Source organism: Choloepus didactylus, chromosome 3 (assembly GCF_015220235.1).
Source record: "Choloepus didactylus isolate mChoDid1 chromosome 3, mChoDid1.pri, whole genome shotgun sequence".
Taxonomy (NCBI): domain Eukaryota; kingdom Metazoa; phylum Chordata; class Mammalia; order Pilosa; family Megalonychidae; genus Choloepus; species Choloepus didactylus.
The window spans coordinates 17,689,561-17,761,480 of NC_051309.1; the positions used below are offsets into that span (position 1 = coordinate 17,689,561).

General features: G+C 42.4%; 2 protein-coding genes and 1 long non-coding RNA gene across 6 annotated transcripts in view; 1 reads left to right on the forward strand and 2 right to left on the reverse strand.

Moving 5' to 3' along the window:
* Positions 1-6,692: 6,692 nt before the first annotated feature.
* Positions 6,693-43,821, reverse strand: QDPR (quinoid dihydropteridine reductase). 3 transcript variants are annotated; one of them, XM_037829455.1, is made up of 8 exons: positions 43,678-43,821; positions 41,221-41,313; positions 37,642-37,738; positions 35,415-35,555; positions 27,177-27,285; positions 25,956-26,039; positions 9,573-9,674; positions 6,693-6,850 (listed from the first exon to the last, which is right to left on the reverse strand). In XM_037829455.1, exons 1-7 carry the CDS (start codon positions 43,777-43,779, stop codon positions 9,608-9,610), a joined length of 693 nt encoding a protein of 230 aa, XP_037685383.1. In that variant the 5' UTR covers positions 43,780-43,821; the 3' UTR covers positions 6,693-6,850; positions 9,573-9,607. The 3 variants fall into 3 exon arrangements, with proteins under 3 accessions (XP_037685383.1, XP_037685382.1, XP_037685384.1); XM_037829454.1 differs by lacking the exons at positions 6,693-6,850; positions 9,573-9,674 and adding an exon at positions 22,837-23,553; XM_037829456.1 differs by lacking the exons at positions 6,693-6,850; positions 9,573-9,674; positions 43,678-43,821 and adding exons at positions 22,837-23,553; positions 42,301-42,335.
* Positions 43,822-47,229: 3,408 nt separating this feature from the next.
* CLRN2 (clarin 2) lies at positions 47,230-58,639 on the forward strand. Its single transcript, XM_037828905.1, has 3 exons — positions 47,230-47,499; positions 54,718-54,897; positions 57,806-58,639. The coding sequence occupies exons 1-3, from the start codon at positions 47,247-47,249 to the stop codon at positions 58,066-58,068; spliced, it is 696 nt and encodes a 231-aa protein (XP_037684833.1). The 5' UTR covers positions 47,230-47,246; the 3' UTR covers positions 58,069-58,639.
* A 9,202-nt stretch (positions 58,640-67,841) lies between these two features.
* Positions 67,842-71,920, reverse strand: part of LOC119528553 — a 5,427-nt gene continuing 1,348 nt past the window's right edge. For both annotated transcript variants that reach the window (XR_005215745.1, XR_005215746.1), the window contains exons 3-4: positions 68,948-69,285; positions 67,842-68,762 (exon numbers count right to left, since the gene is read on the reverse strand). This is a non-coding gene — a long non-coding RNA (uncharacterized LOC119528553). The remainder of the gene's footprint in view (positions 68,763-68,947; positions 69,286-71,920) is intronic.

Below are 71,920 nucleotides of genomic sequence, written 5' to 3' on the forward strand. Positions count from 1 at the left end.
ATAGATTCGCAGAATGGATCAAAAAAAATGAACCATCAATATGTTGCATACAAGAGACTCATCTTAGACACAGGGACACAAAGAAACTGAAAGTGAAAGGATGGAAAAAAATATTTCATGCAAGCTACAGCCAAAAGAAAGCAGGTGTAGCAATATTAATCTCAGATAAAATAGACTTCAAATGCAGGGATGTTTTGAGAGACAAAGAAGGCCACTACATACTAATAAAAGGGGCAATTCAGCAAGAAGAAATAACAATCGTAAATGTCTATGCACCCAATCAAGGTGCCACAAAATACATGAGAGAAACATTGGCAAAACTAAAGGAAGCAATTGATGTTTCCACAATAATTGTGGGAGACTTCAACACATCACTCTCTCCTATAGATAGATCAACCAGACAGAAGACCAATAAGGAAATTGAAAACCTAAACAATCTGATAAATGAATTAGATTTAACAGACATCTACAGGACATTACATCCCAAATCAACAGGATACACATACTTTTCTAGTGCTCACGGAACTTTCTCCAGAATAGATCATATGCTGGGACATAAAACAAGCCTCAATAAATTTAAAAAGATTGAAATTATTCAAAGCACATTCTCTGACCACAATGGAATACAATTAGAAGTCAATAACCATCAGAGACTTAGAAAATTCACAAATACCTGGAGGTTAAACAACACACTCCTAAACAATCAGTGGGTTAAAGAAGAAATAGCAAGAGAAATTGCTAAATATATAGAGACGAATGAAAATGAGAACACAACATACCAAAACCTATGGGATGCAGCAAAAGCAGTGCTAAGGGGGAAATTTATAGCACTAAACGCATATATTAAAAAGGAAGAAAGAGCCAAAATCAAAGAACTAATGGATCAACTGAAGAAGCTAGAAAATGAACAGCAAACCAATCCTAAACCAAGTACAAGAAAAGAAATAACAAGGATTAAAGCAGAAATAAATGACATAGAGAACAAAAAAACAATAGAAAGGATAAATATCACCAAAAGTTGGTTCTTTGAGAAGATCAACAAGATTGACAAGCCCCTAGCTAGACTGACAAAATCAAAAAGAGAGAAGACCCATATAAACAAAATAATGAATGAAAAAGGTGACATAACTGCAGATCCTGAAGAAATTAAAAAAATTATAAGAGGATATTATGAACAACTGTATGGCAACAAACTGGATAATGTAGAAGAAATGGACAATTTCCTGGAAACATATGAACAACCTAGACTGACCAGAGAAGAAATAGAAGACCTCAACCAACCCATCACAAGCAAAGAGATCCAATCAGTCATCAAAAATCTTCCCACAAATAAATGCCCAGGGCCAGATGGCTTCACAGGGGAATTCTACCAAACTTTCCAGAAAGAACTGACACCAATCTTACTCAAACTCTTTCAAAACATTGAAAAAAATGGAACACTACCTAACTCATTTTATGAAGCTAACATCAATCTAATACCAAAACCAGGCAAAGATGCTACAAAAAAGGAAAACTACCGGCCAATCTCCCTAATGAATATAGATGCAAAAATCCTCAACAAAATACTTGCAAATCGAATCCAAAGACACATCAAAAAAATCATACACCATGACCAAGTGGGGTTCATTCCAGGCATGCAAGGATGGTTCAACATAAGAAAAACAATCAATGTATTACAACACATTAAAAACTCGAAAGGGAAAAATCAATTGATCATCTCAATAGATGCTGAAAAAGCATTTGACAAAATCCAACATCCGTTTTTGATAAAAACACTTCAAAAGGTAGGAATTGAAGGAAACTTCCTCAACATGATAAAGAGCATATATGAAAAACCCACAGCCAGCATAGTACTCAATGGTGAGAGACTGAAAGCCTTCCCTCTAAGATCAGGAACAAGACAAGGATGCCCGCTGTCACCACTGTTATTCAACATTGTGCTGGAAGTGCTAGCCAGGGCAATCCGGCAAGACAAAGAAATAAAAGGCATCCAAATTGGAAAAGAAGAAGTAAAACTGTCATTGTTTGCAGATGATATGATCTTATATCTAGAAAACCCTGAGAAATCAACGATACACCTACTAGAGCTAATAAACAAATTTAGCAAAGTAGCGGGATACAAGATTAATGCACATAAGTCAGTAATGTTTCTATATGCTAGAAATGAACAAACTGAAGAGACACTCAAGAAAAAGATACCATTTTCAATAGCAACTAAAAAAATCAAGTACCTAGGAATAAACTTAACCAAAGATGTAAAAGACCTATACAAAGAAAACTACATAACTCTACTAAAAGAAATAGAAGGGGACCTTAAAAGATGGAAAAATATTCCATGTTCATGGATAGGAAGGCTAAATGTCATTAAGATGTCAATTCTACCCAAACTCATCTACAGATTCAATGCAATCCCAATCAAAATTCCAACAACCTACTTTGCAGACTTGGAAAAGCTAGTTATCAAATTTATTTGGAAAGGGAAGGTGCCTCGAATTGCTAAAGACACTTTAAAAAAGAAAAACGAAGTGGGAGGACTTACACTCCCTGACTTTGAAGCTTATTATAAAGCCACAGTTGCCAAAACAGCATGGTACTGGCACAAAGATAGACATATAGATCAATGGAATCGAATTGAGAATTCAGAGATAGACCCTCAGATCTATGGCCGACTGATCTTTGATAAGGCCCCCAAAGTCACCGAACTGAGCCATAATGGTCTTTTCAACAAATGGGGCTGGGAGAGTTGGATATCCATATCCAAAAGAATGAAAGAGGACCCCTACCTCACCCCCTACACAAAAATTAACTCAAAATGGACCAAAGATCTCAATATAAAAGAAAGTACCATTAAACTCCTAGAAGATAATGTAGGAAAACATCTTCAAGACCTTGTATTAGGAGGCCACTTCCTAGACTTTACACCCAAAGCACAAGCAACAAAAGAGAAAATAGATAAATGGGAACTCCTCAAGCTTAGAAGTTTCTGCACCTCAAAGGAATTTCTCAAAAAGGTAAAGAGGCAGCCAACTCAATGGGAAAAAATTTTTGGAAACCATGTATCTGACAAAAGACTGATATCTTGCATATACAAGGAAATCCTACAACTCAATGACAATAGTACAGACAGCCCAATTATAAAATGGGCAAAAGATATGAAAAGACAGTTCTCTGAAGAGGAAATACAAATGGCCAAGAAACACATGAAAAAATGTTCAGCTTCACTAGCTATTAGAGAGATGCAAATTAAGACCACAATGAGATACCATCTAACACCGGTTAGAATGGCTGCCATTAAACAAACAGGAAACTACAAATGCTGGAGGGGATGTGGAGAAATTGGAACTCTTATTCATTGTTGGTGGGACTGTATAATGGTTCAGCCACTCTGGAAGTCAGTCTGGCAGTTCCTTAGAAAACTAGAGATAGAGCTACCATTCGATCCAGCGATTGCACTTCTCGGGATATACCCGGAAGATCGGAAAGCAGTGACACGAACAGATATCTGCACGCCAATGTTCATAGCAGCATTATTCACAATTGCCAAGAGATGGAAACAACCCAAATGTCCATCAACAGATGAGTGGATAAATAAAATGTGGTATATACACACGATGGAATACTACGCGGCAGTAAGAAGGAACGATCTGGTGAAACATATGACAACATGGATGAACCTTGAAGACATAATGCTGAGCGAAATAAGCCAGGCACAAAAAGAGAAATATTATATGCTACCACTAATGTGAACTTTGAAAAATGTAAAACAAATGGTTTATAATGTAGAATGTAGGGGAACTAGCAGTAGAGAGCAATTAAGGAAGGGGGAACAATAATCCAAGAAGAACAGATAAGCTATTTAACGTTCTGGGGATGCCCAGAAATGACTATGGTCTGTTAATTTCTGATGGATGTAGTAGGAACAAGTTCACTGAAATGTTGCTATAGTATGTAACTTTCTTGGGGTAAAGTAGGAACATGTTGGAAGTTAAGCAGTTATCTTAGGTTAGTTGTCTTTTTCTTACTCCCTTGCTATGGTCTCTTTGAAATGTTCTTTTATTGTATGTTTGTTTCTTTTTAACTTTTTTTTTCATACAGTTGATTTCAAAAAAGAAGGGAAAGTTAAAAAAAAAAAAAAAAAAAGAAAAAAGACAAACAAGGAAAAAAAAAAAAAAAAAAAGATGTAGTGCCCCCTTGAGGAGCCTGTGGAGAATGCAGGGGTATTCGCCTACCCCACCTCCATGGTTGCTAACATGACCACAGACATAGGGGACTGGTGGTTTGATGGGTTGAGCCCTCTACCATAAGTTTTACCCTTGGGAAGACGGTTGCTGCAAAGGAGAGGCTAGGCCTCCCTGTATTTGTGCCTAAGAGTCTCCTCCTGAATGCCTCTTTGTTGCTCAGATGTGGCCCTCTCTCTCTGGCTAAGCCAACTTGAAAGGTGAAATCACTGCCCTCCCCCCTACGTGGGATCAGACACCCAGGGAAGTGAATCTCCCTGGCAACGTGGAATATGACTCCCAGGGAGGAATGTAGACCCGGCATCGTGGGATGGAGAACATCTTCTTGACCAAAAGGGGGATGTGAAAGGAAATGAAATAAGCTTCAGTGGCACAGAGATTCCAAAACGAGCCGAGAGATCACTCTGGTGGGCACTCTTACGCACACTTTAGACAACCTTTTTTAGGTTCTGAAGAATTGGGGTAGCTGGTGGTGGATACCTGAAACTATTAAACTACAACCCAGAACCCATGAATCTCGAAGACAGTTGTATAAAAATGTAGCTTATGAGGGGTGACAGTGGGATTGGGAATGCCATAAGGACCAAACTCCACTTTGTCTAGTTTATGGATCGATGTGTAGAAAAGTAGGGGAAGCAAACAAACAGACAAAGGTACCTAGTGTTCTTTTTTACTTCAATTGCTCTTTTTCACTCTAATTATTATTCTTGTTATTTTTGTGTGTGTGCTAATGAAGGTGTCAGGGATTGATTTAGGTGATGAATGTACAACTATGTAATGGTACTGTAAACAATCGAAAGTACAATTTGTTTTGTATGACTGCGTGGTATGTGAATATATCTCAATAAAATGATGATTAAAAAAAAAAATAAATAAAGAGGAGCAACAGTAAAAAAAAAAAAAAAAAAAGGAGATTGCCCTCAGCAATTTGGGGAATCTCTTCATCCAATCAATTGGTGGTCTTAAAAGCCGGAACTGAGGATTTCAGAAGTCAAAAAGAATTTCTGCCTCTACTTCAGCTAGACAGCTTTTCCTGAAAAATTCAACTTCAACTTTATCAGAACTTCCAGCTTGCAGCCTGCCCTATAGATTGCAGACTTGCCAATCCCCACCATCATCCTTGCTTGGCCCAAAGTGCCTGCCTCCCTGCATCACACCTGGTCCAGTCCATTCCCTTGAGTCCCTCTGGCACAATACCAGGGGAGAGAGATGGCAAGAGGGGCTTGGCTGGGCACTAAAGCCTCCAGGCCAGGACAGAGGATGAGTTCAAGGTTAAGCAGAACCCCCACATGGGTTCACAACACATGGGTTCCTAGACAGCATGTGATCTGCTCCCCTCTCAGGGGCACTCTTCCCATTCGGCAAAAATTAAACAGCCCTTACTATGTGCTAGGCACTGTGCTGCATGCTGGAAGTCAAGGTTGAGTTTAAGCAAACAGGCAAACAACACTGTTCTTGTCTCGTGGATCTCACAGACTGTTGGGGGAGACAGACTAATCACAACCTCAAAAACCAAAGCAAAATTCTGGAAAGCACTATGAGAACTTGTGATAGGAGCTCTGACCTAGTCAGGGGCCAGGAGAGACTTCCTGGAGGAGGTGGTGCTTGAGCCATGGGGGGAGCAGTAGGCATCAGGGCAATGGGGCCAGAGGAAGAGGCCATGCAAAGCCCCCCTGGGTCAGGGTCAGAGCAGGCACTTCCCCCAAAGCACATTTCCTCTTTAGCTAAGAGCAACTGGAATTTGGCAAAGAGCTTAAGAAGAGATTTACCTTTTAAATCTCTTTTCATAGGGCAAATAATGCCACATAAAATTTTAAGTTTTACAGGAAGTGAAAACTTCAAAGACAAGGAAAATGGTAGAAAAAGTTTCAGGAGAGCTAAAAGACCAAGAAAGCCCAAGCACACGGAGGGAAGGAGAGGGAGCTGTCACGCCGGATCCACTGCTGGCCCTTTCCCATCACCCACGCTTTTGATGAGCTTTCTCGTGTGGTCTTAGGATGGTTTTTGTCCTCCCGGGTCTCATACAGCCCAGCCGGCCAGCTCTAGTTGATCTGTGTACCCCAGCCCAAATGACAGCTCTAAGGGCAAACTCTCGGAAAGCTGTTGGGAAGCAGAGTGTGGAGCTGCACTGCCCACGGGGGACTCCTGGCTCTGCCACTTGTCTCTGTGGGCCAGGCAAGCAGCTGCCCCACTCTGTGCCTCAGTTTTCTCATCTGTAGGATGGGGACATAATAGTGCCTTTCTCATAAGGCTGCTGTGAAGGTTTAATAATGTGAGGCATCAGAATGGAACCTGGCACATAACAGGCAGCAGATATTATCATCATCCCACAAATCCAGGGTGAAGGAGAGAAAAGGGTTGGTGGATCAATGGATCAGCATTGATGGTCAACACTGCGTGTCAGGCACTAAGCAAACAGCAGGGTGTGGTGTTTTACCAAATAAACGGGGTCTCTGACTTTCGGCAGTTATATTCCAACAGGGAAGGTAGACAACAAATGAATTAGTACAAATAATTAGCTAAATGATGGCAAAGGAAATGAACCAAACAAACTCCTGTGGCTGAAGGCAGGGTCTTGCGTGATGCTTCACCTCACTGCATAACAAATTGATCTTTGAGGAAAAAAGAAAATAAAGAAAAATAAATCACCCACAGCCCAGAGACACCTCCCAGACACGCACATACACACTGTTGATATTTTGATGTATTTCTTCCAGTTTTTCCCATTTATGCATATAAGGTATTTCACTGAATCTAAGACACAGTTGATTGTAAGATACACCATTACTTTATGTTCTACTGATAGCAGTCAGTTAAACTATGATACACTGTCCACTGCAGACACAGTTTGGTTTCTGTGGTGGTGAAATATACAAAGGTGTGTCTTTGCATTGATGAAATATATGGTATAATGTATTCTAAAGCAACTGGGTAAAGTAATATAACATATCATACATCCTGCCTTTCACGCGACATTATACCCTGAGGATTTTCTCATTCACTAAGAATTACCTGAAAGTGTGATTTTTAATAATGGCATTAAAGTTATTATTAGCACAATTAATGCTTTGTCCTCATTTCTGATTATTTCACAGTATAAGACACATAATTACTATGTCAAATTGTTTTAAGAATATTGTTAGAGTATTTAATACTCTTAATATATAAGAATATTGATAGAGACCATCAAATTGCTTTCCAAAAAAGTTGTGCTACTGACTCTCCCAACAGGAGGGCACAAAAAAACACGTATCATCATATGCATTAAAAATTGGTGCTGATTTGGTAACTATTATGATTGCTATCTCATTGCTTCAGTTTGCCATTCTTAGATAATCAGTGAGGTGGCACAATTTTTCTCCCATTCATATCTTCAGTCCAAATTTTAGTAGGGCATTCTCCCTAAAGATGGAGGACTACAACCAGAGAATTGGGGAAACTGAGACAAAGGTCAGAAAGGGATTTGCTTAGCCCAGCCTACATAGCAGTTCTCTGGATGGTGAGAACATTCTAGAAAAATCTCAGGTTTCTACCCCTCATCCTCTGAGCAAAGGCTGCCCCACAGTCGCAAGACAGCAGAAGCCTCTGGCTGAGTAGGATCACCTGATTACCTAACGTTGTTTTCTTTAGCCTCCATAGCTTTATAATCTCTCTCTCTCTCTCTCTCTGTCCCACCCCCTTCTCTCTCTCTCTCCTGTCCCAAGTGGTATTTATTTTAAATCTAAGAAATAAGAGTGTTAAAATGAGAAGTGAACTATGAAAAAAAGATTGGACTTAGCACGATTTTTTACCCCCAACAGAAACCCAGAACCTGAACCTTCCCAATCCTCTTTCCAGACCCCAAAGATGCTGAAAGCTGCCTCTTGAGTGGCAGCGTGCAGCTTCGTAGTTTCCCTATTCGCATTACATAAACCCTTTACACTTCCTGGAATTTTAATCAGCGTTGACTCTATAATGCTCCCAGGCAGCAGCCCCCTGTGCCCCGGTTCTGAGCCAGCAGTGAGGGGCGCAGAACGGGGACACCCCTGGAAGGACCTCTTCCAGGCCCCAGTTATGGGACCCATCACGTTGATCCAGCCCCACACGTGCGCTCAGAGGGCTGAACAGTGAGAGGTGGAAATTGTGAAACCAAATCAGTGGCTTTGGGGGCAAACTTAAAAGGCGGAATTCAGAATGTACTGTTTCCAAGTAGGCCTGCAACTTCCCCCTGAAGTCCAATAACAATAATAAATAATAAGAATGCCTCCTCTCATCAAATATTCACAGCCACTCCATTAAGTAGATACTAACATTCCCATTTTACAGATGAAGAGAAACTGTCAGTCAGAACCCAGCCAGAAAACAAAACTACTCAGAGGGAATTTAATAAATGAACTGTGTCTGAATAAAGCTGTAAATAAATAAAAATAGATAGAAGATAATAGATAAATAAAGTCCCATGATAATGGGAGCTTCCTAAAGCAAAAAAAAAAAAATGCTCATATACTAACACTTTTGGGGAAATGCAATCTCATGAGGGGTGGCAGGAACGAGGGAAAAAAAGGAGGACAGGAGAGGAAGGAGAGGGAATTCTAGGCTGTGCGTTACTGGGCAGGTCACAGCTTGGTAGCAAGCATGGCTCCCTGCTTGGTCTCACCAACTATCTTCCAAGGGGCTTGACGAATTGGAGCCCCTCAGAAGAGCCCTTCAAGGGAAGGAGGAAATTTATCCACAGCTCTCTCCGGGTTCTTCCCTCCTCCGACAAGGTGAAAACTCCCCCATTTTTCCAAGGTGAAAGGAAGCCCTGGGGAAGCCCGGCCCCTGAGGTTTCCACCAAGAGCTCTGCCTGGGGGCGGGGCCCGCGGGGATGGGGCTGGCTGGGGGCGGGGCTTGAGGGGCGGGGCTTGCCGGGGGCGGGGCAGCGGGCACGGCAGCCACTGGCTCTAAGACCACGGAATCATAAGCTGTAGCTGTGGCTGGGCAGAAAAACACCAAAACCGAGGGTTACTGTGACACCTAAATGAAAATGTATTTAAAATTCTGGCACCTGTAGATGATAGATAGTTCTTTATCTTCCTGTCTTTCTCCACAAGAAAACTGAAAGTGCCTCATGATGCAGATCTGTCTTAATCACTTTTGTTACAAGCACAGGGTTTTGCAAATAGTAGGTCACTGTAAATATTATCAAATAAGTGAATATTCTTAACTTGCCTTGTTCCACCACAGTAACTGACCCTGAGAAGGCTCTCAACAAATAGCTGATTGTGCTACTGAAGTGATGTGTTCTTAAAAAGTGAAAGTATTTTTCCATTGTATTTCGACATAAAATAAAGATGAGTAATAACTAATACTTACTTGGTACTCAAATGTGCCAGTCCCTTTCTGTGAATTCACTTGTTCAATCCTTGGAACAACCTCTGGGGATCACTGCCATCATTATTCCCACTTCTCCTATGACTGAGATACAGAGAGATTAAGATATATGCTCAAGGTTCTACAGTAAGTGGGAGGATCTGGTTTGAATCCAGCAGGCTGACTCCAGAGTCCCTCTATTTACCCATAACTTTATACTGATCCTGGGTGTATGCATCTCTACTTTAAAGTCCCAAAGTAAAAGCTGCAATTGTTTAATGGCACAGACCATAAAGGGCTCCTTTCCCAGTAGGCTGCAGCCCCGGGACATGCAGCTCTGAGAATTCCCAGAAATCTGGGGACACTGTGGACTTCTAAGAACGCCTGCGTTGGCCTCTGACTTGGAGAGGCCATTTGGAGAGAGAACAGAGGCCACAACCAGGAAAGTGGCAGGAAAATGAGCATGTGGGGGCAAGCACTCTTGGGCAAGCTCAGATGGAGGGAGCCTGAAAATTCAATAAGCCAGGCTTCAGATAATACATTAGATCAGCAACCTGAGAAATGATTTCAGCAATAAAGCATCTGTGAAAACAAGCCAGACCCAAAAGCCCAGTGTTGTTTTTTTTTTTAACTAGACTCTGTTTAACAAAAAGTTTAGAAGATCCATGTAGCTAAGTTAAATTTGTCTGTATGCCAGTCTCTCTCCTCCCATTCTCTTAAACACACTCCAGTCCTCTTATACACCCATCACTTCACTAAGACTGCTGTCAAGGTATGTCCTCCAAAAAGCCATATTCTTTAATGCAATTTTGTGGGGGCAGATTTATTAATCTTTCTGAATAGAATGTGATCTCTTGATTGAATGTTTCCATGGAGATTTGACCCCAACCCATTCAGGGTAGGTCTTGCTTAGTTTACTGGAGTCCTTTAAAGGGAGCTCATACACAGAGCAGCTGAGACCTTTGAAGAGACATTTGCTGATGCTTTGAGATGCTTGGAACATTTGGCCCAGAGTTTGCTCCAGAGAAGCTAAGAGAGGACCCCAACGCTTAGATGCACAGGAGCTAAGAAGCTAAGAGAGACAAGCCCAGAGACATTTTGGAGAAAGCCATTTTGAAACGCAACCCAGGAGCAAAGACCTGCAGACACCAGCCACGTGCCTTCCCAGCTGACAGAGGTGTTCCGGACACCATTGACCTTTCTTCAGGGAAGGTGTCCTCTTGTTGATGCCTTAATGTGGACACTTTTATGGCCTCAGAAGTGTAAATTTGTGACCTAATAAATCCCCCTTGTAAAAGCCAATCCATTTCTGGTATTTTGCATAATAGCAGCATTAGCAAACCAGAACACAAGGTCACCAGTGACCTTCCATGGCTAAATCCAAAGGTCAGTTCCCAACCTTCATCTTCCCTGACCTCTCAGCAATACTTGCCTTCTTGTCCACTTTCTTCACATTCTTGGTTTCCTCATACCATGTGGGTTGCTCCTTCTCGGTGTCCTTTGTTGATTTTTCCTCTTTTTTCCCATCTCTTGACTTTAGAGAACCCTGGGGCTGTCCTTGGTCATCTTCTCTTCTCTACATACACTTAATGTAGCTGACCTCAGACCACCCTTCATTGCTTGTTCTGTGATACCAGACACGGATGCTTTAGACATTTCTCCCACAGAGCTGCATGATCTGCAAGTTTGCCAACAGAGGACTCTGGAGGGACACTGCAGGAGGAAGGGGCTTCTCTTGCTGGTTCCAGTGGGCTCCCATAGTTTTCGTCTTCCTCCTGCCATGTGGCGGCCAGCACTATACGACAAGGACATCAGCAGCATCTCCGTGGTCAGTGTTGAATCAAGTTTCAGCAGCATCCTCATGGACAGATGGATTCAAAGTGAGTCTCCCAGGTGCCCAGCAGAGAGCTTCCCACCGCAGCCACCTGCACCCTAGCAGGGTGTTTCCTATTTGCCTGGAGAACACAGACCAGCTCTGACCCAGGCAACCAGCAAACCCCATGCTCTCCAGTGGCTAAAACCACCTTCTCCTACAAGGTCCAGACATCAGCCCTGGGAAGAGGGCCTCCTGTCCCACTTTGTCCTTCCTTGGGTCTCTCCCTCAGCCCTAGGCTATTCTTCAGAGTTCTCTTAGACCTTTATAGTTGATCCCTTGTGAGTCAACAATTCTATATATTAAACTTTCCCTTTTCACATTCCTGGGTGGTTTCTATCTCCTGACTAAACCCTGTCTGATACACTCATTTAGTCATTTCATCTAGCCCCATTGCTTTCAATACCAACTATATGCACATAAACCTCAAGTTATCATCTCCACTCCAGACCATTCTGTCTCTCAAATTCCAGACTCAAAATCCAACTGCCAACTTGATTATCGCCACTGGGATAATTAATAGAGCAAAGTTATATGTCCAAAACTAAACTGTACTCCCTCAGAATCTTGCTCCGCACACAGCTCCCCATCACATTTGTTAAAAACTCAGTCCATCCTTTTGATCATGTCAAAAACTGTGGAGTCACCACTGGCTCTTCTCTCTCTCCCCCTCACATTAAATCCACCTGGAAATCCTGTTGGCTCTGCCTTCAAAATTCATGCCATTATTTAACTTTCCTTTCACCACCTCTACTACTACCACCCTAGTCAAAGCTACCATCTGTTCTCACCTGGATTATTCCAAGAGCCGCTTAACAGTCTCCTTTCTTTTACACTTGAACCCCCTGCTACTATTTTCAACACAAAAGCCAGAGCGACTTAGCTCAAAATCCTCATGATGACTGCCAATTTTTCTCAGAATATTGAGGCCAAAGTCCTACAATGGCCAACATCACCCTATGTTTGCCATTCCTAAACTGGACACCAAGGTCCCATGGCCTTGCTGTGAACTCACAGGGGCCCTGCAGGAGTTTAGATTTTCTAGGTTAACACAGTAACATCTGTCAGACTACTAGAAAATTGTTAGGGCCTAACTACTTATAAAATCAAACTGTTAGGCATTTCCTTTGGCATGAGGCATCATGAAGATATTACCAAAACACTAAAAGTACAACGAACCTAGAAAGTTTGGAAACCACTCTCCTACCCGATTGTCAATCTGATCTCATCTCCTCCAAGTTCACCCTTTTTCCCCTCACTCCACTCTAGCCACAATGGCTTCCTCATGCTCCTCAAACATACCAGACACACTCCAGCCTCAGGGCCTGTGCCCTGCCTGGCTCCTTGGGCTAGAATGCTCTTACTTGGGACATCCAAGGGGCTAACTTCTGTACCTCCTTTAAGTTTTGTTTCCATGTCACCTCCTCATATGGTCTTCCCTCACCACCCCTCCCCCAAAATTCCCTATCCCTCTTACTCTTTTTTTCCCCAATAGTTCTTCTCACCTTTTTACCTACTCGCAAAGGTATTCATTTATATATAAGCTAGTTGTCCATCTCCCCTACTCCCACTGCAATGTAATCTCAACCAAAGGCAGGGATCTTTGTCCACTTAGTTCAACTACCTGTCTCGAGCACCTGGATTAGTGCCTGGTACATAGTTGGCACTCCAAAAGGACTTGTTGAATGATCTGCATAAGACATAAGCATCCCTCTCCATAGCCCCCTTCCTCCTTAAACTCGCTTTACATATCATCAGGTTGTGCAGGCCAAAGGAAAGGAAAAGGAATGCACCTAAATTATCGATTCTGTGTCTGATTTCTAGAATGAAGTAAAAACTACCAGGTCTGGTGAAACTAACTGTATGACCCCCAGTGAGTCACCTAACTTCTGGGACTGTTTCTTCAGCTGAAAAATGGCAACGCTCAATCTTAGCTATTACTGGGTGGACGCGATGGATGAAAGGATAGCCAAGGTGCTCTGTAACTTGAATGGAGTCCTATAAACAGCAGAACTGCGTTCTCATCCAGCTGTGTGGCTCTGTGGCTAGGTAAGCTTGAGCAAACCAGTCTACCTTTCTGAGCCTCCATCTTCTTTCCTATGAAACTTTGATAATATCTACCTTGAAGTCAGTGTTGGTAATCAAAAAAGACCACACACAATAAAGGCCTTTATAAATGGCAGCCATCTGGTGACCAGCGTCTGAGTTTAGTTCTGCCACTGACTGGAAACAATGATGGTAAGTCATCTCTCTGGGCCTCGGTTTCCTCATTTAAAAATGAGTGGGTTGGAAGATGACGGAGTGATGAAGTGTAGGTTTTAGTTACTCCTCCAGGGCAGTAGGTAGAAAGCCAGGAACTGCGTGGACCAGACACCAGAGAGCAATTTTACTTTGGGCATACTTCATACAACACTCATGAACTCGTGGAACAGCTGAGATCAGCGAAATCTGTAAGTTCTCACAGCTGGGGACCCCCACCTCTCCCTGCCAGGCTCAGTCTTGTGGGAGGAGGGGCCATTGGTGCTGGGAACGAGAAGAGAAAACTGCACTTGCAGCTCTTATTGAAACCTCAGACGGCTGATCCAAACTCCAATCATAGATAGACAGACCAGACACCGGAGAATCCGGGTGTTCTAGTTTGCTAATGCTGCTAGAATGCAAAACACCAGAAATGGATTGGCTTTTATAAAAGGGGGTTTATTTGGTTACACAGTTACAGTCTTAAGGCCATAAAGTGTCCAAGGTAACACATCAGCAATTGGGTACCTTCACTGGAGGATGGCCAATGGTGTCCGGAAAACCCGTTAGCTGGGAAGGCACATGGCTGGCATCTGCTCCAAAGTTCTGGGTTCAAAATGGCTTTCTCCCAGGACGTTCCTCTCTAGGCTTCAGTTCCTCATAAATGTTACTCTTAGTTGCACTTGGAGTATTTGTCCTCTCTTAGCTTCTCTGGAGCAAGAGTCTGCTTTCAACAGCTGTCTTCAAAATATCTCTCATCTGAAGCTCCTGTGCTTTCTTCAAAGTGTCCCTCTTGGCTGTAGCTCCTCTTCAAAACATCACTCACAGCTGCACTGAGTTCCCTCTGTTATATCAGCTCATTTATATGGCTCCACTGATCAACTTACACCCATCCCAAATGGGCGGAGCAACACCTCCATGGAGATTATCCAGTCAGAGTCATCACCCACAGCTGGGTGGGGCACATTCCAAAGAAACATTCAAAGAATTACAATCTAATCAACATTGATAACGTCTGCCCACACAAGATTACATCCAAGATAATGGCGTTTGGGGGACACAATACATTCAAACTGGCACACCGGGAGCAGTCAGCCCAGTGGAGAGGAGATAGGGCTAGCAAAAACAGCAAGAAAAACCCAAAAATAAAAGTGGAGACTTTTTGGAGTTCTGGTGAACATAGAACAGGGAAGGGCAGGGCTCAGGCAGAGTCAGGCTCATATGCAAATCCAGAAGTCGAGTTTCCTTGTCTGAAGAGCCAGTTTCTCTGCTTTCCTGATTGTTCCTTAATGCCCCTAATCTCTTTGTCTCTTAGCATTCCAATAGCCCATTAGATCTGCAAGGAGAGCCCTTTTTTTTTTAATCTTTTTCTCTTTTTCTAAAGCAATTACTCTAAGAAGCCCATTACAGAAAGCCTCAAAGACTTTCAATTTGGGCCCAGATAAGAGTAGAGCTAAGAGAGCTCTGAAACACAAGGCAATAAGTCCAGTGGCTGAGAAAATTCACTAAACACCACAACTTCCTAAGAAAAGGGGGGCGTCCCTTTACAGCTACCTTCCCAGAGGGCTGGGAATGCTCCTGCCCGGCCCCAGCGCCACAGCCCAGAGCTGCCCCAAACAACCTAGTGTGACAGGAAGTGTTTCCAACAACACACACACACCACAATACTGGGCATGGACAATAGCCTTTCCCACACCCTCAGCTAATTGTCCCAGAGCTGGAAAGGCAGAGCTGAGTGAAAAGGGGGAAATTAACACACCCCATTCAGCCATCCTTTCTGCAGACTGGGAATGCCCCTACACAGCCCTGCAGCCCAGAACTTCCCTTGGGGGACAGCGCTCACATGTGACATAGCACAGTCATCCCTAGAAGACCTAGGAGGGCATGGCTTGGAAGAAGGACCCACTAGCAAGTCCCAGGAACCATACACCAATACCAAGGACTTGTGGGTCAGCGGCAGAGACAACTGTGGCAAGAATGAACTAAAGGATTAGACTATTGCAACAGCTTTAAATCTCCAGGAACACCTGGGAGATTTGATTATTAAAGTTGCCCCCCCCCCCCCCACTGCTCAGATACATGTCCCATATGCAGGGCAGGCAACACCAACTATACATGCAAGCTTGGTTCACCAATTGGACCCCACAAGACTCACACCCCCACTCACCACAAAGACAAAGTGGGGGAGAACTGGCTTGGGGGAATAGGTGGCTCACGGATGCCACCAGTTGGTTAGTTAAAGTGTACTCCACAAAGTCGTAGAACTGACAAATTAGAGATAAGGGTTTGAATTGGTCTACATATCCTAAAAGAATCCTATCAAGTTAAGCAAATGCCAAGAGGCAAAAAACAACAGAAAATTTTAAAACATATGAAAAAAACAGACGATATGGATAACCCAAGCCCAAACACCCAAATTAAAAGCTCAGAGGAGACACAGTACTTGGAGCAATTACTCAAAGAACTAAAGATGAACAATGAGAGCATGGCACAGGATATAAAGGACATGAAGAAGACCCTAGAAGTGCATAAAGAAGAAATTGCAAGAGTAAATAAAAAAAAATAGACAATCTTATGGAAATAAAAGAAACTGTTGCCAAATTAAAAAGATTGTGGATACTCATAGTACAAGACTAGAGGAAGCTGAACAGGGAATCAGTGACCTGGAGGATGACAGAATGGAAAATGAAAGAACAAAAGAAAGAATGGGGAAAAAAATTGAAAAAATCAAAATGGATCTCAGGGATATGATAGATTATATAAAACATCTAAATATAAGAATCATGATGTTCCAGAAGGGGAAGAAAAGGTTAAAGTCTAGAAAGAACATCCAAAGAAATTGTTGGGGAAAACTTCCCAAATCTTCTAAACACCATAAATACACAAATCATAAATGCCCAGCAAACTCGAAATAGAATAAATCCAAATAAACCCACTCTGAGACATATTCTGATCACACTGTCAAATATGGAAGAGAAGGAGCAAGTTTTGAAAGCAGCAAGAGAAAAGCAATTCACCACATACAAAGGAAACAGCATAAGACTAAGTAGTGACTATTCAACAGCCACCATGGAGGTGAGAACGCAGTGGCATGACATATTTAAAATTCTGAGGGAGAAAAATTGCCAACCAAGAATTCTTTATCCAGCAAAGCTCTCCCTCAATTTTAAGGGAGAGCTTAAATTTTTCACAAACAAATGCTGAGAGAATTTGCTAACAAGAAACCTGCCCTACTTGAGATACTAAAGGGAGCTGTAACGACAGAAAAACAAAGAAAGGAGAGAGAGATATGGAGAAAGGTTCACTACTAAAGAGATTCACTATGGGTACATTAAAGGACATTAAGAGAGAGAGGGAAAAATATATCTGACAAACATAAACCAAAGGATAGGTGGCTGATTCAAGAAATGCCTTCACAGTAGTAATATTGAATGTAAATGGATTAAACTCCCCAATCAAAAGATATAGATTGGCAGAATGGATTAAAAAAAAAAAATGAACCATCAGTATGTTGCATACAAGAGACTCATCTTAGACACAGGGACACAAAGAAATTGAAAGTGAAAGGATGGAAAAAAATATTTCATGCAAGCTATAGCCAAAAGAAAGCAGGAGTAGCAATATTAATCTCAGATAAAATAGACTTTAAATGCAAGGATGTTATGAGAGACAAAGAGGGCCACTACATACTAATAAAAGGGACAATTCAACAAGAAGAAATAACAATCATAAATGTTTATGCACCCAATCAAGGTGCCACAAAATACATGAGACAAACACTGGCAAAACTAAAGGAAGCAATCGATGTTTATATAATAATTGTGGGAGACTTCAACACATCACTCTCTCCTATAGATAGATCAACCAGACAGAAGACCAGTAAAGAAACTGCAAACCTAAACAACCTGATAAATGAATTACATTTAACAGACATATATAGAACATTACATCCCAAATCACCAGGATACACATTCTTCTCTAGTGCTCATGGAACTTTCTCCAGAACAGATCATATGTTGGGACATAAAACAAGCCTCAATAAATTTTAAAAAAATTGAAATTATTCAAAGCACATTCTCTGACCACAACAGAATACAGTTAGAAGCCAATAACCCTAAGAGACTTAGAAAATTCACAAATACCTGGAGGTTAAACAACATGCTCCTAAACAATCAGTGGTTTAAAGAAGAAATAGTAAGAGAAATTGCTAAATATATAGAGACGAATGAAAATGAGAACACAACATACCAAAACCTATGGGATGCAGCAAAAGCAGTACTGAGGGGGAAATTTATAGCACTAAATGCATACATTAAAAAGGAAGAAAGAGCCAAAATTGAAGAACTAATGGGTCAACTGAAGAAGCTAGAAAATGAACAGGAAACCAATCCTAAACCAAGTAGAAAAAAAGAAATAACAAGGATTAAAGCAGAAATAAATGACATAGAGAACAAAAAAACAATAGAGAGGATAAATAACACCAAAAGTTGGTTCTTCAAGAAGATCAACAAGATTGACAAGCCCCTAGCTAGACTCACAAAATCAAAAAGAGAGAAGACCCATATAAACAAAATAATGAATGAGAAAGGTGACATTACTGTGGATCCCGAAGAAATTTAAAAAAAATTATAAGAAGATATTATGAACAACTGTATGGCAACAAACTGGATAATGCACAATTTCCTGGAAACATATGAACAACCTAGACTGACCAAGGAGAACTAGAAGACCTCAACCAACCAATCACAAGCAAAGAGATCCAATCAGTCATCAAAAAGCTTCCCACAAATAAATGCCCAGGGCCAGATGGCTTCACAGGGGAATTCTACCAAACTTTCCAGAAAGAACTGAAACCAATCTTACTTAAACTCTTTCAAAACATCAAAGAAAATGGAACACTACCTAACGCATTTTATGAAGCTAACATCAATGTAATACCAAAACCAGGAAAAGATGCTACAAAAAAGGAAAACTACAGGCCTATCTCCCTAATGAATATAGATGCAAAAATTCTCAACAAAATACTTGCAAATCAAATCCAAAGATACATTATAAGAATCATACACCATGACCAAGTGGGGTTCATTCCAGGCATGCAAGGATGGTTCAACATAAGAAAATCAATGTATTACAACACATTAACAAATCAAAAGAGAAAAATCAAATGATCATCTCAATAGATGCTGAAAAAGCATTTGACAAAATCCAACATCCCTTTTTGATAAAATCACTTCAAAAGGTAGGAACTGAAGGAAACTTCCTCAATATGATAAAGAGCATATATGAAAACTCCACAGCCAGCATAGTACTCAATGGAGAGAGACTGAAAGCCTTCCCTGTAAGATCAGGAACAAAACAAGGATGCCCATTGTCACCACTGTTATTCAACATTGTGCTACAAGTGCTAGCCAGGGCAGTCTGGCAAGACAAAGAAATAAAAGGCGTCCAAATTGGAAAGGAAGAAGTAAAATTGTCATTGTTTGTAGATGATATGATCTTATATCTGGAAAACCCCGAGAAATCGACAATACAGCTACTTGAGCTAATAAACAAATTTAGCAAAGTAGCAGGATACAAGATTAATGCACATAAGTCAGTAATGTTTCTATATGCTAGAAATGAACAAACTGAAGAGACACTCAAGAAAAAGATACCATTCTCAATAGCAACTAAAAAAATCAAGTACCTAGGAATAAACTTAACCAAAGATGTAAAAGACCTACACAAAGAAAACTACATAACTCTACTAAAAGAAATAGCAGGGGACATTAAAAGATGAAAAAATATTCCGTGTTCATGGATAGGAAGGCTAAATGTCATTAAGATGTCAATTCTACCCAAACTCATCTACAGATTCAACGCAATCCCAATCAAAATTCCAACAACCTACGTTGCAGACTTAGAAAAGCTAGTAATCAAATTTATTTGGAAAGGGAAGATGCTTCAAATTGCTAAAGACACTCTAAAAAAGAAAAACGAAGTGAGAGAACTTACACTCCCTGACTTTGAAGCTTATAATAAAGCCACAGTTGTCAAAACAGCATAGTACTGGCACAACTATATACATATTAATCAATGGAATCGAATTGGTAATTTGGACATAGACCCCCAAATCTACAGCCGACTGATCTTTGATAAGGCCCCCAAAGCCACTGAACTGGGACATAACAGTCTTTTCAACAAATGGGCTGGGAAAGTTGGATGTCCATATCCAAAAGAATGAAAGAGGACCCCTACCTCACACCTTACACAAAAATTAATTCAAAGTGGATCAAAGACCTCAATATAAAAGACAGTACCATAAAACTCCTAGAAGATAATTTTAGGGAAACATCTTCAAGACCTTGTATTAGGCGGCCACTTCCTAGACTTTACACCCAAAGCACAAGCAACAAAAGAAAAAAATAGATAAATGGGAACTCCTCAAGCTTAGAAGTTTCTGCACCTCAAAGGAATTTCTCAAAAAGGTAAAGAGGCAGCCAACTCAATGGGAAAAAATTTTTGGAACCCATGTATCTGACAAAAGACTGATAGCTTGCATATATAAAGAAATCCTACAACTCAATGACAATAGTACAGTCGGCCCAATTATAAAATGGGCAAAAGATATGAAAAGACAGTTCTCTGAAGAGGAAATACAAATGGCCAAGAAACACATGAAAAAATGTTCAGCTTCACTAGCTATTAGAGAGATGCAAATTAAGACCACAATGAGATACCATCTAACACCGGTTAGAATGGCTGCCATTAAACAAACAGGAAACTACAAATGCTGGAGGGGATGTGGAGAAATTGGAACTCTTATGCATTGTTGGTGGGACTGTATAATGGTTCAGCCACTCCGGAAGTCAGTCTGGCAGTTCCTTAGAAAACTAGATATAGAGTTACCCTTCGAACCAGCAATTGCACTTCTCGGTATATACCCAGAAGATCTGAAAGCAATGACACAAACAGATATCTGAATGCCAATGTTCATAGCAGCATTATTCACAATTGCCAAGAGATGAAACAACTCAAATGTCCTTCAACAGATGAATGGATAAATAAAATGTGGTATATACACACGATGGAATACTATGTGGCTTTAAGAAGGAACGATGTCGTGAAACATGACAACATGGATGAACCTTGAAGACATAATGCTGAGCGAAATAAGCCAGGCACAAAAAGAGAAATATTATATGCTACCATGAATGTGAACATTGAAAAATGTATAACAAATGGTTTATAATGTAGAATGTAGGGGAACTAGCAATAGAGAGCAATTAAGGAAGGGGAAATGATAACCCAATAAGAACAGATAAGCTATCATGGGTAAATTTAATGTTCTGGGAATGCCCAGGAATGACTATGGTCTGTTAATTTCTGATGGGTATGGTAGCAACAAGCTCACAGAAATATTGCTATATTAGGTTATTTTCTTGGGGTAGAGTAGGAACATGTTGGAAGTAAAGTAGTTATCTTAGGTTAGTTGTCTTTTTCTTACTACTTTGTTATGGTTTGTTTGAAATGTTTTTTTTAATTGTATTTTTTTTTAATTTTTTTTATATAGTTGGTTTAAAAAAATTAAAAAAAATTTAAAAACCAGTGAAAAAAAATATGCAGAGTCCCCTTGAGGAGCTGGTGGAGAATGCAGGGGTATTGGGCTTCCCCACTTCGATGGTTGCTGCTGCTCACAGACATAGGGGACTGGTGGTTTGAAGGGCTGAGCCTTCTACCATGGGACTTGCCCTTGGGAAGACTGTTGCTGCAAAGGAGAGGCTAGGCCTCCCTATAACTGTGCCTAAGAGCCTCCTCCCAAATGCCTCTTTGTTGCTCAGATGTGGCCCTCTCTCTCTAGCTAAGCCAACTTGGCAGGTGAAATCACTGTCCTCCCCCCTACATGGGATCTGACACCCAGGGAGTAAATCTCCCTGGCAACATGAAATATGACTCCTGGGGAGGAATCTAGACCCAGCATCATGGGATGGAGAACATCTTCTTGACCAAAAGGGGGATGTGAAAGGAAATGAAATAAGCTTCAGCGGCAGAGAGATTTCAAAAGGAGCCAAGAGGTCATCTGGGGGGCACTCTTATGCACAATATAGGCAACCCTTTTTAGGTTCTAAAGAATTGGAATAGGTAGCAGCAAATACGTGAAACTACCAAACTTCAACCCAGAACCCATGAATCTTGAAGATGATTGTATAAAAATGTATGGGGGGATGACAATGTGATTGGGAGAGCCATATGGACCACACTCCCCTTTGTCTAGTTTATGGATGGATGAGTAGAAAAATGGGGGAAGGAAAAAAGAGAAACAAAACAAAACAAAAAGGCACCCAGTGTTTTTACTTTAATTGCTCTTTTTCACTTTAATTTTTATTCTTATTTTTGTGTGTATAATGAAAATGTCAAAAACTAATTTTGGTGATGAATGCACAACTATATAATGGTACTATAAACAACTGAATGTACGCTTTGTTTTGTATGACTGCATGGTATGTGAATTTCTCAATAAAATGAATAAAAAAAAAAATGAGTGGGTTGGCAGTAGCCTTGAATCTTGAAGACAATTGTGTAACAATGTAGCTTACAAGGGGTGACCGATTGTGAAAACCTTGTGGATCACACTCCCTTTACCCAGTGTATGGATGGATGAGTAGAAAAATGGGGACAAAAACTACATGAAAAATAGGGTGGGATGGGAGGGGGGATGATTTGGGTGTTCTTTTTTATTTTTATTTTTTATTCTTATTTTGATTCTTTCTGGTATAAGGAAAATGTTCAAAAATAGATTGGGGTGATGAATACACAACTATATGATGGTACTATGAACAGCTGATTGTATACCATGGATGATTGTATGGTATGTGAATGTATCTCAGTAAAGCTGAATTTAAAAAAAAAATGAGTGGGTTGGATTAGATCCCCAGTTCTCAACCAGATCAGCCTGTATCAGTTATGTGGAGAGCTGCTTCTCAATTCACACCCTGAGATTCTGATATGCCCAAGGGAACATCATGCATGTGTTAGTGTTTTGAAAAAGCTTATTTCAGGAGTCCCACCCCTTTTTGAGAACACCAGACGAAAAGACCTGTAGCAGTCCATGATTCTACTATATTCATCTATGGCCACTACATGTAAGATGTAGTTTGATGAAAGAAGACAACACAATAAACGAAGTACATTTATTAGGCAGGAAAACTCCAAATAATCACAAGTGCTTCTCTTGCACATTTATGGCCTTAGCACTTAACCAGGAGACACTTGGCAACTGCACAGAAAAGAGAACACCAAGACAGAGTCCACTGGATTTTGCTTACAGCACAAAAGGAGTTTTAAGGCAGTTTAATGCAAGGCTGCGAAAACTACATCTGTGACATAAACACAACATTCAAAAATAGCTCAGCCCATAATATGCTCCTCTTATCAACAAATCATCAAACGCATCAGGACAACAATTACTATAAGGGACAGAAAAACAGGGTCTCAAAAACAATTCAACCTGACATGCTTACAGAGGGGGCCACTCAGAGACCTCCAGTACTTAAAGAGTTAACACAGATTGCCAGGTGCTATTTGTAGGCCTCTACCCTTATTCCTTTTTATTTCCCATAAACATTTTATACTTTCCTAGGAAACCAAATGCACATTTGGTGAGAGAAAAATAGGACTCACTATCTCACACCACAAACAGGATTACAGAAAACACAGTGCCGGTTGCGGCCAGGCTGAAACAGTCAACAGGTTTTTGGGCAGGCCCCTCCCAGACACTGAGATGAAGCTTAAAAATACGCCGGGGTGAGCTCCGTCTTCCCTCCCGTGGTCACCACCTGGATGAGGCTTCCTGAGCTCGGTCGGTTTTTCCCTGAAATCCAGTCATGGAAGGTTCTAGCACAAAGAAGAGAAGTTTCACATGTTAAAAGCAAAGAATCTGGGCACAGGCCTGGGGGAATGGGAAGGAGCAGCCCAGCTGTGAAAAATCTCCGAGGTCCCATGGACAGGTGCCCGAGTTCCCAAGGATTTCAGACTCAGCCTGTTCTAATTTCTGAGTGGCAGGATTTGGAGGGATGTTAACTCTCATTTTTGCATTTTTATGCATTGTTTTATGCATTGTTGGAATTCTTTTTAACATGGTGGTATAATTTTAATTGATTAAAAAAGTTTTAACCAGTTAATTCTGAGAGAAACATATGCACAATGCTTCATACTTTGCTATGTTAGCTTCCCAGAAATTTAAGAGAGATGGAGGAGTGATGAAAGAGATACAATAAACAGACCATTACAGAAGTGTATGTGAACTGCAGTGATGGGGAATCTAACAACTAACCCTGCTTCGGGGCAACAGGGAAGACTCCCTGTGAGAAGATGGGAATGAAAAACAGCACCATGAATTTGCAAGGTATAACAGCAAGTAACTGACAGCTGTTTTTTTTTTAATCAAAATATTGATATTTGCGAACATCATCCTTTGATGCTCCTCCAGTTGGAACTGTGGACCTTCTTTAATTGGAAAGCACTCAGGGCTGATGGGGATATTACAGGCCAATCTGTAACCTTCTAGATCAGAGTGGATTTTTATCCATCAAGTCATCATGGGCCCCTCTCTGGTGGTTGAACAAGCCGAGGGAAGATTCAAGGGCTCAAAAAACCAAGATGTTGCTAAAAATCCCTACAGTATGACACTATGTCATGGCACCATCTCTGGGGACAGGGGCAGAGCTTAGCAAGGGGGTGACTCTGCAGGGAACAGGCCACATTGGCATGTAGGGTGTGTGTGAGAGTTCTGCACGTTTTAAACGGCCTTACTTCACCCTCACCCTCCTCAGCAGTTGGGACTGGGTGAGAAGGATCGCCATTCGGACCATGGATGGTAACAAGGTAAGGAACTCATAGCTGTTTCGTACTAATCTAAACGTCAGTTTTGCAGGTGAGTTTTCAAATACTGCATATGGGTGAATATGATTTCTGGATCAAAGAATGCTGTCACATCCGTGCTCTGGGGGTCTTGTGGCTCAGCCCCAATTCAGATATGTGACCCCAGATGTCCCACCTAAAGTCTAGGTCCCAGATCACTGTCCTTCCTGAGTGTGGTCGGGAGCATTGGCCTATAAAAAGAAATTCAAATCCAAACACAATTCCAAGCTTGGTTTTTCCCACACCTTGAAATATTTCTGCAAATCAAGGTGTTCTTCCAGCATTAAGCAGGATGCCCGGCACAGAACAAAGAAATGAAATGTCAGCGAGTCGGGGAGACTGCAGCTTCTGCAGCCCCAGGCAGGTTATCTAACCTCCCACGAGCCTGGGTCCCTAAGCCTTAAATGAGGACGATGGCAGCACCTGCCTCGCAGAGCTGCTCGGAGAATTAAACACAAAGTATAACTGAAGGGCCAGGTAAGTGCTTGTTTCCAACATAAAATAAAAATCCCAAATTTTCTCCCAACTTCATTTAAACGAGATGTAAAATCGGACCAGAAGTACGTCCCAAGGTGCTTTACCAACGTCACCTACAAACAGCCGCAGAAGCAGCAGGTAGAGGCTCCCTGAGGGCAGGGAGGGACTGCATCAGACTCATCACCCCATCCCAGGGTTGAGCACAGCCCCTGCAAGCTCCATGAATGCATTTTCACTTAATAAAGGATTGGGGGAGTCTGGATCCAGGCAAACATAAAAAAGTAAACTGATTCTTTTGCAGGTGAGCTTGCCAATGCCACAAACAGGTGAACAGGATTTGGGAAACAAAGAATGCTTGTCACAGGCCACTCCTGTGGGTCTGGGCTCAGCACTAATTCAGACATGTGACCCTGGATTCTGCACGTCAATTGCCATCTTCTGTCCCAGGCAGTGGCTCTGCGCCAACAGCGATAGTGCCATTCGTAGGAGCTGATGTTGCCTGGGCACTGGCGTGGGTCGGATCTTGTGCCAAGTGCTTTGCAAGCAGGACCGCGTTCAACCCTCCTAACAATTATCATGGGCCTCAGTACACAACGAGGACACTGGGACCAGGACAGTTAAACATCACGCTCGAGTTGGCCGGCTGGTGCGTGGGCAGCCTGCCTTCGAGTCAGCACTCTGCACCCCTCCACTCCACTGCCCAGCCCCAAATCCAGCTGCCATGACGCCCAGACTGATGTCCATACACCCTTGGAGGCCCTAAAAGATGAGAACCTCACAAAGACACCCCGTGTCGATAACCTAAGAGAACACAGGCTTGTCTTCAAGCCCATAAAAGGCAGAGACTGGAGGCTGGAAGGCGCTCGCCCCTGTGGTCACCGTATCACTGTAATACTCACTCCACTAGGAACTCCAGGGGCGTCCAGGAGCTGAAGTCGGCCTCTGGCATCGACTTCCTGTTCAGCGGGGTATCCAGGGTAACCCTGCCAGCACAGAGAGAAGCTTGTCATTTGTGCCTTGCCTTTCTAACAGCAGCCTGCTGGTTCCTGCTCTGGCCGAGGAAATGCTCTGAAGGCCGGGGAAATGCAAGCATACAGCACAGCTCCGGGAGCCTCTGGCATCAGGACAGTGACACTCACAAGGAGGCATCGGACACACAGGGACAGGCCAAGAAGCCGTCCACATCGACAGAGATCACATCCCAGCACAGACTCTCCATTTAGGCAGAGGAGGACAAACAAATGTGCCACATTTTATTCTTAAGTTCTTAAGTACAGATTTTATCGAAGTAAAATTGCTTGGTTCTTGAAGTCTTTATTCACTTCCTAAAATACAGCAGGCTTATTTCTAAGAATTTTTCTAAGTGTAATAGTATCCCTTTAAATATGGGAAAAGCCAATCTCATCCTTCATTTTGTGGCTGTTTTCCATAAAACCTTATGATTTTCTGCAAGAGAGTAGAGAATTCAAATACATACAAGTCTCCCGAGAACATTCAGTCCTCAAGAATCACTCAAAATAGCTTGGGGCTGGGTCACAAATCACACAACCTCACAAATGAAAGGGAACCAGAAAATCAGGGTCCCCAGGATACCCAACACCCCCTTTATGACACAGCAGGTAAGAGACAAGCTGGTTGGTGCTGGAATTCTTCCAGCGAGAAGGAACGCTCCACCTCCAGAGCAGCTGTCTCTGCCTGGGACAGCTGACTGGCGACTCTCCTCCTAATCAACCGAAAGGTCTCCCAGTTTCCCACATTCTCCCACAGACCCTCCCCACACACACAGATTAAATAATGCCTCTCCCATGCTGACCTTACAATGACATGGAAAACAGAAGGTCATCTATTACAATAAGATGAGTGGCGTGCTTTTAAAGGAAGCAAAGAAGGGAGGGAAGGAAGGATGGAAGAGGAAAGAAAACAAAAAAGAAAGAGGCAAGACAGACAGACCCACCAGCCAGCCAAGCCACCATTCTAGACAGCCCAGGACAGGTCAAAATTTGGTAAATTTTAGAACCCAAGATGACACCCATGCTCCACGGTGGAGAGTGGCTCTCAGACAATGCTAGCTGTCAGCAGGAGGCAGAGGCGGGGGGCCACCTGAACCCCCAAACACTCACGGGAGCACGGCGATGGCGGCAGACCCAGCCGGCATGCCACTGTTCTTCCCAGCCAGGCTCTGGCAGAGCTGGTGAACGGCAGCCTTCGCCATGCCGTAGCCAATCATCCCTGTGAAAGGAAATGGGGAGAAAACTGCTCAGCCCCCACGGCTGCCACTGACCCCTGACCACTGACCACCAGGATGTGGCATCTGCTGTCGAGCATCTTTCTGTTCCCTGTAAACTTTATCAGCGGCTCAGCCTGGCTGTCTCTTTCTCGTAAGATACCCTCACCACTTCCTCCCACTCCGCCCACCGCCACCTCAGCAAAAAGGAAAGAGAGGCAAGGAGAAAGAGGGACTGGGGACAGGCTGGCTGGGGCCAGTGGCCTTCGTGGCCACAAGTTTCTAAGGACACAGTCCCCAGTGAGCACCATGCAGGATGCAGAGAAGAACTGGGGGTAAGAGCCGGGTGGCATTTATGGGGAGAAAAGTCGAAAAGATGTAGCATTTCAAGTGTATCTACTATGCACCTGGCACTTAACCTTTGCCAAAAAGCCATGAGGTTGATCTTATTTTTATTGCTGACGAAACCAGGGCTTGGGCAGGTTGAGTCATGTGCCCAGTGTGATGGGACAGCAAAATCAAGCAGCCTTTTGTAGTGCAGACTTCAGAGCCAGGCTGCACAGGTTCAAATCCCAGCTCTTCCACTTACCACTTCCTAACACACCTGTAGGCTGACTACCTGGTTCCCATCCAGGCTCTGCTGCTAACCAACTGATGCCAGGCAAGGTTAGCCAACCTTGGAATCTTTAGTTTGCTACTCCATAAAATGGAAATGACAGTCCCAAATGCTACAGGTAATTTAGGGATCAAAGAAGATACGATGTACCCTGCTGAGAACATAGAAACACCCAATTAACGTTAGCCATCATTGTTTTTCATGACTTTGGGCAAGTCACTAACAATTTTCCTTCCGCAGAGAGCAACAAGGAATAGTGGGAAAGGTCCTAGGCTTGGAATTTTCTCTGGGCTTGTTTTCCATCCATACATGGAGATGGTAACTCAGATCCCGCTTAATTTATTCACAAGGCTATACTGAAGCATGAAGACGGTATCCAGGAAAGCGTCTTGGAAACCAGGGAAAGTGTACGCTGGGTATGAGGGACGGCTGTTACAAATGAGGGAGCAAGCTCCACATGTCAGGGGCTTCGCTAAGCCCCTGGCCTGGGATGGAATCTCACAGTGCCTGGGGCATTCTTCCCACACTCTCCCACCCAGCTGGGCATCAGTCACCCCTCTCAATCAAGGAGGGATCTGCAGCCCGTTACCCATTCCTTTTCAGAGATGGGGAACCACAGCCTGTGCTTACGTTGAGTGACTGGCCTCACGGTCCTGGCCCTGACGTTATTTCCTTAACACGTTACATCCTGCCCACCTGCCATCACTTCACCGCCTACAAAGTCCAGAGCCTGGAAAGGGGCAGCCAGGGGCAGCTTGCCCCCACAAATCGAGACCTCACTCCACATGTTATTGAGCCTCTTCTGTTTGTGAAGCCCTAGACTCAGTGCTAGAAATACAAAGAAATGCCAGGCAGCAACCTGGCGCCCAAGGAGGCGCCCATGGCAAGCCGGAAAGAACCGGCCTCAACCCCTCAGGGATGGGATGTGGGTGAGTTTCAGCAGCAAGTTCAGCCTCTGGTTAAATGGGTTTCATGAAGACGACTCGTTACCTTATACAAAAGTATCCTATAAACTCTACAGGGCTCCTTCATGCCTCAAAAAACATAAGCTTCACAAAGGCAGGGATTTGGAATTGTTTTGTTTACCAACATATCCCCAACCCAAAAAGGAGCACTCATTGCTACTAAAACACAGCAACAGGCAAGTCTGCTGACAGGCCTTAATCAATGCCTGGACTCCCCAAAACTGTTTGTTAAATTAAAGAGCAAACCAGCAGTTCTGCTTCACTGGAAGTATGTAGGTGCTTCACAGTAACTCATTTGTTTCTGAATATTCCAGACAAACTAGTTTTTAAATGATAATCTATGATTAAGTTAAAAAAAAAAAAAAGTGAAGAGAAGCCTACTAGATCCACAAAATTATGTTAAAAGAATAAACCAACAATGAATGAACATGTGAGTGTGGGTGTGAGCACACACTAAAAATTGCACAAGAAACTTCCGGAAGGACACACAAGAAGCCATAACTGTGGTTGGAGTGGGGAGGGGGTACCAAGAGACCAGGGGTTGAAGCAAGGAGGAGTCTTCCTTAAATATGTGCTTTGGTTAGTCTTTCAATCTAAGTACTTGATTAATAAAATCATTTAAATAGAAAATAATGCATTGCCATCTCCCCTTTTCCTCCATCTTCGTAAATTCCTGCCTCTCCTTTTCCAAGACATTTGAGTCCTACCCTCCACAAAACCTCTCCAGCGGTGGAGTCACCTCTTCCTTCTGCTTCCCCAGAAAACTGGGTTTAGACCTCGATCTACCACCGTCTCCCACACTCAAACCATCCCCCTCCCACCCAGGCACTCAGTACAACTACTGAGTCAACCAATCAATATATCTTTCAAATCAACCCGCACACCACTTACAGCCAGGGGCTTGGAAAAGTGGCCTAATCTCACTAAATCTTGGTTTTCTCATCTGTAAATGAGGGGACAATAATAGCCCCTGCTTTACAGGTACCTCTGGTGATGAAACGTGATCAAGAATATAGAGGGCTTGGCCCAAAAAGCCTGGCACCTAGGAAGTAGAATTTTGACATATGTATATGTGCTAGTTTGGATGTATTATGTCCCCCAAAACGCCATTATCTTTGATGCAGTCTTGTGTGAGCAGGAAATGCATTGGTGTTGATTGGGTTGGAGACTTTTGATTGGATGTTTCCGTGGAGATGTGATCACTCAACTGAGGGTGAGATCTTTCATGGGATAATTCCTATGGAGGTGTGGCCCCACCCATTCAGCATGGGCCTTGATTAGTTTACTAGAGCACTATATAAACTCAGACAGAAGAAGAGAGCTTGCTACAGCCAAGAGGGACACTTTGAAGAATGCACAGGAGCCAAGAGAGGAGCTGCAGATGAGAGACAGTTTGAAGACAGCCGTTGAAAGCAGATTCTTGCTCAGGAGAAGACAAGGACAAATGCCCCAAGAGCAACTGAGAGTGAAGAGGAGCTGTGGCCTTCAGAGGAACATCCTGGGAGAAAGCCATTTTGAAACCAGAACTTGGAGCAGACGCCAGTCACGTGCCTTCCCAGCTAAGAGAGGTTTTCCGGACGCCATTGGCCATCCTCCAGTGAAGGTACCCGATTGCTGATGTGTTACCTTGGACATTTTATGGCCTTAAGACTGTAACTGTGTAACCAAATAAACCCCCTTTTATAAAAGACAATCCATCTCTGGTGTTTTGCATTCCGGCAGCATTAGCAAACTAGAACAGATTTTGGTACCAGAGAAGTGGGGTGCTGGTGCTGCTGAGTTTGCAAATACCAAACATGGTAGAACAGCTTTTTAAATGGATAAGGGAAAGATTCTGGAAGAATTGTGAGGAGCTTGATAGAAAAGGCCTAAACTGCTTTGAAAAGACTGTTTGTGGAATTATGGACTCTAAAGATACTTCTGATGAGGCCTTGAGCAGAAATGATGAATGTGTCATTGCCAACTGGAAGAAAGGTGATCCTTGTTTTAAAGTGGCAGAGAATTTAGCAAAATTGTATCCTGGTGTCAGATGGAAGACAGAATTTGAAAGTGACAAGCTGGGATACTTGGCTGATGAGATTTTGAAACTAGAAGTTGTATTCATAGCATGGCTTCTCCTTGCAGCTTATAGTAAAATGCAAGCGGAAAAAGATAAACTTAGAACTGAACTGTTGGGTTCAAAGAAACCAGAAACAGATGGTTTGGAAAATTCCGGGCTTCCAGGGGGTGGAACCCCAGAAACTACAGCCCAACGTGAGGATTTAACCAAACATGGAACCTGACCGCCATTCCAGTACAAGTCAAAATTGCAGAGGGAGTTATCCAGAAAGGATTTGTGGAAAGTCCTATTGTCTGATGGCTTTGACCCCTGTGTGCTTCATGCAAAGCCAACAGAATTTTTGCGAGATCCTTATAGACAGAGCCGCTGCCGGTCTGGACTGGAGGAGACAGACAAGGAACATATTGAAGGAAACATTTCTTCAAAGATGGAGCCATGGAAGTTGAGGTCTGGAGTCAAGAGGTCTCGGGCTGGGAGAGGGGAGTGGCCCACATGCATGGAAAGGGTGAGTTTGCCCCAGAGGTCGAGGGTGGGCATTCTACCTCAATGTTCAGGAAAAGTGTTGCTACAACAGGCCTTAAAGAGGGTGGAGCACATTCCCAGGGGACTGGGGAGAGCCTAGCCACCACCCCACCATTCTGAAGGGGTTGAGCATGTGCCCCAGAGATGGAAAAGAATCTAGGTGCTGCCCAATGTTTGAAAAGGGTAAGGCCAAGAAGGCGGCCTCCCTAGTGTGTGGATATGTGGAGCACTCACCCCAGCATCTGGAGAGAAAAGGACTGCCATGAAAACCTTTGGAAAGGTTGGACTCCCACTCTCTCAAGCCCCAAGAATGCAACAATCATTCTGTAAATGACTCTCAGACTTTGAAATCTAATAGAGTTTGCCCTGCAGGTTTTACAAACTGTTTTGGTCCTGTTGACCCTGTTTTCCCTTCAGTTTCTCCTTATGGCAGTGGGAATCTTCATCCTACGAATGTCCCTCCTTTGTATACTGGAAGCACATAACTTGTTCTAAGTTTACAGGTCCACAGTCAAAGTCAAATTTTGCTTTTGTACAGACCACACCTGTAACTGATTTTGATGGGATCTTGTACTTACCTATTGTTACTGAAATGATTTAAGTTTTTGTGATATTGTGATGGGATGAATGTATTTTGTATTTGGAAAGATCACGTCATTTTCGGGTCCACGGGGTGGAATGTGTTGGTTTGGATATATTATGTCCCCCAAAATGCCAATATCTTTGGTGCAGTCTTGCGTGGGCAGGAAATGTATTGGTGTTGGTTGGGTTGGAGACTTTTGATTGGATGTTTCCGTGGAGATGTGATCACTCAATTGAGGGTGAGATCTTTCATGGGATAATTTCCACAGAGGTGTGGCCCTGCCCATTCAGCATGGGCCTTGATTAGTTTACTAGAGTACTATATAAGCTCAGACAGAGGGAGCGAGCTTGCTACAGCCAAGAGGGACACTTTGAAGAATGCACAGGAGCCAAGAGAGGAGCTGCAGATGAGAGGCAGTTTGAAGACGGCCATTGAAAAAAGACTCTCGCTCGGGAGAAGCTAAGAGAGGACAAATGCCCCAAGAGCAACTAAGAGTGAAGAGGAGCTGTGGCCTAGAGAAGAACGTCCTGGGAGAAAGCCATTTAAAACCAAAACTTGGAGCAGATGCCAGCTACGTACCTTCCCAGCTAAGGTTTTCTGGACGCCACTGGCCATCCTCCATTGAAGGTACCCAATTGTTGATGTGCTACCTTGGACACTATATGGCCTTAAGACTGTAACTGTGTAACCAAATAAACTCCCTTTATAAAAGCCGATCCATTTCTGGTGTTTTGCGAAAAGGCAGCATTAGCAAACCAGAACAGTATGCAAGCTACCTATTAGTCTTCCTCTCTTCCTACTAGTCAATGAATATCTGCTGACCAAAGCAAGAGATGTCTCTTTTGAGGGTAGGTTTCCATCTGCTCTGCAGGCATGGGACTGGCTGTCTTTCTTCCTTATAATCCCCAAAGGACCCAACACAGGTGTTCACTAAGTACTACTTTCACAACAACAAAAAAGAACAGTTAACCGCTGTAAATGCCTCTCCTCCTTCAAAAAGCCAGAGGTCAGCAGCCTCAGTAAATACACACCCCTCACCCCTGTACATGTGCTGGTTAAAGCACAACAGGCTGAGGAGTCAGCAAAAATCCATGGGGGTTGTGGGGGAGGGGGTGGGAATCATAGACCAGCCAAGAGACCCATCATTAAACTTCTTTGACAACAACCTCAAATTGCAAAAGAGGGTCAAGGGCTCAAAAGGTTATTTAAAAGCCCAAGAGGACTATTTCACCACCCCTGGCTTCTCTGTTTAATAAGGGGCAGCAATCCAACAGCGGTATGAAGACCCAACAAACTCTGCAATGATTGAAATAAATCTGCATGTGGCTGCTCATTAATCCAGCCCCAGCTCCCCAGCAGAGCTCCGAGGACTCACTCTTCCACCTTTCAAACAACCCAAGAGCAGAGGACCTGACGATGAGCAACTAGGAACCACTGTGGCTTAGTCCTCCAGAACAGCATCTTTCTTAGGTACATGATGTGGGCAAAGGAGGATCATTTGCAAGATATGGGGGAAAAAAACGCATTTTGTTAAGACCACAAAAGTTTTCTTCTGAATGATAAAATGATGATGGTTCCTAAAAACTGATTTTAAATCACAGCACAGATCTTTAAATGACAAAAAGTGATCATCATCATTTTAATATAGTTGATCCTTTGGTAGACAGTCTATAAATACAACCTTGGAAATAGGAAGATAGAGGTTTTTCTCGGTATCTTTCCAAGTGAAAAACTTCATTTTTGAACAAATCTTGGGTTTGAAGAGCTATTGAGCCTGATTCTTTATTTATTTTCAAATTACACAAAGATTTCTTCAGATTTTTCTGGGGTCTCTGCAAAAGGCAAAAGATCTCATGATCCAAATAAGTTTGTCAATATTTGGAATGATTGTTTAAGGGTCAAGAAATTTATAGGTATCTGAAGCAGGAGTAGGTTGGCAAAAGTAAGCCTGGAGTAAATAATAATACCCAACATTTATTACCAAACTTTCTTAGCCATTCACATCCATTAAGATACTTACAAGTCACAGCAACCCTATAAAGGAAGTATAATTACTAATTCCTACTGATGACAAAACTAAGGCTCAGATAGATTAAGTAACTTACCAAACAACTCCCAGCAAACAAGTACTAGAATCACAATAGAGCAGCTTGCAGTTTTAACCACTATCCAAAAATTTAAACCAAGAAAGATACTTACAAACCAAAGGAAAGCAGAAGACTGTTTCGTTATTCCAAAATTAAGTCCTTCAGGGCTGGGGTTTTCTTTTTCAAATATCAAGCTATTTCCTTTCTAAATTCTTGCTCTTTGTCATCTTGGATAAAAATTTGATCGCACTCAAACTGATACCTAACATTTACCCAATTTATTGTAATAGCCATGGACTTTTAAGATCATAAACTCTAAGAAATGTAAAGAAACAAAGAATGGCAAGAAATTATTTACTAGTAAGAGCCTCAAAGTTCAGTGAACTGTGTTAAAATGGAAAAAGATGGTCAAGGTCTCTACCGTCCACTACAGAGGTCAAAAGAACGCTCCGATTTTTTTTTTAAGAAGAGGTGACCTTGAATAGTGGAGAGAGACACTCTCTGCATCCCTGTCCCACTATCCTCCTCACTGGCTTAAATTCCAAAGGAAACTCGGGTCTAACTGATGTAATGGAAAAAGCACATGACTTAGAATCAAACGATCAGAGCTTGGGTTCCACTGCTGTAACTGACAAGTTAGTTAACCTCTGGGTTTGTTTCCTTACTTGTAAATTGAAAAAGATAATGACACCTGCCCCAGGATTAAATGGGATAATATATATGAAATGAAAAGAGTAGATATGATATCTTAAGACCCACCATTTACTGGGCCTACCATGTGCTAAAGCTTTACAGCTACTCTTGGAGGTAGAGGTTACTATTGCCATTACACAATTAAGGAAATTGTGGCTCAGAGAGATCAAGTAATTTGTTAAGGCCACACAGCTGGGATGAAGAATCCACCTCCAGCCTTTCTTTCCTAAAGCCCAGGCTACTTCCAGCTGCCAAGCTGCTTCCCTGCAACATGCAAACATAATGTGATGATAATAATACATGGTTATTAACTAATTAATATCTACTACACCACCACTCATTTCCTGAGTGGATCATACAACAACCATATGAGGGAGCCAGATTATGCTATTCCTTAACCGTCATGAAGAGAAAGACAAATACAAATAAAAGGTTAGGACTCCTCCCCCTAAAAAGATGCAGGCCTAAAAGGAAGCAAAACCCATACCACTGTAAAGCAGCTTGGGGACTAAAAGTGCTTTGACAGTCCTCCTCTCCTAGAAGGGCCCGGCAGCCCCTGCAGGCGAGTGCGAGCACTCCCATCCCAAGGACAGGGGAATGGGGGTTTACCAGGAGTCCCTTCCAGGGCAGCCTTGGCACCAGCCAGAGTCAGGACGCCTCCTTCTTTGAGGTGCTTGGTGGCCAAGTGGCTGGAGATGGTGGACGTCCATATGCTCTGTTTCCACATCAGGTCACAGTTTTTAAAGAGAGCTGAACAACAACAACAAAAAAATCTGGGCTCAGTAAAGAAACCAAAAAGTGACCTCAAGTCCCACAGCCCTACACACTAAAGGAAGGACTCCCAGCCACTCCCACTCTCCTGGCCTCAGTCCACAACAAGGTCTAAGACACACAGCACCGAGCTCGGGGTCAGCAACACAGGTTCAAGTGCAAACCAGTTGGCCACCTGAGACTCTGCTTTCTTCCTGGAAAACTGGTAAAATGTTAGCCAGTGAATGAGGACTGTTGCAGATTTGCCAGACTGGCTTTAATTCAAGACGATTAGATTTGCAATAAGAATCTATGTCTAAATCAGGTTTACCTGTACTAAATATCTGAGGGACTGTGACTGGTCACAAAGAGGCCATTTTACTCAGCTACAACTTTTATGGCTAAAAGCTTAATGCTAATTTTTAAATCTCTTTGAAAGAAACCCAAAATCACCAGCATTTCACACTTCTTTTAACCGTCCAGCATGCTAGAAATGTGAGGGGCTAAGGGGGAACATAAGCCACATCACCAACTCAGCAGCTGGCCCCCTGCCCCCTTACGGGACACACGGACCCCCTTGCACCAGTACAGATCCAGAAAGAACAGCCTTCCTGATACAGGAAAAGGGGTCTTCAGGAGATGATAATCAAGGTATTGCATTTCCCTGCTAAAAAAGACTGGAAATAAAATTTGATGGATTCATATTTTACCAGTACTTGCTCCCCAAATACAACCAGTTTGCCCCACAAAATACCAATTTAAGGTTTAGGTGTGTGTCACAAAAAAAAATCAATGGTTTTGGCTGATAAATGTGGAAGGAAAGAATTAGAAAACTACCATTTTTCTCTACCCAAAGTGATAACTGATTCAAGCAGAAATTATGAATGGATGCTTAAAACCATTAAACAAAAGGTGTTTGGGGAACAGGATATTCACAAGATGCCAGTGTACCATCCCATAGATCACTTCCTAATTCCAAGTGGGAAAATGTACCCCTACAATGGAGGTCTGGTGGTCACTGCCTGAACCAAGCATCTAACTTGGTGTCACCAAAGATGGGCAATCTGATGTGACATGCCTCCCAATGTGATATAACACAAAGTACACAATTTCACATAGGAAGAATTCCTACCCTAAAAACATTTAACCTAATCTAATCTCTAGACCTAAATTCCAGTTCCCAGGAAATACCAGGGAAAGAGATACGAGTTAAATGACACCTTAAAGAAATGGTCACACAAATCCAGAATGTGGGACATCTCATATGAAAACTGTCCCAGGTTCAACAAAAAAAGTCAATCACACAAAAATGAAAGTCCTCTAGATTAAGAGACTAAAAACAGCAACAGAATGCAGCCCATAAACTTTGAGAGTAATGTATTTAGAAAAAAAAAATTATTGTAAAAAAGACATAAGAGTAAATTAGGGTAATTTGAATATGGGCTGGATATTATTAACCTTATGGGATTACTATTAATTTTCTTGGGTGTGATCACAGTGTTATCATAATGTAGAATGGGCTTATCCTTAGGAGATGCTAAATAAATATGGTGAAGTGTCAACTCGCTTTCAAGTGGTTAACAAAAAAATACATGCACATGGTGCACACACAAGAAAACAAGAGAGTATGAGTATGGCAAAACATTAACTACTGAATGTAGATGGAGGGCATAAGGGTGTTCATTCAACTGTTTTTTTTTTCAACTTTTTTGTGTGGTTAAAATGTTCGTAACAAAAAGTTGGAAGATGTAACCGGCTTTAATAAAAGCTCTATCCTGAGTTCTTTTGACCTTCAGAATTCTCTATTTTCTATACATTCCCAATTCCTGAAGGGTAACAAGCTCTAGAAGATGGAGGCAGAACAAAGTTTATTTCATTCTGCCGCTACCCTAACCTTCAACCTCCATGTGCTCCTCCCCTAATCTCCCTCCATGGGAAGTTCTTTCTTCATCTGTAAAATGGGGATGTTAATCCCTACCTCACAGAGTTATTGCAGATATTTCGGAAGACACAGGGGAAACCCACAGGGATCAGCTGGACAAACAACAGAGCATGTGATCAGTGACTAGTGAAAAAAAGGACTCACACTTGGATTTGGCATTGCCCCCAGCCCATCCTCCAGCCACACAAAGAATTGCATCCACTTTCTCATCACCCAAGAGCTTTCCAACTTCAGCAGTCACCTTAAACAAAGGGGACAAAAAGATGCACAAACTGTAAGATAAATCTACACAGTCTTTACAGATACCTCAGTTTATTTTTCTCTTCTTTTTAAGCCACTTTACAGAACATGGCAATTAACACTTAAAATCAGATGTAGGACTAATCTCTGATGAATGTTTGGATGGTTAGCCTAACTACATTTCAATGTCATTCTTATAATGCAATCTAAGAGTATTCTTACATACAGTTTGAAAGGTGGGAACATAAATACTTCCAAAATCAAAAAATAAAGTAAAAAGGAAAAAGTTAAAATAAAAATCACCCAGCGCTTCACTGCCCATAGCTAATATTCCGGTATATGTAATTCTAGGCTTTCTTTGCAAATCACAGGTGCTCTGAAATGAATGATTCTACTCTGCCCACTAAGACAAAAAATCCCTTTTACTGCATCTTTGAAAGAAAATGCCAAAGAGCAGTTATAAGAAACAGCAAGAACAATTAAAACTGCAGTCAATGGCAAATGTTGGTAAGTACTGAGGCTGAGAGAGAGGTGTATGGGGGTTCATTTTAACATGTTTGTTTGAAATTTCTGAAGTGTTGAAAATACATACACGCCCTCTTGTTATAACACATTAAAACAAAAATCTATCAAGACAGGCAATTCTGGCCATTAACCACCACCCTTTTCCATATTCCTCTGCAATGGCTGAGATGACACCTTCCAGTTGCTTCCATAAGATCAGTCCAATTCTTAAGACTTAAATCAAGACTGTGTGCCTCTCTCCACAGTAAGATTTCTGTCCATTACCTCTATCCCCAGCAATTTCTGAGGCCTCAAATTACTCCTTCCAAAGGAATGCTTCTGCAACGGAAACCAATCTTATCTCCCTGCACGTCACAACTAGTTTCCCTTTTAAGAAAAATTCCTGAATTTCCCTCAGCCCCTCCTTCTGACTTTCTCACCTAACCCTGATTTATCTTCCATTGACCTCCCTCCTGTTACACAGGGTCATCCTAGTGTAAAAAAGTTGCCCCTTCCTTTTTAAGTCATGTCCTGTTTCCAGGAGCCCAAATCCCAGCTGCCAGAAGTTTGATTATCTCCCCTGACATTGGCATGTGCAAAGAAACCAGTGCTTAACCTCAACATGTTCTAATTTTTAGGAAGGATGAAAGCAGCTGAAACAATGCACCTCTTTGGCTTCTTTTTTAAGACATTTACTTTTATAATAAAATGAAAATGAAATATTTTTAAGTTTCTCTCCCTTAAATTTTACTCTCTACTTCCACCCAACAGTTTTCTAGAGGTTCAGTGTCTTTCTCACTTCTTCATCTCCTAACTGTCCCTGCTGTATTTTCTGCCCATGGAGGCTAATTTTACACCAAATTAGGATTAAATTTCCTCTTCCAGGGCTTTAAAAACAAAAACTGGATGTCATGCTATTTGTCCAGAAATTCTTAACTGGGTGGAATAAGGGAAAGGGCTAGAGATTTTTAAAGCTTAACCTAGAATCGGGCCACTTCTCAATCTTTGTCTTAAATAAGATGCACTGTCTATTCAAGTTCCAGGTGGGGACAATGTCCACATCTGAAAAACCATATGAACATTAACAGAATTAACACAATTAACAGAAGAGAATCTCACCTGGAGGGGCTGTGCTACCAAATCCAGGTGCCTCCCTTCCATTTAGATTTAGCTTTTATTACTTTATTCACATGAAGCGATTCTGCTGAGAGGCAGCTTAGTACAATATATGAGCACAGACTTCAGGTCCACAGCTCTGGGTTCAAATCTGGCTCTGTTTGACCTTGGATAAATTCCAGTCTTTCTGTCCCTCAGACTCCCCGTTTCTAAAGCAGAGATAAAAATAGAACCTTCCCTCTTGGAGTTGTTACAGTAATTGAGTTAATGGAAATAAAACACTTAGAATGGTGCCTGGCACAAAGCAATGCCATGTCAAGTTTTCCTATAAAAGCCAGTAAGCCTAAGCTACCTAAATACAGGAGCCAATAGGACCATATTAAGAAAAGTAAAAAACAAAAATCTATATTATGGAATAAGTCAATTGGCTTTGATCTCAAACTGTTGCTTTAGAAAACTCAGCCAAGCGGCTGAGTACGCTTGCCATTTTATTTTTTTAAATGTTTGGATTTATACCTGTATGCTTGGAGAGATGGAATGGAAGAAAATATAACAAAATATTAACTGCAAGGTGGGACTATAAATGATTTCCCTCTTCTGTTTATTTATTGTATTTTCTACATCATACATTCATCACTTCTGCAATTTTAAAAATCTGCTGTAAAAAAAAAATCACTAAGGACATAAAACATCAGACTTGCAATAGGTGCCAAAGAGATTATTTTTTAATTCTTTTTAGAATGTTACTGTAAATGAAAAGCAGCCCCACTTAGAGACCATGTGGCACCTGAACTAAGTGGCCCTACAGTTAAGAGACCTACACACCTGGCTCCACCACTAACTAACTTTTGGACATGTTAATTAACCTCTGAAACTCAGTCTCCCCAGCTGCCAAGTGGGACTACTACCACCACCCACCCACCCACCTCACTGGGTGGCTGTGAGAAAGAGAACAGCTTTTAAAATATAGCACATCCCACAGAGGGCTAAGCTGAGATCTCCCTGGGAGGTGGACAGGATTGCTGGCATGAAAACTCCACAAAGCACAGTCCTCTAGGGCAGCTCGTCAGAACCACTCTTATAGAAAGGTAAAATCAACTCCATAGTATCCAAGATGTTTATACCAAGACATCCACCCACTGTTACCAGTGCTGCCTCCCAGAGAGTGGCATTATCACAAAGAAAGAAGGGGGCACTCTCAGTTCATTACAGATTCCTATAGTGTTGTCTGACTTCTTGTTTCACAATAAGCACATTTTAGAATTTAAATTAACCTATTTTGTTAGTGTTCATGCTTTGAACCGGGTAACTATACTATTCAGAATGCATCCTAAATAAATAATCGGAGATGCGGACAAAGATGAGTTCACCACAGCATTCTTGAAAATGGTTAAAAAAAAAAAAAAAGTAATAAATAAATAACTCCAAAAAAACTTAAAATGTACAATAGGTGGAAACTACATAAAATGTGGCCAATCCATAAGATAAAAATTTACAATGTCTACAAAGAGGTTTTTTTTTTTTCACTTTTAAGTGCTCTGAAGAAGTATTTAAATTACAATGTTAAATTTTTTAAAAGCTGGCCATAAAATATAAAATACAGAATCATGTCAATTTATAAAACTAATAAACATAGCATGCAAATAGAAAAGACAAGAAAATGGGCTGAAGTGTTAGAACTAGGCTGACTAGACATGAACTATGGGAAACTTATTATCTTCTTTGTATTTTTTTTCACATTTTTTCTCAGTAAACATAAATGGCTTTCATAACTAGAGAAACAATGCTTTATAAAAAAGGGAGAACAGAGTCTGTGGAAACCCTTCCCTGACCACCGTGCCTAGTGGACTTCTCTGGAATTACCTGGTCGGCCTGCTCGGTAAAGGTGTCTGTCATTTTCACGATGACGCTAGCACTGGCCTCTTCGTTCTCCACCATGTCAATGCTGGCTACCCACTGAAGCAACGGAGAAGACAGATTTGATGAAGAGAAAATGAATTCGTTATTCCCGGAAAGATCCATGCCCAGAAATGGGGGAGGGAGGGATCGGTAAGATTAAATGAAACCCGACTAGAGAAAGGGCTGGCTGCTGACCCTCTCAGCCTCGCAGGTAAGTCCGGCCAGCTGACCCTGTACTGCATCCCATTCTAGCCCATCCTGCCTCCAAACATCTCACGTCTCCTTCTCCCCATTCACTTCTAAAAGCCAAACCTTGCATTTCCAGGAGAAGCCCTAGAGCAGTTGCCAGCAAACTTTCTCCATAAAATGCCAGATTATAAGCGGTTTAGGCTTTGCAGGGTCATACTGCCTCTGTAGCAACGACTCATCCTTACTGTTGTGGCGGGAAAGCAGCCAGAGTCAGCAGGTAAATGAATGAGTTTGGTGTGTGCCAGTAAAACTTCGGACACTGATATTTGAATTTCATGTCGTTTTCATGAAATATTATCCTATTTTTGATATTTTTTTCAACCATTTAAAAATGGAAAAACCACTCTTAGCTTTGGGGGTGAACAAAACATCAGATGGTGAGTGGACCATAGTTTACTGACCCCTGTCCTAGAGCACATGGGACGCGCTGTGGGTTGGAGCCCAGAGAGATCTGGGTTTGATCCCACACATCAGATTCCTTAGCCCTTAAGTTTCTCTCCCTTAAATCTTGCTCTCTACTTCCACCCAACAGTATTCTAGAATGCCTTTTTCACTTCTTCATCTCCTAATTGCTCCTGCTGCATTTTCTGTGTCTCAGTTCCTCCACCTTTAAAAGGGGTTGTTAAGAGCTGCCTCACTGGGTTAGTGTGAGATTACATGACATAAGGTCTGAACGCTCTCCACACAGGGACACAGAGTTCTTACTCAGAAAGCTCCCAGGCTCAAGAGATAAACATCTCTACTACAAGCTGTGAAGAATACAGCGGCCATTCAAGGCCATTCAACAATGCTCACCTTCTATGCCATGGAGTAAAGAAGAGTCTCCATGACTGAAGGGGGGCAGGATCAAAGGTAAGTCAGCACTGGGATTCCCACCAGGTCAAAAGTAAGCCAAAGCACCCCCTGCCAAGGAAAAGCACAACTTTCGCATTTGTAACACCCCAATACCAACAGGATCTACTGCATTAGGGTCACTGAGAGGATTAAAGGAAATTAAGAGTAGTTAATGGCTCTGGTATGTAGGGTGAAGTGTCTATCCTTTGGCAGGCACCCCCAGTGTGCTGCCATCCTCACCATCATCATCATCCAGCTGGAAAACCTGGCTGAATGACCCTGAATCGAGGTATTCCAGGATCCCCAGCAGGTGGATGGCAGGTAGGGGGTGGTGTGTAGAATCCCTTAGAAGGATGTCCCTGAGACCAGATTCTGAGTGAGAAAAAAAACCTGGGATCTTCTTTCTGGTCCTAAGGGAATCCCTTGCCCAGAAAAGCTCCCCAGAGTGCTAGCCTGGACTTTGAGCAAGTGACAGCTGCACCAGAAGCCACCGTGTAGTGTCTACCAAGAATGTGCTAAGCCTTGCGGGGGACAGGGTCCCTGAGGGCTCATCTGCTCGGCTCATACTTGCTGCTTTCCGGGACGAGTCCCTGACTATGCAAAATCGTTGAAATATTCTTTGCTAAGCAGAGAAGCAGCTAACATCTGCAGGCCTGAGCCTTTAAACCATCAGGTCCAACGAAGGCTAAAGAAACAGGAGTAATAATGGCCAGCATTTCAATGGTTTTACCACTTGCTAGGTAATTTACATGCAATTGTATCTATCATCTCATTTAATCCTCGCAACTCCCATCTGTAAACGCTAACATTATTCCTCGTTTTACAGACGAGGAAAATGAAGGTCCGGGCGTTAAGAAATCAGTTAACGGTCACAGGACGAGAAAGCACTGCCAGGCAATGCTCATCCACGGTCTCTCCCTGTCCCTTCTTCCTGCTCCGTCCCCATCCTCTTCCTCCCATTCTGGAATTTTCTCTAAGCCACAGCACACGTTTCTGGGCCTGGAGGAGGCACAGTGTGGGAGTGCGCGCATGCAGCGCGCACACACAGACACTCTCTCTCTCTCTCTCTCTCTCTCTCTCTGTTAAGGCAAAGGCCCCGCACCTAGGGCCCGGCGTGCGCACGCACTCCGAGGCAGGCCCGGATACGTGAAGCTGTGCATGCACGTGCAAGCTCCTAAATCCGGGGTGCATAGCGGCCCCAGCTTCTTCCAAGCTGCCCTCCCGGGACGCATCGAGGGACGCCGAGACCCCGAACCAGCGTCGTGCCCGGCCGCCACCCACCCTCCTCCTCCCCACCCTCCGTTGGAAAGCTGACAGCACCCCGGCCCCCGGGATTACCCAGTTGTGGGCCCGGAACGCCTGCACGCATCGGGAGCCCAGCGCGCCCCTGCCGCCGTACACCAGTACCCGGCGCGCATCGCCCGCCGCGGCCGCCGCCATCCCGCTCCTCCCCGCGGTGCCGCCGGAGCTCCGTCTGCCCACAGCCCGCGCCCCGCCCCGCCCCCGGCCACCTGACCCCGCCAAGAGGGGCCGCGCGGCCACCGCACCGGGCGCCGAGCCCGCTGCTGCCGCCTAGCGCGCCGCGACGGTGACCTGCAAAGCCCCGCCGTTGAAAAGCACCACCCTAATTCTGTTGTAGCCTTCTTGGGAGCTGGATCCTGTTGTATGTATCTGTGTGCTGTTCCCCTCCCTGCCCACACAAACAGTGCCTTGTTCACAGCAGACCCTCAGATGTTGGCTCAGTAAATACACTGTCTTCTGGTGCAGCTGTCACTTGCTCAAAGTCACTTGCTTTATTTTCAGAAGCTTCAGGAGGGCTAGAAGACTGGCTGACAAGAATTCCATTGACTTACTTCCATTCGCCAGGTGCTGTGCTAGGTGTTCTGTGTGTGCTATTTCCTTTTGTCCATACGACAATCCTATGACTGATTAGAATTTCAGACACTTGTCCAGAGGAGTATGAATTTGAACCCAGCTCTTTGGTAGCTAGAATTCTGCTTAACCCCACCTCCACTCAGCACAGCAATTGGGAATCAGTTTTTCTCCATAGAATTTTTCCAAAAATAATTACTTCACCCCTAAAACACTGTGATAGATTGAATTATGTACCCTTGGGGAAAAAACCAACATGTTTTAACATTCATCCTTTCCTATGGGTGTGAACCCACTGTAAATAGGACCTTTAAAAGTTGTTACTTTTAGGTAAGGTGTGGCCAACCGAATGAGGGTGAGTCTTAATCATATTAATGGAGGACTTATAAAGGGAAAGCCATGTGGAGGATCGAGAAGGGGAAGTCAGCTGAAATCAGGAAGAGAAAGGAGAGGACATCACCAAGAGATAAGAAAGCCAAGGACGGGTGAAATCACTGCCCTCCCCCCTAAGTGGGATCTGACACCCAGGGGAGTGAATCTCCCTGGCAACGTGGAATATGACTCCTGGAGAGGAATCTAGACTTGGCATCGTGGGATGGAGAACATCTTCTTAGCCAAAAGGGGGATATGAAAGGAAATGAAATAAGCTTCAGTGGCAGAGAGATTCCAAAAGGAGCCGAGAGGTCACTCTGGTGGGCACTCTTATCCACAACATAGACAACCCTTTTTATGTTCTAATGAATTGGAATGGCTAGCAGTAAATACCTGAAACTATCAAATTACAACCCAGAACCCTTGAATCTTGAAGACGATTGCATAAAAATGTATCTTATGAGGGGTGGCAATGTGATTGGGAAAGCCATATGGACCACACTCCCTTTTGTCTAGATTATGGAGGGATGAGTAGAAATATGGGGGAAGAAAAAAAAAAAGGCACCCAGTGTTCTTTTTTACTTTAATTGTTCTTTTTCACTTTAATTTTTATTCTTATTGTTTGTGTGTGTGTGTGGTAAGAAAAATGTCAAAAATTAATTTTGGTGATGAATGCACAACTATATAATGGTACTGTAAACAACTGAATGTATGCTTTGTTTTGTATGACTTCATGGTATGTGAATATATCTCAATAAAATGAATTAAAAAAAAAAAAAAAGAAAGATAGCCAAGGAACCCCAGGGATGGCCAGAGACTACCAACCAGGGAGGAAACAAGCCTTCCAGCCTCCAAGACCACAAAACAATAAATTCCCACTGTGAAGTCAACCCATTGTGTGGTATTTGTCTTAGCAGCCTGGAAACTAAGTCAAACACCAGAAGTTAACATAGGTCCATCATTTAGAGCAGAAATCTGACTCAAAGGTATTACACATGTCCTGCCTTCTCAAAGTGTGCTTAGTGTTAAAATAAGAATAACTTCCATTATTGATCACTTGCTAAGTGCCAAACAGTCTTCTAAGCCTTTCATATGTATTATAACATTTCATTACTACAAAGACATTTGCTATTTCACCATCATCATGTTGCAGATGAGTATTTCAAAGGCCTGAATTCCAGTCCCAGCTCTGACACCCAGTTTTCTCACGAGAGAAATGACTGGAATCATATATCCTCTGCCTACTTCAAAAGGTTGCCAGAGCACAGGGGTGAGAGCCCTTTGTATGTGGTAAAGCTCTGCACAAGCTCGAGAAACATCCTCTTTATTTTCACTGTGGGGAGGCCACTGAAGTGAACCCCAACTATAAGGAAGGGAAACTGACATTTCCATCAACATGTTCCTCTGCTCACTGAGTGTTCTCCAAGTGAGGCTCCTGGAACAACTGTGGTGACAATAAAACCTCCTGAACCCCCTCCACCCTTCTAGGGTCAGAGTCTCTGTGGGCTGGGGCTGGGCAGCTGCATTTTCAAGAAGCAATTTTTTGACCAGCGAACTTTGAAAATAGCCAAGGGTAGACTCTCCTCTCAGAGAAGGCTGTGTGCTAGCTGCACATAGGCGGTGAGTCACGAATGAGAGCCCTGTGACCAAAAAGGAAATTTACCAGTACTACTTTGGCTTAATTTTGCCCCCTAAAGCTATTGAGAGAGTGACTGTGATAGTCAGACATGGTATTAAGTTGACATTAAGCCATAGAGTAAAAGTCAAAATATAAGCCAAAGTACAAGATAGAAACTAGGGAATACTTCACTCCTGTTGCCTACAGATCAAAAGTAAAAGACCGTCACTATTAGAAGAGATAAATACCCTGGTAAAGTGATTATTTTATCATCGACATGTTAGGAAAACACTTTTCTGTCCCATTTCAGATGACATGAAAGACGTGGAGTGGGAAGGCTGTAGGAGTTGGAACACAGGCTGCTCTAGCAACCACAATTGATTCATGTTGCAGTTTTACCCGTGACAGACTGAGCCAGTGATAAATCCAGGAGCCATAAAGCCCTGTTTACACATTTTAATTAAAAGCCTGGAGATCAGGGGTCATTTCATGATATTAATAACAGTTCTGGGGATTCTGACATTTAGAGAAAGAAACGCCAGGGCAGGCATCAGAGAGGTAGACATTTGATCCTGTGAATCGTTGGCAATGTTCAAATGCTAATCATTCCATTTTTGCTTTCCTTCTGCCGCACGCATTTTTTGAGACTGGCTAGCACATCTTTATCCTCAGGTCTGCTTGGTTTTGCCTATTAATAACTTCCCTAATTTGAGGTCCATACCAAGGTTGTTCAAATACTTGAAACCAGGAACTATTAAACCCTCCGCTGAAACATTAGTCTAGCAGGAGATATAGGGTTACTTCCCTCAGTAACCAACCCTGCTACCCTAGAGTCAGGTGAAGATTGTCTCTGTAAAGGCTTCCGGATGTGGCTGTAGTAAACATGGACTGTGAAGGCAAGGACTGAGAGAGGAAGAAGGGACAGACGAGCCAGTGTGCTTGGAAGAGCTGACCTTGGAGCAAGGTATTGCCGAGGGTCTGGAAGATGTCCAAGCCCCCAGCTGCTTCTCTGAGGCTTTGCGGATGAGCTTCTGCACCCTCTAGAATGCCTGGATGGTTCAAGAAGACGTGGTATGGGCTGGCATCTCTACTCAGCTTCTCCTCCTTCATCCTGATCATCATTGCCCTGGCAGTGCCCCACTGGCTGAGTGGGAAAATCCTTTGTCAGACTGGAGTCGACCTGGTCAACGCCACTGATCACGAGCTGGTCAAATTCATCGGGGACATTTACTATGGGCTCTTCCGAGGGTGTAAGGTGCGGCAGTGTGGGCTCGGGAGCCGCCAGTCGCGATTCACAAGTGAGTATGTTTAGAAACATGAAAACTGCTTTAGAACACTTCTTTTTAAAAAAATCTGTAAGTGTGCTGATGTCTAAATGTGGAATTCGATGACTGTTGCCTCCATCTAAGACATAATGTTGACATCCACAGTAATGCAAGGGTTCTTGTTCAGCCTCAAGAAGAGACCTTTTTCCATAGTTACAGAAACACTAGAATTAGGTATTTGCATATTTTTTGTAGTTTACCTCCATCAATAATAGCCATTAAAATACTGAGTGCTTGCTTACATGTGGCCATTGTCCTAATCACTTTATGTGGCTTGTCCCATCTCAGCCTTACAACAAACCTATAAGGAAAAACTATTAACGTTCCCGTTTTGCAGAGGAGGACACTGAGGCAGGGAGAGGTTAGGTAACTTGCTAGGAAACAGCAGAGCTAGACTGCAGACCCAGGCCACGTGCCCCCAGTGCGTGTGTTCTCGGCCATGCCAACGCGCCCTCCAGTGTAGACTGCCTGCGAGTGAGCCTCCAGGGAGCGCGGTAACTCCTTCCACTTGTAGTTATGTAAAAGCTGCGACGTCAGAGAGGGAGTAAAATGGCTCTGCAGTTGGGCTCTGGAGTCTGACTAGCCGTGTTTAAAGTCCAGCTCGGTGTTTACTGGCTGGGAGACCCGGGGCGAGGCGCTTGACTGCTGTCCAGGAACGTGAGTGGGCACAGACCTGCCCGGCATCCGGTGTCGCTTCTGAGCCGCTCAAGATGCAAACAGAGAAGAAACACTGGTGAGGCAGGAATCCAGGGTTTAGGAAGCGTCTTCTTCAAAGGAAAAACACCAAAACAATAAAGACAATATTCCATGAGCCTTTAGAATCAAACAATTAGATTGCTGCTGCCAAGTGACCTACAAAGTCATATTTAATCAACACAACAATAAATCAAGCTGATAAATTTATTATTTGATTTCTGTATTTCAGATTTGTGGTAGTTTTTAGAAGTCTGGTCAGTAAATAGCTTACTAAATGCATAAAGACAGAAAATGGAACCATTGACAAATATCAATGTAAATTCATATCACTTATATATATATAAAGGAAATGCGTATCTATTAAAGTAAAAAAAAATACTGGTGGAGCTTATAGGTTACTTATATCGGTGACATTGAGTGCACTGGGAGGGAATCTCTGGGCATATTTATATGTACCCTGCAATTAAATTGCACTCTGAACATCTGGGAAAAAAATAGCTCAATTGAAAACAGAACAAAAAATTAAAAAGACATACACAAATAAATGTAGAAATAAAAATAAAGGAAATGTTTAAAAGGGAGCATGAAAACTATATGCAGCACCTGATTCTTTTTTTCCTGTTTTTAAAAATTTATTGTGGTAACATACATCTAATATGAAATTTGCCATTTGAGCCATTTTTAAATGTACACTTCAGGGATATTAATTACCTTTACAGTGTTGTGCTGTCATCACCATGATCCCTTGCTCAATCTTTTTTTTTTTAACTTTTTATACTGAAATATTTTCAAACTTACAGTTTGAAAGGACAGTTACAAAAATCCTACAAACCCCATACAAAGAACTCCAACAAACCACTACACCCTAGTTTACCACATCCAGCAATCGTAATATTTTGCCACATTTGCCATGTGTCTGTCTATTGGTCTGTTTATGTATATATGTCTGTCTATTGGTCTGTTTATGTATTTATCCATCCATTTTCTGAACAGTTGAGATAGGTTATATACCTCATGCTCCTGAACACTTAATACTGCCATGTGCATTTCCTAAGACCAAGTAGATTTACTTTTACAAGCACCCTAAGTGCAGTTATCCAGCTTAAGAAACTTAACATTGATAAGAAACTTAGAGTCTGTATGTCCCCATAATGTCCTTTTCAGCCTTTTCTCCTTCCTTGTTAGATCTCACCCAGGATCATGAATTGCATTTAATTGTCATTGTCTCTTTAGTTGCTCTTTTTACTTTTTATTGTGGGAATATATATATAAAATAAACTTTCCCACCCCAACCACTCCCAAGCCTACCCACCATTCAGAGGGATTAATCACATTCAGAATGTTGCAGGACCCTCACCACCTTCCATTACTAAAACTTTCCCATCTCCCCAAACAGAAACCCTCCAGCCATTATGCATTACCACCCCATTCTCCCTGCCGCTGCCCCTGGCAACCTGGACTCTTATTTCCGTCTCTCTAAGCTTGCATATTATCCAGTATTTTCTTTGCAGTTACCATGGGGCTTAAATTTAACACCCTGGATCTATAACAATCTTATTTGCTTTAATACCAGATTAACTTCAATAGTATACACAACTATGTCCCTGGCCTTCCGTCCCCCATCTTTGTGTAGTTCTTGTCACAAATTATATGTTTTATACATTATGAGTCCCAAAACACTGTTGTATCATTATATTTACACATTAGACTTTTAGATCCCATAGGAAGTGGAGTTTCAACCAAAAATACAATTGCCCTGGCATATACATTTAACCATGTTGTTACCCTCAGTGGAGATCTTTATTTCTTCATCTGACTTTGATCTATTGTGTATTGTCCTTTCCTTTCAACCTGCAGAACTCTCTTTAGCATGTCTCGTAGGGTGGGTCCAGTGGTGACAAACTTCCTAAACTTTTGTTTATCTGGGAATGTGTTAATCTTTCCCTCATTTTCAAAAGACAGTTTTGTCAGGTAAAGAATTATTGGTTGGCAATTTTTTGCTTTCAGCACTTTAAATATGTCCTCTCACTGCCTTCTTGCCGCCATGGTTTCCAATGAGAAATCTGCATGTCATCTTAGTGAGGCTGCCTTGTATGTGACATGTTGCTTCTCTCTGGTAGCTTTCAGAATTCTTTCTTTGTCTTTGGCATTTGACAGTTTGATTATAACATGCCATGCTGTGGGTCTCTTTTGGGTTTATCCTGTTTGGAGTTCACTGATGTGTCTATTCATATCTTTTGTTAAATTTGAGAAGTTTTCAGCCATTATTTCTTTGAATATTTTCCCTGTCCATTTCTCTCTTTCTTCTCCTTCTGGAACTCCCACACTGCATATATTGGGACACTTGATGGTATCCCACAGGCTCTGTTTGTTTTTCTTCATTTTTTTCTTCCTTCTAAAACTGGATGATTTCAATTGTCTTATCTTCAAGTTCACTGATTCTTTCCTGGGCTAGCTCCAATCTGCTCTTAAACCCAACTAGGAAATTTTTAATTTCTGTTACTGTGGTCTTCAGCTGTTTGATTCCTTTTCATAACTTCTATTTGTATGTTGATATTTTCTTTATGGTCATCTATCATTTTCCTTATTTCCTTTAGTTCCTTGTCCATGTTTTCCTTTTGTCCTTTGGGCATATTTAAGACCATTTTTTAAAAAACCTTTCTCTGGTATATCCCAGGTCTGATTCTCCTCATCAATGGTTTCTAATTCTTTAATCCTCCTCATCAATGGTTTCTAATTCTCCTTTGCCTGGGCTATCATTTCATGGCTCTTTAAATGTTTTGTAATCTTTTGTTGAAACCTGAACATTTTGATATTTTATCGTGATAGCACTGGAATTTCGATTCTGGGGTGGGCTATTACTTAAGCTTGTATCCAGCTAGTGTTATGTCAGAGTTTTTCTTGAATGCCAGAAGCTGACAAAAACTAAGCAGAAAAAAAAAAGAAAATACCTTTCCAAGTCTTTTCAGTCAGATTGACCTGTGTAAGTGCTTTCCATCAGGGCTCATCCATACAATGAGTTTAAAAAATAGTGCCAAGCCAAAGCATAGGGTCTTGCTGATCCTTTCTGTGCATGCCTCTTGTCTTGGGCATGTGTGTGTGTGTTTATGTGTGTGTGGCCTCAGGAATTCCCCCATTTGCTTGGATACAAATGTCCCATCTTCCCTTGGAAACAGTTTCTTCATGATCCCAGCCACTGCACTGTATGTCCTACAGCCAAACCAGGAGCAGGGACCCAGTGAGAAGATGCAGAAGGGCCCAGCTAGGGCACCGCAAGATCCTGCTGCTTTTAAGTACCCTTCCCCTTGATCCAGCAAGCATTTTGCAAGCCTTTAACTGTTTTTTGGACCTTGGAGAAAGATGTTTCTGCCAGTTTTTTGCTGGTGGTTCAGGGCTTCTATGGCTAAGGTTGGAGCCAGAGAGCTTCTCATTCTACCATCTTGATCAGGATGGGGCCAGCACTTGATTCTGTACAGGATCTGTCTGCTATCAAGAACTCCATGGAGACAGTTGGTGAAATTTGAATGGGGTGTGCGAATTAAAGGCAGCAGAGTTAGGCTAATGATTTTGATGGTTGCACTGCAGATATATAAGGAAATGTCCTTTTTGAGGAGATAAACCCAAACATTCTTAGTGATGAAGAGGCATCAGTTTGCTGGCTTATCATCTTAAAGTGTCATCAGTAATTGAAATTAACAAGCCTCATGAAGGAATAAGGGAGTGAGAGATTCAAAAGCAGCAATATTCTAAACACTAATTAGCAAGACAGTCCTCAGGTAATATAATATAAATAGCTCATGATAACTAGATAGCACAGCAGGTTACCGTGACAAGCACCTTCTTATATACTAGAGAATTTATCTATCTGTAATGTTTATTATTAATTATCTGGTATATACGAGATAGAGCTCGAGCAGGTCCTGAAGGTACAAGTAAGTTACATGAGGAAGTGGCCCAAATGCCCATGGCCCCCACTCCTTCCACCTTACCTTCTCTTTCCCAGCCCACAGCTATGGCATCTTGGGGAGTTCCTTACAGTCAGGAACTCCCCAAGTCTCTACCCCTTTAGGATGTAATGCCCCAAAAGCAAGGATGCTCTTTTGTTCCTTGATGTAGCCCAAGCCCCTAGAACAGTATCAGGTACATAGTAGGTGCTCAAAAACATTTGTTAGTGAATAACAGTAAAATAATTTTAAACTCATTCTTACTGTCTGCTCATATGCAAGTTGCCAAATATGCAACCAATATTTTCACTAATCCTTGACAACAACCCTGCCAGTTAGAAGGAGAGCATGGAGGTTCAGAGAGGTTAAGCAATTTGTTCAAGGTCACAGAGCCAGTGAATGCAGGAGCCTGGTCTGCCAGGCTCCTGAAAATTAAATTACTAGCAGTGAAATTGCTTTGATTGATGTTGCCAAATGACTCTCCAACAAGGTAATATAAATTAATATTTCTAAGAAGTCTGAGATGCCTCTGTCCCCATACAGTCACTGGCACTGAGTATTGATGACATCCTGATCTTTGCCAACCGTGTGACATTATCTACTTTAAGTGTTTGGTGACAATTACTGTGTGAGTCTTGTGTCCTAAGGATTGAATGGGCAGGAAGGGGATAATGAAACCAACTAGTCATCAGGCATAGGGTAGCATGTTTGGAATAGAAATGTCTGGGGGATTAAGAGGGAAAAAAAATCCAAGAGACACTGTGATGAAAGAGAAGCAAAGGGAATAGACAAAGCTGCAAAAGAAAAATCCCTTGGAAAAAAGCTCATTTTCCAGGGTAAAGTTTCTGTCAATGGGATAACCTTGTGGAGATAAAGAGAAATTGGAATTCAGAAATAGAAAGTTAGATCAGAACAAATGATGTAAATGTGGAGTGTCTGGAAACCTGTGTGGGAAAAAAAGATACCTTAACAGTGAAAATAAGAGTAACGCCTCTTTCTCAGATTTGGGAGACAACAGCCTTTGGTGAACAAATGGAGCCAGGGAAGTCAGCCACAAAGAGCCAGAGGGGCGAGGGTCAGTGGGGTGGGAGTAGAACCAGGAAAACTGGGAGTCCTGGGTTGAGGGGGAAACAAATGAGGGACTGATCAGCGGTAGCAAGTGAAGCAGCAGGGGGTTCCAGAGCTCAAAAGATTGACCCAGATTTGCCTAGAAGGAAGTCAGGAGAAACTTTAGAGTAGTTTCAGAGGTCCAGTTGTGCTCAAGAATTCTTTAACTTTCATAATTGGAAATTCTTCATTTTTAACTACTTTACTGAAAACAGTGACTCCAAGCTCTCTATTCTCTGTAGTATATAGGACTATAATCTTACATAGAGTTCAAGGTCACCTTGCCCAAAGACAAAGGATTTAATGTCTCTAAGTTTGTGGGTAAAGCAGGTTAATAAAATCAACTTCTAATCCTCATGGTGAGGATTGAAGGAGATGATGGATGTGAAGTGCTCAGCCAGTGCCTATACTCAGTAAATGGTAATTACCCTCAATTCTTACACAGGTATTACTATACCCAGTGGACTGATGAGGAAATTGAGGCTCTGAGAAGTCACATGACTTTTCTAAGTCACAGAGTAAAAATAATTACAGCAGCAACCACAGCTGCCATTTTTGAGGACTGACTCTTTTCCATCAATATTTGAGGCGCTCTGCATGAGATTATTTCACCTTCACAGCTAGGATGTGGTAGCAAATACAGAGAAAACAAATACAAATGAATATTTCTCTTAATTATCCTGCCACATTAATATGGGAGAGCAAACACAAATTAATATTTTAATACAGTATTCAGCAATGTGAGAATTAAGTGTCCAGCACAGGTGGGATACTAAGATCTACCTCACTAAGTTATCATGAGGCATCCAAGCTGTTACATAAGCAGCAGCTAGCTTTGCACTAGTATCCAGTAAGGGGGCACTCTTATTATTCCTATGTTATTCATTTGATCCACGTAGGAATCTTGTAAGGTGAGTAGGGAGAGGTAGTTTTGAAGAGCCCCATTTTACAGTTGTGGCAAAGGAGCAAAGCTGGGATTTGAAAGCAAATTTTAAATGCCAGCCTCATTTTGCTGCACCCTACTACCCTCTTCACAGACCCCTCCTGCCTCATTGATTTAGTGATGGCAACGCTCAGACACCGATTAAGGCTTTGAGATCAGCCCTCCTTGACTAATCCCTCAGGCTAGCCTCCTTTGTTAAAGAGACGCCATCCAGGGCTTATGTTCATAAACTCAGACCAGATCCCAGAGGTGCAAAGTCAATGCAACTGAAATCACTTAGCAGGGGCATCCTTTGATTTTGCATCCACCCTAAGGAAGAGAGAATTGCTGGTCAACCCACAAGTGGTAACTCTGGGGCCATATATTCAGCTCATGAAGTCTCCTGGTTTTTAAAGCCCAGTACTTGCAGCCTTGCCCCTCATGGCCCTCAATTAGAGCTTTCGTGGCAATAAGTGTAGCTTGGGCTGAGATTGAAGCCTTGGCTGTCTCTTCTCTCCCCAGTCTTCCCACACCTAGTGACGGAGCTGAACGCAGGCCTCCATGTGACGATCCTGCTGCTTCTCTTGCTGGCCTTGGCCCTGGCTCTGGTCAGCATGGGGTTTGCCATTCTCAACATGACCCAGGTTCCCTACCAGGCAGTCAACGGCCCTGGGGGCATCTGCCTGTGGAATGTCCTCGCAGGTAAGGATGGCCCTGAGGGAAAGAAATTCATGTGCACACCAACTACCTGGGCTGCAGGTAGTCAGATAGACAGTGCGAAGGAATTAAAATGCCCACCACTTATTCATATTCACTAACCCAAGTCTGTGACCTTGATGGGCATGGATTCCCCTCCACTAACAGCTGCAGCATCTGTCACAATAAAGAACCAAATGGTGGGAGTCCATGAGAGGCTGAGGGCTTAGAGCAGAGAAGAGAGCTAGGCACACTTCTTAATTTCCTGGGGCTACTGTGACAACGTACCACAAACTAGGTGGCCTAAAGCAATGGTAATTTATTCTCTCATAGTTCTAGAAGTTCAAAAGCAAGGTGTCCACAGGGCCATACTCCCTTCAAGAATCTTTCCTTGCCTCTTCTAGCCTCTGGTCGTTGCCTGCAACCCTTGGCATCCCTTGGCTTGTGGCTGCCTCACTCCCTTCTCTGCCTCTGCCTTCACATGACCATCTTCCCCCACGTGTGTCTCTGTGTCACCAAATCTCCCTCTCCTTACAAGGACGGCTGTCCAGTGGATGGTTGTAGAGCCCACCCTAGGTTACAGTGTGGCCTCATCTTAACTTGATCACATCTGCAAAGTCCCTATTTCCCAACAAGGTCACATTCACACATTCCAGGTGGATATGGGGAACAGGGAGCTATTCAGCCTGCTGCAAGTGAGAAGGGAAGAGGGGGACAGAGAGCTGGGGTGGGGAGAGGCAGGGACTGTGGCAGGAGGTGATGAGATGGAGCTGCTGGTGCTGAGGTTCAGAGTGACCTCCATGAAGACAACAGAAGAGAGGAGTGAGAGGTGAGATAAAAGGGCCATCTGCCAAAAGGCAGGCCCAACAACACCTGGGCTGAGGCGGGGAAATGAGCGCCATCCAAGCTGCCAATGCCTTTGGCATCCCTCCCTCCCTCCCGGGCATATTAAAACAAATATGGCTCATTGGCTGAACTCTCCCTCCTGTCACTTCCCCAAACACTTTCCCTGTTACTGCTGTACCACCCCCTTGTACTAGGGGCCACTTACTGAGCATCTGCTAAAGGCAAGGACCTGGGGGATTTACATGCTTTATTTTTTTTTAAACCTCACAACCACCCCAGGAGGAGGTATGGTTGGACCCATATTTACAGAAGAAGACCCTGAGGTTCAGAGAAGCTAAAGTACATTCAAGGTCACACAGCAATGAGTAGCAGAGGTATGATTTAAACCCAGCTATAATTGATTCTAAGCTTTTTTCCTTTTTATGAACCGTGGTCTTATTTATGACCATTGTAACCTATTTTTTTTTTTGAGCCAAAAACTAGGACAAAAGAGGTGTGTATGTGTGCACTTAACAAATCATCTGTAATAAAAATAACAAAATTCCAAGAAATGTCTAAAATTCCAGCTCAAGTGGGACAGTACCATGTAGAGGCAATAATCACTCAGAACCTTGCCTTAGACAGGGTGGCCATAAAGTCTGGAGCCACAAGTGATGCTATTTTATCATGTACTGTAATGTAATAGCAATACATCAGTTATTATGTATTTGCCTATGTTTGCAGACTGGGAGCCACCCTGTAGAATTACTTATATCCATGGCTCAGCCCCCATCTGGATTACAAGTGTCTTGTCTATCTCTGCATGGATCCTCATGGCGGCTGACATGTAAAAAGTGCTCTATCTTATTTATTAAATAAATGTGAATATCTGTCAATTCCCTTCCTGAGAGAGAGAGCACTCTTACCCTCTACCAATGAAAGTCTGAAACAAGAGACAATTTGACAAAACTTTAGTATTAAAAGGCACAAAAATGTCAATACTTTTGGATGGAGCAATTCCACATAAAGAATTTGTACTAAGGAATAATTGGACGAGAGCACAAAGATGGACATATAAGTGCATTCACGGCGGCACTATATAAAAAAATTAAAAACAGTCTAGAAATCCAGAAATAAGGTCCTGCTTAAAAAAATTATAATGCATCCCTGGAATAAAATATCATGTACCAGTGTATCATTGTGCTATAAGAAAATATTTAATAATATGGAAAAATGCTCAAGTGAGGGGAAAAGGCACATTTCAAAGAGTAAGAACCCCATAATAACTATTGTGTTAAAGAGAAAGAATCGTAAAGAAATACACCAAAAGGTTCAAAGTGTCTATACCCAGCTTTTAGGATAAAAGTAAATTTGTATTTTCTTCTTTGTGGCATTCTCTGGGTCCAAATTTTCTTCAATGAAGATGTAATAATCTGGAAAAGGCATAATAAATACTTTTTAATGCAATTTTAATGAAATATATTCAAACACCATACAAGCCATCTAAATACTTTTTTAACTAATGAAGATCAAAGCAGTAGAGAGAGAAGGAGACAATGTTTCAAGCAAAAGTTGGGGAAGTAGGTGGGGCTTGGGATCCTCTGGCCTACCCCTCTATACTTTCCTTTCTTCCTTTGATGGCCTGGCTTTCCTTTATCTGCTCTTCTTTTCCTTAAGTATTGAAAGAGGAAAGCAACAATCTCACCCTGGGTTGAAATCCCATCTTCCCACATAGTCCTCAGGTCTACGAGGAATCCCAAGATATTTAGATAACATATTTGAATTTCTCCAAATGTGGCTCCCTAGAAAGGATAGTACTGAGTAAGGGGAAAAAACTATAGGGATGGATATTCAAAGTCGATTTGATATAAAGTTTGTTTTCTTTCTCACCCACAACACTCCCTCTCACTCTTCACTCTGTCTGGGGTCATCTGCTGCTTTTAAAAGCAAATTAAAATCTATGTGGCCTGAATAATTTTTTAAACACAAAGCGACTTTGTTATATGTGCCGCAGAAATGCCCACTTCACATACAATCGTGACATCCGCCAAGATGAGCTGCGAGTGAAGGTGATGTGTTTGGGTTTCAGGTGGAGTGGTGGCATTAGCCATCACCAGCTTCATGGCCGCGGTGAAATTTCATGACCTGACGGAGCGCATCGCCAACTTTCAGGAGCTCTTTCAGTTTGTCGTGGTAGAAGAACATTACAAAGAGTCCTTTTGGATCTGCGTGGCCAGTGCCTCAGCCCATGCAGCCAACTTGCTTGTGGTGGCGATCAGCCAAATTCCCCTCCCTGAGATTAAGACCAAAATAGAAGAGGCAACAGTCACAGCAGAAGATATCTTGTACTAAGAGCCTTCTCCTGTCACACCCTTTTCCAAATCAGTTCTGGAAGGGGAGTGGAAGCATCATTTTTTCTTGCACCCTTCACACTCAGAAATGTCCATGTTCCTAGCAGTAAGAAGAAGGAAGTGTGGCCAGAAAAGAACTTTCCCAGAATCCCTGGCATCCCTGACTTCTCTCTGTTCACCTGTGCTTGAAGTTGTTCCATGATAGTGGATAGTCCTAGCACAGCCTGCCACCTTTCCCTGTGACCCACAAATAAACCCTGTGTTCTGGAGAAGATGTGTTAGACTGGCTCCTAGGACAGGATGAGAATGTGCACTGAGGACCTGGAGCTAAACCTCATCCCATGGCAGATAGTGATCTTACCAGCATGTTCCTTCCACTATCCTGCCCCCCATCCCCCAGCATATGTAAGCATACACTGGAGACTGCCTGGCTAAAGTGTGTACACTTTATGGCACCTGGCCCAGCCCTATTGCTCTATCTGTACCCAGCAGGGAGGGAGCGGGGTCCCTGGCCCAACACACACACACAGGGAGGGCTGCATGTAGACCACCTCCCTGCATCAGCTGCAGAGCAAGACCCACTGGCATGGGGGGCTGAGGCCTACTTGTGAAGCTGAGTTTGCTTTGTCTCTTCTCTACGTGAGTAAATGCTGTTCCACGTAGTGCCAGTGTGAGTCATGCTTTTACTGGCGACCCCGACACCTGCAAACCAGGGATGGGTTGGGACCCTGGGACCCATGACTATACTCTTGCTACCCTCCATGCAATGAGACTCCCTCCTTGGATGTGGGCATAGGTGTCTCTCCTTCCGACTGACGGATCCTGGCCTAGCAGTTGGAGGCCTCAGTTCAAGCCTCAGTCCTGCCACGTGCCAGCTGTGTGTGATCTTGGACAGTTCACTTATGTCCATTCCTTAGTTTCTTCATCTGTAAAATGGGGATAAAACAACCTCACAAGTTTATTGTGAGGCTTAAATGGATGCTGCTGCTGCCAGCCTTTGTATAGTACAGGGCACTCTGCAAATATAAGGTATTGTACAGTCCAATAAATATATTAACTCCTGGTCTGTCCCAAACAATATTAGGTGGGGATGTGAAGAAGAATATGATAATGTCCCTGCCCCCGAGAAACACCCAATCTTTCCACATGACACGGGAATCTGATAGCAACAAATGCACCAACAATGAAAGTAACTAACATTTATAGAGGAGCTGTTATGTTCTGGGCATAAATCTATTAATTCATTAAGTTCTCACTACAAACTTTGGTAATAGATACTATTTTATCCCCAATTTACAGATGAAGAAACTATGGCAAAGAGAGGTTGGGTAACTTGCTAACAGTTGGGAATTGGGTTTAGGAAGTCTGGAAATGTATGTTTAACCACTTTGCTAATTTGTTTCTTAATGTGTAAGAAATTATAAAGCAATGTGATAGATGCCATAATAGTACATGCTTAAAGAACTGAGGAAGGAGTGAATTCTTTGGGATAGTGTTATGGGTTAAATTGTGTTCCCAAAAAGGTATGTTGAAGTTCTAACCCCTAGTACCTCAGAATGGAACCTTAATGGAGGGGGAGAAGGCCATGTGATGGTGGAGGTGACAGAGATTGCAGTGCTGCATCTGCAGATCAAGGCACACCGAGGATTGCAGGCAAATGCCAGGAGCTAGGAAGAGGCGACAAAGGATCCTCCCCTACAGGTTTGGATGGAGTATAAGCCTGCTGACAGCTTGATTTCAGACTTCCAGCCTTCAGAACTGTGAGACAACAAATTTTCTGTTGTTTCAAGTCATCTAGTTGGTGGTAATTTGTTACTGCAGGCCCAGGAAATTAAGGTGGATGGGTATGGTTTTAAGAAAGCGTCACTAAGTTGACACTGGATCTGAACCTTGAAAGATGAGTAGAGTTTTTCCAGTGGCGAAGGAGGCAGGGTTGGAGAAGGGCACCCCGGGATGAGTAAATAATGAGGGCAGGCACAGGGCATGGAATTACAAGGGGGGTTGGAAGCACGTGAAGACCCAGTGGGCTGAGACTGTTGCTCTAACTTAGCTGCTGGATAAACTCAGCTGTTCTCCATCGGGTTCTCCTAAGTGGCACACAACTCTATTAATTGATTTTCCTACAATGCCAGCTGAGATGAATCCTTTCCCAAGTCTCCTAGCCTCATGCGAAGTAAAAGCTACCAAATCCTCCAAAACAGCTCTATCGGAAATGACACCTGATTTGGACCCCATCCTCCTTTGCTTAACACTCACCTTCAGGAAGTTTTCACGCATTTCCTCAGTTCTAAATGTTTAAGGTTCCCTGCCGAGCCCGTCTGTCCTTTTCGGCCTTCTATGCCCATCCCAGGCAGAGCTTCAGTAATGGTTAGTGGACTGCTGTCACTTATCAAATAATCGGATGGCACGTGGCTGGAAGGGATGATTAACGTGATAGGAGATAGATCCAAAAGATAAAATGACAGATAGCAATGCTGCCTGAAAACTCAAGAGAAAATCTCAATGGAGTTTGAACATAAAGTTCTGATGAGAGGTTAAAAAAAAAAATCAACAGTATAAATACAGAGGAATTTGGCAGCAGTTTATATCATAAATACCTGAGGATATAGGTACATTTATTCATTCAACAAGTATTGAATGCTGATCTACACACCAGGGGGACATCAGTGAACAAACAGACACCAATCCCTACCCTCCAGAGTTGTCAGTCTTGGAGCTGGTGGGAGCTATTTGAACTGTGCAGCATGGAATGTAGCTATCAAAAAAGTTAGCACAGCCATAATCTTCAGCCTGATCACTGTCTTTTGATGTGTGAAGACTATGATGTAGAAACGGGGCAGAGTTAATTCAGCTTTGCTTCTAAGAGTATAATTAGGGTTGACCTCAATCAAAATAGTGTTCCAAGCAGTCAAAGAGCAGGTTTTTTATGTGTGCCTTTCTCTAGCAATAGTCAAGAGCTTTTGAAAGATTTTCAGAAGACTTAAAAGTTTTCAAACTGTGATCCATTGGGGAGCCAACCTAATATTACTAGAGATAATCACATTCAGTCTGAAAAACCATCTCTTGAGAATACTGTACAAGAGAGTCCTGTATGAAATTTAGGGGGTTGGGTGAAAAGGGGAGGAGATTAAATATCACTTGCACCATTACTCAAATGTATAGAGAAAATGTAGCTGCTTTGTTTTGACTATAGTATATTTGGTCATTTATGAGCAAAAAAATGTAAATGCCAATCCAATTTAAATTTAACCCAGCCTGATCATTTTAACCACCCTTCAGGTAATGTTAAGTCTCTTTGGAATAAAATGACTGGTTCTTCAGATAGCCTCCCCATGCCCACTTCTTTCCCAAAGGTAACACTTGGAGTAGGGACAGGGGCACACACACATAGCCTCTTGATTTTGGAGAGGAATCCCCTGGCCTCCCACCCATACTTGGGGGTGCTTTGGCTTTGTTCTTTGGTTTCCCATCCACTGGCTGCTGCTTGCCCTCCCAGCCTTCCCAGAGGCCATCTGAGGGTGGAATAATGTGAGAAATGTTCTCTCAACTGGCCAGGGCCCTGGTCACTGCCTGCAAGTCTTGTGCTGAACCCTGGCTTCTCCTAGCTGCTGATCCCTGAGCTCAGCTCAGCTCTGCAGTGGTCCTGCTGCAAAGCCACTTTACTCTGCCCATCAGCCCAGGAGATCCCCACCAGGTCTCATCATGGCATCTTGCCCCCTGGGGTCCCTGAGCATCCAAGAAAGTGACAGGCTTCCTCCTGCCTGGCAGCAGTGCTCTGCTGACTTGTTGCAGCCACATCCCAGACTGGTGCAAGGGATGTCTGCAACAGGGAGCAAGGGTTATGCCTCCTCTCTGCCCTCTGGGTTCCTTTAAACTTTTCTAACTCACCTACACCTTTTGGAAGCTGTGCCAGTTTGGATGTATTATGTTCCCCAAAATGACATGTTCTTTGATGCAATCTCGTGGAGGCAGATGTGTTAGTGTTGATTAGGTGGGAATCCTTTGATTGAGTGTTTCCATGGAGATGTGACTCAATCAACTGTGGACGAGACCTTTGATTGGATAATTTCCATGTCAGGGTGGGTCTTAATTAAATCACTGGAGCCATATAAAAGAGCTGACAAACAGAAGGAACTCAGTGCTGCTGCAGCTGAGAGTCATTTTGGAGATAGCCATTGAAAGTAGACCTTTGCTAGTCCAGAGTTTCCCTGGAAGAAACTTAGAGAATGCTCCCAGATGCCGAGAGAAACATTCTGGGAGAAAGCCCTCTTGAAACCAGAACCCTGGAGCAGACACCAGCCACGTGCCTTCCCAGCTAACAGAGGTTTTTCGGATGCCTATGGCCTTTCTCCAGTGAAGGTACCCTATTGTAGATGCCTTCCCTTGGACACTCTTATGGCCTTAGGACTGTAACTTTGTAACCAAATAAACCCTCTTTATAAAAGCCTATCCGTTTCTGGTATTTTGCATTCTGGCAGCATTAGCAAACCAAAACAGTAGCCTAGGGCTGGGAGGAAACATTTCCAATTACTTTCTCTTCCCTTTCTCCTCCCACTCCCCAGGGCCAGAAAGGGGGTGGACGCCTCATCCTTTCTCTTGGTTAACCTGCCAGTAGAGATGGTTGAATTATCCTCTCCCCTCTCCGCCCCATATCACAGGCAACTTTAGTCGGAATCTTGCAGGTGGTTTTTCACATGATAAAGAGAAAAATTAACCAGAGAAACTTCCCAAGGCAATTGCTGCCTGACACCATTAATAAAAATTAAAAATGGAATGCAATCTTTTTCTTTGCTTATCTTCCATAATAAATTGTACTCCTCATCTAGGGGGCAGATTTATACTTTGTGCGCTTGAGTCCCATTACTCCTAAAAAAATATTCACACCATTCCTCCATTAGATCATGTCAGCTTTGGAAAACAAAATTTTTTAAGTGTCAGCAACCTTGAAATATAATTATCTCGTGTTTGTACCATTGAAATCATATTTTAAAAGTTATTACGAAAATCTATGATTGGATAGGAAGTGTTACAGTTTGCTAAAGCTGCCGTTATGCGAAATACCAGAAATTGGGTATTTAAGGGGTTTATCAGGTTGCAAATTTACAGTTCTATGGCCATAAATGTGTCCAAACTGAAGTATCAACAAGAAATTAATTTCACTGAAGGAAGACTGATGGTGTCTGGAACACTTATGTCACCTGGGAAGGCATGTGGCTGGTGTCTGCTGGTGCATTGCTCCCAGGCTGCATTTCAAAATGTCTTTCTCCAAAATGTCTCTGGGCTTCTGTCTCCCTTAGCTTCTCTCAGCTCTCTTCTTGGTTCTCCCAGGGCATTTCTCTCTAAGCATCTGGGGGACCTCTCTTAGCTTCTCTGGGGCAAACTCTGGGCTTCAGCTCTTAGTTTAGCATCTCCAAATGTCCTTCGGTCCGCATCTCCCAGCGTCTCCAAGCATCTGGGTCTGTGTTGGCTTTTAGCTTAAGTACTCCAGGGAACTCATCAAGACCCACCCTGAATGGGTGGGGCCACACCTCCATGGAAATAGCCCAATCAAAGGTCCCACCCACAGTTGGATGGGTCACATCTCCATGGAAACACTCAATCAAAAGGTTCCAACCAACAAGATTGGGTTAAAAGATCATGGCTCTTCTGTGGTTCAAAACAGCCATGTTATGAACTGTGCCTGCCTGTGAGCTTATTTTAAACAGACCCTTGTGTATTAGTTAGGGTTCTCTAGGGAAACAGAATCAATGAGACATATCTATGAATATAAGATCTATAAAAGTGTCTCACACAACTGTGGGGATGCATGAGTCCAAATTCCATACAGCAGGCAGCAAACTAGCATCTCCAATGAATATGTTCAATGAACTCCTCAGGAAATGAACTGGCAACTTCAACGAACTCCTCAGGAAATGCTTCACTAGGGAGCCAAAGAAGAAGTGAAGGTCCTCTATCTGTCTCGCTTAAAAGTCTTCAACTGACTGATTGACTTAAATCCAGCCAATTGCATTCTTTCATCATGGAAGACACGCCCTTCATACACATCATCAGTCACAGCTGCAGCCAGTTGACTGACAATTTAATAAACCAGCCTGTTAGTTTATTAACCAGCCACAAACATCCTCACAGCAATGGTTACACCAGTGCTTGCTTGACCAGACACTGGGTAGCATCACCTGGCCAAGTTGACACATGAACCTAACCATCACACCTTGCTTTATTTTCCCTACCCTTACACTCCCTCTTACCAAGTAATTAAGGTGATTCACAGGCTATTATTTGCCCCTAAATTGCAGATTTGAAAGGTCCTCTATTGCTAGTATGGTATAGTCTAAATAGAAAATAAATTCAGCTTAAAAATTAAGTCTTTGATTTTTCAAAGTCACAAGAATGGGCTATAAGTATGCAAATAGTATGAAATTAAAACCTCAGACTCAGGGAGAGTATGTTAAATTTTATATTTCCCACAACTGGAAAAAACTCACCAAATTCGCCCCCTGCCTAATGCTTCAAGGCCAGCTTGATGGTGGCTGGAAGGTCAAACGGGAAACATGTTGGAGCATCTCAGGCAAGGCCCACCCTTCTCGGCCTCCGTTTCCTCCTGTATAAAACTAGAAATTCTACTAGATGAGCGTGGTCTCCCTCCGGTGGGGGCCATGTGCTTTACTTACCTGCCCCCTACATCTGACTGCAATTATTCAGGGTAAATATTATTGTCTTTATTTTACAGACAGGCTTAATTTTAGGTTCAAAGAACTTAAGTAACTTGCTCAAGCCAACATTGCTAATAAATATTGGAGAAAGGATTCAACCCCGATCTATATAATGTCAAGGACACAACCTTTCCCCAATGCCATTATTATCTTCCTTGAATGACTTCAAGGTTTCCTTCCCAGAGCTTCTGCCAATGGCTGTGCACGTTGTGCCCTGACCAAGGGAGAAGCAAGTAAGGGGACAAAGTGATTGCTCAAATCTAGCCCCCCTTCCCTGTCTTGCAAGTCCTGCTCACTCCACAGTGCTTCCATCCGGAGGGGGTGCCTCTCTAGGGCAGAGTTTATTTCCTTGCTTTCTCCAGCTACTCGAGGCCACCTGTATTCCTTAGCTCGTGGCCCCTCTTTCATCTTCCAGCAATCACATCATTCTGACCATTGTTTCCATCATGGGGGACAGCTCTGATTCCCCTGCCTCCCTCTTATAAGACTCTCATGATTACACTGAGCCCACAAAACAATCCAGGATCATCTCCCCATCTCAAGACCATTAACTAATCACATGTGCAAAGTCCTTTTTGCCAAGTAAGGTTAACATATTCACGGGTTCCAGAGATTAGGATATGGACATCTTTGGGACCATTTTTTTGCCTACCACAGCAATGCCATTCAAATCCAAGGTTGCTTGCTTTTACAATATTCCTGGAAAGAAAACAATGTTTAACTATAGAGTTCACAAACAAAAAAAAATTGCATTGATCATTACTTGTTATGGATAGATTAGCATTTCAATTTAGAAAATACTCCCTGGGACTGGGGTGCTTACCTACCTGAAATACATAAACTTATTTACTATGGCAAATCCATCATTGGAAACCTAAAGGGGACAGAGAGAGCCTAGGCTAGGCAAGGGGCAAGGAATCTTGAGGGTGAACTGTGATTCTAGAACACAAAGTCAGAGAGGGACACAGCCACCTAGAGAGGTCCCTGTGCTAGTTTTAGATAAATTTCAATATGTGGAAGATTTCTTCTTTCTCTTTCTCCTTTTTCCCCTCCTTTTCCTCCTTCCCCTCCTTCTTTCTTTACTTTTGGTTGTTAAGTTAAAAGTAGAGCTTCATAAGAAGCCTGTGGAACCATATAAGACACCCATGAAAATCTGGCCAAATAAATTGGGTTTTATGTCTTACCTTCGTCACATGATCCCATTTTCCTTTCTACTGTAATGTCACCAACTAGTTAGCAAGTAGAGTCACATCTCGGCATGAATAAGGGTTCAGTTAGTTGAATCCTAATCCCCTGTACCTCAGAATGTGACATTATTTGGAAATACAGCCATGGCAGATGGAATTAATTTAAGGTGAGGTCCTACTGAGTAGGGAGGGTGCTTGCTCTAATATGATTGGTGTCTTTATAAGAAAAGGAGACAAAACACAGGCAGATACGGGGGAGAAGGTCGTGTGAAGACAAAGGAGACAGAGACTGGAGCGATGCATCCACAAGCCAAGGAGCACCAAGGCTTACAGCAAACACCAGGGGCTAGAAAAGGTAAGGAAGGAGCCTACCCTATAGGTGACAGATGAAGCATGGCCCTGCTGAAACCTTGACTTTGGACTTCCAGCTCACAAAACTGAGAGACGAGAAATTTCTGCTGTTTCAAGGCACCAAGCTTGTGGCACTTTGTTAGAGCCACCCTAGGAAACTAAGGCACCCACTCTAAAATTCTATGATCTTTATTGCTCTATGATATATTCAGATTTAAAGTGACGAGAACACCTACTATGTGCCAGGCACTAAGCAAGGCATTTTCATGTATGCTATTGAGGACTATGTGATGGAGATGCTACATCTACATGCTGAAATTTCAACATTTTTAGGATTCCAACCACCCATTCAACTATAGGGTGAATATGTATGTATTTCTGTGATATTCATGGTTGAGTTCTTGGTTACATAAACAAATTTAAACATAGCGTGTTATTATTTTGCTTTATTGTTCTTTGGGGAAAAATAACATGCAAAAAAGACAAATTACTTTGCAAAAACAGCAATTTTTCTTTTGCCATTGGCCTCTTGGGAAAGAATGAAGAGGATGTAATGTGTTTTTTCTTCTTTTATAACAATTATCTCAACCTGAATGATTTCAAGGAGGTAGAGATTGAGGGAATGAACAGATGAAAAAGTGTCCATTCTAAAGCTGTAGGTGAAAATACGGGAAAGTATAACACAGTGAATCTTATGGTGGATGAAGACTAAGATCTACAGTACAAATATTAAAAAGTTGTTTCATGAACTAGAACAAATGTGCAACACTACTACAAAGAGTTAATAATAGAGGGGTATATGGGAGAAAATGTACCTGTGACCAACTATGGACTATAATTAACAGTAATGTTGATATTCTTTCATCAACAGTAACAAACACACCACACCAATACTACTGGTCAACAATGGTGGGGGAGGTCAGGGGGTGGGATAAGGGATATGGGATGTTTGGGGTTTTTCTTTTATATTTTTATCTTACCTTATTATTATTATTTTTTTGGAGTAATGAAAATGTTCTAAAATTGACTGTGGTGATGATTGCACAACTGTGTGATGATACCAGGAGCCATTAGTTGTATATTTCAGATGGATTGTATGGTGCGTGAATATATCTCAATAAAATTGCATTTTAAAAACGCATCCATTCTATGGAAGAAAAGATGTTTACATGAAGCTGGGAGACCTTCTCGGCACTGCTCAGAACAGTGGACCATCTTCATTAAGGAGATGGTTCTGTCCCTGCTGATGCTCACCTGGTACCCAGCTGAGAGAGGCAGCCCTTTATGCCATTTACTGTGTCCTCAAGGGTGACTTCTGAATGCAGCACAAACTGCTCAAAGTTTTATTTTGGTTTTGGAAAGTAATGTTCCTTGTGGTGAGCAGTCAGCTGAGCCATTAAAAAAAAAATCCACCTTTAAGGGTTCCACAGTAGTAGATCCTTCCGTACGGTGGGGGAAAAAATCCTTGAAAAGAAACGAATGGTGACACTTTTCATTTTTATTTTGTAAGTTTGCCATTTTTTCTTAAAGACTCCGATTGCGAAGTCTTTGTCAATCATCACTTGCCTGGCAACATGTTAACAATTACTTTGAATTTATAAAACTGGGAAAACATTGTTTTATCTCTGAGGAAGAGCAGGAAAGCATTACTTCTATGAGTTCCCTTTACATATCAAGTTTTATACGTGTCAGAGCACATGAAAATAATTCATTAAAATAGGTAACATTCAATTTATTAAGGTTATACATTTACAGAATCAGTTCTTCCTTAAATTGAAATTCAGCTTACAAATCTTACTCTATTTATAAGGCTAGTGAATTTCAAGAATCACCTTTAAAGGGCTTTTGATGAATATGTGGTCCCATCTACAAACATAGTTAAATACATACCTTGAAGCAGGCTTTTAAGTTCCTTTATTGTCCAATATCAATGTCTCAATGGGCCACACTTTCTCTGGGAGTCTGTAGCATTCCACTGCCTCTTGCCACAATCCTCGTGGTTCCTTGGCTAGCAACTCTGCCTCTGTTACACAATGATCTACTTCACTCTCTCTTGTGGTTTTCTCCGACTTCTGCCTTCTCTTTATAAGTCCGTCAGTCATATGGAGTAAGGCCCTCCTGATTCAATTTGGCCACACCTGAGTAGAATCTTAGAAGATCCTATTCACAAATGAGTCCACACCCTAAGTGAAGATACACCTTCAAAGCGTCCTATTTCCAAACGGGTTCACACCCACAGGGACATGGATTAAGATTGAGAACATGTCTTTTGTTGCGGTACATGATTCAATCTACCAGATTAATGAAAGTTAAAACAGTGTGACGCAGAAGTTCTCGTAAATGTTCCAAAATTTTATTTAAACAGAGTATGATTCCAAATCAATGGGAATCACAAAGCTGACCCATTTTCCTAGTAGACCAACTTCTCTTAATCATATCAATACCTAAAAATAAGAAATACACACAGATTTTAAACTCGAAATGATCAATACCTCAATTTTGCTTCCTTTAAACATTTTTATACTTAATTCTAAAATTTTCAGGGTAAATAGATGCTTACTCTTTGCTAATAATTACAGTGCCCCTCACAATTTTAGGAGCCACCCTCCCATAAATCTTGAGAATTTACCTCTCAGAAGGCTTGAGGAAGCATTATGATCTTAAATCTTGATTCAAATGGCATCTTCTTCATGAGGCCTAAACTGACTGTACTACTTAATACTGAAAACTCTTCACTTCTTCCCAGCATTCCTAAAACCCCCTCCCAATTCTCTTCCATGTTTCCTTTTTTATTCATGATACTTGTCTTTTAACATGATACTTGCTGTATGTATTATGCTTATTTTTTAATGCCTTGCTTTCTCCTAGGAGAATGGCATCTCCATGTGGACACATAGTAAGAATTCAATAAACATTTGCTGAATGAATGAATTTGCTGAATGAATGACACCATCATTGCAAAGATTCCTGAAAAAAAATGGAAAAGAAGTCAGAATAAAATTCCCAAATACCCTTAAATCTCATTTGAATTATCTTCAACTCCCATACATCAAGCATAGGGCTTCTTGACTAACCATTGTCATTAATGAAAGTACTATACCTTGTTCCACTAAATGATTTAGAAAATAAAATTTAAAAGACACAAATAAATTTTTTAAGTATCTCCCCTTTCTTCCCCAATCCCATTCCAAAAAGGTAACCATCTCTAAATTTTCTTATGCATACTTCTATACTCTTTTCTAAACATACACATACATTTTTTCTTATACAATGTATAGTGTGTATACCTATCATTCTATAATTTGCAATGCATATTTCTAATCAAGCAACCCTCTTCTGGAAAAAAATTTTTGAATATATAAACCTTTTTCATTTCACAAAGGAAAAAACAATGTATGACAGAAAACAAGTCATTGCTTACCTTTTTAGATCAATAATTTGATCTCTAGGAATTCAGTGAACAGAGAGGTAAGGATGGGTAGTATTTGGGTTTGCTAAAGCTGCCAGAATGCAATATACCAGAAATGGATTGGCTTTTACAAGGGGGGGTGGGTTATTAGCTTACAATTTTACTGTTCTAAGGCCATGAAAATGTCCCAATTAAAGAGGAAGATCCCTTCTCTGAAGAAAGGCTGCTGGCATCCAGGGTTCCTCTGTCAGATAGCAAGGCACATGGCTGGCATCTGCTGGTCCTTCACTCCTGGGTCTCGTTGCTTTCAGCTTCTGGTTCCAGTGGCCTCCTCTCTGAGCTTCTGTGGGTCCTCTCTTAGCACCTCCAGGGTCTTTCTTTCCAAGCATTCTGGGTGTTTCTCTCTCTGTGAGCTCTCTCATAAAAGACTCCAGTAAAGGATTAAGACCCACCTTGAATTGGGCGGGTCACATCTCAATTGAGACAACCTAATCAAGAGGTCCCACCCACAATAGGTCTGTGCCAACAAGAATGGATTAAAAGAATGTCCTTGTCTGGGGTACATAACAGCTTCAAACCAGAACAGGTAGTGATCAATAAAATTTCTTGGGAAAGGGGTTGGAGATTAATTAATATGTTTCATGCTCACCAGGAGGATGGGAAAGTACATCCTGGGGAAAGACAAATGGAAGCAAGAAGGACATGGAAGGAGAACTGTACCAGGTGTGTTCTGAGAAAAATGGGTAGGTTGACAGAAAATAATGGAAGGTTGTATTTTGGAAGGCATATTTATAACACTGGCTTTCTTTAAGTCAAGTATTTCCTACGTGCCAGGCACATTGCAATGATCAAAATCAAGAAATTAACATCAGTACAGTTCTGTCATCTAATCTACAGATTGCATTCAAATTTTGCTGGTCTGGATATATTATGTCCCAAAAAGCCATCTTCTTTAATACAATCTTGTGGGGGCAGACTAATTAGTCTCTTGATTAGGGTGGAAACGTTTGATTGAATTATTTCCATGGAGATGTGGATCCTGTCTATTCAGGGTAGGTCTTAATTGGGTTGTTGGAATCCTATGAGAGAGCTCACAGACAGAAAGAGCTCAGAGCAGCTGAGACAGGCATTTTGGAGAAAGCCATTTTGAGGTGCAGCCTAGGAGCAGGAGACCAGCAGACTCAGGCCATGTGCCTTCCCAGCTGACAGAGGTGTTCCAGACACCATCGGTCGTTCTTCAGTGAAGATGTCCTCTTGTTGATGCCTCGGTTTGTACACTTCTGTGGCCTTGGAGCTGTGGCTTTGTAACCTAATGGACACCTCTTATGAAAGCCAATCCATTTCTGGTGTTGTGCATGATGGCAGTGTTAGCACACCAGAACAACCCCCTAATGTGCTTTATAATTGTTTTTAAAAAAATTTTCCCTGATATAACATCCAGTACACAGTTAGTTGTCATGTCTCTTTAGTCTCTTTTCAAGCGGAACAATTCCTCAGTCCTTCTTTCTCTTTCATAACCTTGACATTTTTGAAGAACATAAGACATTTATTTTATAGAATGTCCCTCAATTTGGGGTTTTTTGATGCTTCCTTGTGATTAGAATCAGGTGAGCAGTTTGCGCAGGGCTGCAACACAAGTGACGCTGTGGCCATCTCAGCGCATCCTAAGAGGCACGTCAAAGCCTTTTGTCCTGTCTCTGGTGATGCTAACTTTGATCACTTGGGAAGTTGTGCTGCCAGGTTTCTCCTCTGTAGTTATGACTTTTAGTGTTCTATTTAGTCAGTGTCTTACTGAGAGATACTTAGAGACTATGCAAATAACTTATTTCTCATCAAACTCTCACCCCCTAATTTTAGCATCTCTTGATTATTCTTGCCTGAAACCATTGTTACTAGGATGGTTGCTGAGTAGTTCTTTTCATAATTCCATTATTCCTTCTACATTATTAATTGGCATTCTGCTATAGGGAAGAGCTTTCCCTTCTACCCCATTTATTCATGTATTTATGTCAGAATAGACTCATGGATTCCTATTTAATTTTTTGGTTTGTTGTCCATCAGTATTCTTGTTTCATTTTGATGCTCAAATTGTTCCAAATTTGGTCAGCGGGAGCCCCTTGAGCCTGGCTCCTGTTCTTTTTGAATGTCCCCACCATCCTTTGAGCACTTCCTTATTTTACGGTGCTGCAAAAT

Bases quoted from the DNA above. Each gene is read 5' to 3' on its own strand.
- QDPR (XM_037829454.1), bottom strand. From the start codon at position 43,779: ATGGCGGCGGCCGCGGCGGGCGATGCGCGCCGGGTACTGGTGTACGGC. The intron at 27,286-35,414 runs GTAAACCCCCAT...TTCCTTTCACAG, and splicing joins TGCCCTGGAAGGGACTCCTG to GGATGATTGGCTACGGCATG. The intron at 26,040-27,176 runs GTGAGTGTTTGG...CTGTGCTGGCAG, and splicing joins GCCGCCATCGCCGTGCTCCC to GGTTACCCTGGATACCCCGC.
- CLRN2 (XM_037828905.1), top strand. From the start codon at position 47,247: ATGCCTGGATGGTTCAAGAAGACGTGGTATGGGCTGGCATCTCTACTC. The intron at 47,500-54,717 runs GTGAGTATGTTT...TTCTCTCCCCAG, and splicing joins CCGCCAGTCGCGATTCACAA to TCTTCCCACACCTAGTGACG. The intron at 54,898-57,805 runs GTAAGGATGGCC...TTTGGGTTTCAG, and splicing joins CCTGTGGAATGTCCTCGCAG to GTGGAGTGGTGGCATTAGCC.